Source organism: Drosophila eugracilis, unplaced genomic scaffold (genome assembly GCF_018153835.1).
Source record: "Drosophila eugracilis isolate 14026-0451.02 unplaced genomic scaffold, ASM1815383v1 contig_1622, whole genome shotgun sequence".
Taxonomy (NCBI): Eukaryota; Metazoa; Arthropoda; class Insecta; order Diptera; family Drosophilidae; genus Drosophila; species Drosophila eugracilis.
The window spans coordinates 43,868-115,956 of NW_024572449.1; the positions used below are offsets into that span (position 1 = coordinate 43,868).

The 72,089-nt window shown below is 41.2% G+C and overlaps 1 pseudogene; it reads right to left on the reverse strand.

The window, feature by feature from the left end:
- Positions 1-11,391: 11,391 nt before the first annotated feature.
- On the reverse strand, positions 11,392-41,567 carry LOC121530468 (annotated as a pseudogene).
- Between the last annotated feature and the right edge of the window lie 30,522 nt (positions 41,568-72,089).

Consider the following 72,089-nt stretch of genomic DNA (forward strand, 5'->3'; position numbering starts at 1 on the left):
TATAGGTATATCTACTAGGTATTTAGTTAAATCGCAGATGAGTGTTAATGCGTATTCGTTTCTATTATTAGATTTTGGAAGTGGACCAAGAGTATCAACAGTTACTATATTGAAAGCTCTTTGTAGAGTTTCGGTTATAGTTAGTGCGGTCCTAGTAAGTTTAGTCGTTTTCGACATTTGGCATTTAGGACATTTCTTTATGTACTGTTTTACGTCTTTGGACATATTATTCCAGTAATGGCGTCTCTGGACCTTAGCCAAGGTTTTTATAATGGCTTTATGACCACCTTGTATTGGATCATCATGGAATGTAGACAATATTGCTTCTTTTTTTATTATTTTTTATTAAGGTCACCGGGCTGAGTAGCGCTACTCTCAATGATTTCAATATATTGCCCATAATTTTAAACTTATCAATTAAATCATGTTCAAAGATACTTTCCTACGGTGCCACTCTGAGTTGGCTGACTTTGTGAATACCGGCCTGCTTTTCAAGCCTCTGAAAGAATTGACCTAAGTCAATGGTTCCATTAGTATACAAATCAAACATCATATCTTGCTGCAATTTTCTCTCCATGCTTAAATAAACACATTTTATTTATTACATGCGACGTCACTACTTTACGTATTTCATCATTATTAATGACTTCCTATTCGTTGGGCTTTAAAGCTTTTTCTATAGATTGCAATTCTATTTGTTCTTTTCTTGCGCAGGATTTTTTTCTACTTTGGTTTCTGGTAGTGATTTTCAGAATTGTATTGTTTGTTTGTATATTTTTTAAGTCTGTGATGGTTTTTCTAGAAAGCACATCGGCCACTTAGTTATCTTTATCCTTTAGATTCCCTACCGTAAATTATATTCCTCCAATAAAAGTCTCGTTCGTGTTAGTTTGGAACTGAGATTTACCATTGAAGATAAGTAGGTAAGTGCTCTATGGTCTGATTTGACAGTGAAGTGTCTACCATAAATATATGGTCTAAGGTGTGTTATTGCCCGATGAATAGCTGCTAATTCTTGTTCTGTAGTGCTATTGTTGCTTTCACCTTTCGTGAAGGATTTTGATGCGTATGCAACTGGAAGCTGTAGTCCATTTTTGTTTTGAGTTAGGACCGCTCCACAAGCATATTTGGTAGCAACTGTGTTTATGCAAAATTCTTTGCTAAAATCTGGGTATTGCAACAGAGTAGGGTTTATTAATGCTTATTTAAGATGTTCGAAGGCGTTTTGACATTCTGTTGTCCATTCGAATTTTACATCTTTCTTATATAATCTTGTTATGTGACGGAGTATTCAGCAAAATTTTTTATAAAACGTCTGTTATAATTTAAATATGCAATGAATCTTCTAGCGCTGTCCGCATCATGTGGGACTGGATAATTTTGAATAACGTCGTATTTTTTGTCTCAGGCAAGATTCCTTTATCTGTGAATTTGTGTCCTAAGAAAGTGACTCATGCTTGAAAAATGAAAATTTTTCAGGATGTAACTTTTGGTTGTGTTGTCTACATTTCTCGAAAACATTAGTTAAGTTCTTGAGCATATGTTGTTCGAAACAACCTATGACTATTAAGTCATCCATTTAAAGAAATGCTTGCGAAGGTTATAATCCAGAGAAAGCTATAGTCATCATTCTCTGAAAAGGGTTTGGCGCTATTTTTAAGCCGAATCGTAATCGCGTGAAGCGATACGGGCCATTGTTTGTTAAAAACGATGTTATATCCCGTGAACTTTTTTCGAGTTCAACTTGATGGACTCCTGATATTAAGTCAAGGCATAAAAAGTATTTTTGCATACCTAGTTGATATAAATTATAATCGATTCTAGAGAGTGGAAATTTATCAGACAAGAGTTTTTTATTAATTTGATGATAGTCAATTACCAATCGCCATTTTTTGTTTTCCGAACTTTGAAGAGACTTTTTTGGTACTAACAAAAGTGGGCTATTATAAGGTGATACAGAGGGTAGAGTTTTTGGTCTTGTTTTTGAATTTCGTCTTATTAACTATGAAGATTTCTATAATTTTGTATATATACGGGTTCATTATCAGTTAATCTCAAGGCTTGCTTATAGAAATTATTGGTAGTGATCGATTCGGGTTTTAGTCCGAATACATCACTATACTGGGTGCATAATGTTGTAGGTTGTTCATTGAATTGAGGCGGGAAGTTTTTTGCAAGTTGAGACAAGTCTGTGACTCATGATGAATATTTTTAATATAAGCTACTTGATCTGTTCTTGTGGTATTTAGTAATCTTATATATGAATTTTAGACTGTTGCTGTAGTATTTGCGATATAGATACCAAGCTGAATTTCTTGATTCGGAATTAATAGACTTTCTTCTTCTGAATTTATTTCGATTTTTCGGACGTTGTTGTTGCCAGAACTGTATGCTATTGGAACATAAATCGGATATTTGAGGTTATTATATCTAGTTATAGCCAGGCTTCAGACGGCTTGAAGTCTAATTGACAGTTGTATCTTTTGATAAAATCGATTCCTAGTATTCCATCAGATGGAATAGCGAATAGCATATTTACGATATGAGATCATGTAGAATTATGTACTTAGAAGTTTGAATTTCAATAGAAGGTAAGCCTTTTGATTTGGTAACTTCCTGACTTATACTCTGTATGTTAAAGATGTGATTATCTTGGATGATTTGAAAATTATCGAAATTTTCGCTCAATATGATATTTCCGCACCTGTATCTAGTAAAAAAACAAATTCTTTTCCTGTTGCTACGTTCATGAAAGTGACGAATGTATTTTGACTGAGATTTTTAGTGTAAATTTTGATGTTATTTACTGTCGTGTATCTAAAGGCGTGTGTGAGTTCCCGAAATTGTTTGAGCTACTTTAACGTTGTTATTATGGTTGTTGTTGTTACCACCATTACCGTTGTTGTTTTCCCCATGGCTGTTTCCGTCGCGGTTGCTTCCACCACGGTTGTTGTTTCTATAATAAATATTATTTTGATTATTGTTATTTCTGTTATAACCCTTGGTTTGATTATATCTGTTATTCTGGTAATATTCGCTATTGCTATAATTACCTCTATTATTACCTCTACCTCGATAATTGTTTTTATAATTATATCGTGTATTATGCTACGCGCTGTATAGAAGCGGCTTACGAATATTTTTCCATTTTTGTTCATAGTGCTTTTCTGTGCTGGCCGGGGTCTTGATAATGACTTATAAGATCTTTAAAGTTGTGTCCCCTTGTATTTGACTATCAAAGGGTCATTGTAAGAGGGGTTCCCAGGCAATGCATAAAACTAAACGATAAATTCACAAAATTCACGTTTATTAATATATGCAAATAGCGTCCCGCGTTAGATGCAACGTGCGCGTTCTCTCGCTTGCCGAAGACGACTTCCTTTGCCCTCTTCCCGCTTTCGTTCTCGCTCCCACGAATCGTCCCAAAGTGTGAGAGCGATCAGCTGATTGCTCTCCGCTCCTCGCTCCCAGCTTCCAGCACACTGGGACAAGCAGCAAACTTAACATGCCGCCCGCCAATGCTAGACCTAGCATAAGAAACCTTCGCTTGTCCGGTCCATCCTGGTTGTGGGGTAGAATGTAGTATGGGAAATTAAACAAGAAGTGTGCCCAAGAAACAAGTTAATTATAATTGAGGTGTGTATGTGAGGGCGCTTATGATCGGATCGGCAGAGGACAGAGCTTCGACACCAAACGCTTCAACCGGCCTTGCTTGATTTCGAGTGCCGAATTACCAGCTAAGTGATATGATGGGATCTTGGGAGTATTATCGGATGCTGGCGCTCATATGGCAAGTTATAATGCCGTAGTCGCCCCTCACTCGCAGGATGCCTTCCAACAAAATCGGCGACAAGCTTAAAAGCTTACTTCGCGCAGATAGCCGTTTACTATCTCTTACTGCAGTCAAATCCATTGGGAACGATTCCCGCTGCACGATGCGCACTATAGCCCCTAAAGCAAAGTCAAGCTCTTCAATGGTTAGGGACCGATGCGCCTCTCCCCCTTGCCGACAGCATTGCCCGGCTGAAAGTAGAAAATCTGCCAACGAACGACCGTAGCGGGACTGCGTGGTGAAATCGTACTTTGGCCGATCGTAAATCCATAGAAAGCCAGTCATTCGGTCTGCGTGTAAGACACTCAGGGCCTCGCCACCATAGGCCGAAGCCCATAAATTCACCCGGAGTCCAGTCCGCTGGATTCTCAGCCGTGCCCACATGCCTCCATTGCGAGGGCGAAGAATGATCCAGAATGAACGCGACCCTGTTGGCCACGAAAGTCTTCCAGTCTGATGTCTCCGTACAGCCAGTGTAAAAGGATTGTGGCATCCGTCCAGTAGAACGATTCGATGGGTAGGTCGCTTAGCCACTTAGCCGAAGTAAGCCACTTCACCAACTTGACGGCCAAAACTGCGCCACTCAGCTCCGTTCTAGGTATAGTCAAGGGCCTTGTGGGAGTCACCCTTGACTTCGAGGCCAACAGTGAGCTATAGCATGCACCGTCCGAAACGTTTGCCACCGTTCTACGAGGGCGGTCAGAACCTCGTCGACCCACTCCAGCGGCGACTGAGTGCCATCCGCATGCACTTTCTTTGCCATGGTAACCTCCTATAGGATCAGCTTTCCCACGATGATGACTGGTGCGGTGAGACCCAGTGGATCGAACAGCCTAGCTATGCTCGATAGAATCATCCGTTTGGTGAACCTAGCTGGAATCTCAAAATTGACTTGAAACTTAAAACAGTCCGTATTCGGGAGCCAATACATCCCAAACGCCTTGATAGGATCCGTAGTGTCCCAGTTTAAAGGAGTCCGGCTGCACTGACGCTCCGCAGGAATCGAGAGCAAGAGACTGGACTCGTTGCTAGACCATTTCCGCAATTCCATGCATGAGGATTTTATCGCCCCCGATACTTGTGTCCGCCTTTCCCTTACCTTCTCCAACGTGTGACCTCTGGAAAGAATTTCATCCACATATATTTCGCTCATCATCCTCTTCAGCCTTGGGAAACGAACGGCGCTCGTCCTTCGCCAACTGCTGGATAACCCTGTTGGCCGTGAATGGTGCAGAAGCCGTACCAAAGGTTAACGTTGACAAGGGGAAAACGCTGATGGACCCATCCGCCGCCCGCCATAAAATCGATAAAACGATACATCTTCTGGATATCCGCTGCAAAAACGAAACGATATTTCCCCCAATTCACTATGACGTGCGACATGTCGTTCTGAAGGGCAGGCCCAGTCACAACACGTCGTTTAGAGATCTTCCGTTGCTAGTCCTTGCGGAGGCGTCGAAAACGATTCGTTGTTTAAGTGACTGCTGCTCCTTCTTAAAGACCGCATGATGCGGCAGCACGCAGGAAGCCACATGCCTACCCTTAGAAGTACGCATCCGCAAACTGCTTTCAATGCCCACCGCCGGAGCTATTTGCTTGAGGGCAAAGTACTCCTCGATCTCCTCGACATATTTGCTCCACCGCTCTGCAAGAACCTGCAGGAACCTATACAGCGCCATCTGATGCAATCTTCTCAGAACCATGGTTGGATCAGTGTACGTTTTGAAGGGCAACCGTACCACGTAACGGCCATCCGATCGACGAATATGTGTCTTCTGAAAGAAGGCTTCGCACCAGATGTCCCCTCCGATGTTAAAGAACGGTCCGGAACGGCCTCCACTTCGCAGAAACGTTTGAGCAATGCCTCGGTGTCCAAGAGCACCCGATAACACCGTCGCTTCCCGCACTCCGTCCGCCAAACTAGATAGGATCCACCCAAGGTGAGTGTCCCGAGCTATAGCCTCGCCGGGCAGCCCGTTTCTGGTGTCCGGCAACATGATTTGCGCCAACAGGTCCACACCCAAGATAAGGTCGACTCGCTTCGATCGTGAGAAGTTCGGATCCGCCAGCGGGAGCCCTCGTATATGGTCCCAACGCTGAGGCATAAAGCTGGGACAAGGAAGACAGGAAGTAACCGAATTGAGGACATAAGCGGAATCAACGTCTACTGAAAAGTCAGGGTTAACATTACAACGGATTTCAAAATTGACAGTATACTTGCACCGACGACCGCCCCCAAGACCCATCCCAAAAATAGATGATCGGGTGCCAGATCGCTTCAGATGCATGGACTGTACCACGTGCTTAGAGACAATGGTTGCCTCCGATCCTTGGTCGACCAGGGCGTTTATGACAGCGTGCAGTCCGTTGACTGGCTATGAGCCAAAACAGGGAAATGCAACAACGTGTGATGACGCTGCCCACAAACTTGACAGCCTTTATTACTCGTGCAGCGCGAAAGGGCATGCGCCTTACTTAGACAATTAATGCATAATTTAGCCCTGCTTACTATGTTCTTCCTCTGATAGCAGTCTAGGGCCAAAAACGTTGATCATCGACGCAGGATATGGTCGCCGCCGCAGTGGTAACAGGTGCCGCTAGGGCGCCTAGCGTGCTTCTGCGCACTCGCACTCGTTTGGTAGGGTCTGACGGTCCTGGGCCGGCAGCGGAGTCGAACGACGAGCCTCGGCTCTCGATCGCATCCATTACAACCAGCCGATCGTTTAAAAATGACTCCAACTCTCTGTAGGATGGAACTGTGGAACAACTTCCCTGATGGTGCCCCCAAGCGTTGTGGGTCTCCTTTGGTAGCCTCGATGCTACGTAGTGTGCCAGCCAGTTCTGCGATTTCCCGTCCAAGGCATGAACGCGGCGGAATGCAGCCAGACAAACATTGACCGTGCTTAACATCGACCGTATTAACTTTGTGTTGTCCTTCTGTAGCCTAGGCAACGCGTAGATGGCATTCATGTGGTGGGCGAAAACGAGGCGAGAATTGTTATACCTCTTGATCATCAATCTCCAAGCCACCGAATAGTTCCCTTCTGACGGATGTCATTATCGCGGTCCCTCGGCAGCGACTCCTTGAGAAAGCGCAACTTCTGCACACTACTCAGATTGGCGTTGTTGTGGATTAGGCTCGTGAAGGCATCATAAAAGCTTGGCCAATCGACACACGCACCGGAGAACTTCGGAACCGACATCTATGGGAAATGTTCAGTCGCACTTCCGCATCGGCGCCCCCAGACACTGATGGCGGAGTCGCACAAGCCTCTGGTCCAAGGTTGTCCAAATACTCTGCGAAAGCGCAATAGGCATCCATGTACCGCTCCTCGAACTCCAACTTCTTCATGGCATAGGCCGACACAGAAAATCCTTCCAGTTTCACGATCACTGAATTCATCTCCCAAAACGCGCTTCGTAACTCCCCAACTTGTTCCAACCTTTTCTTCAGGTAAATTTTCTCGATTGCGAATCTTTTTTAAAATTTTGCAACACGAATTTCCGGACTGAAATCGATTCGCCTGCAAGTTAACCAACTGCTCCAAAGTAGGAGCTTCCGATCTGGCTTTCATGTTGACCAGTGTAAAACCGAACTTTGCGCGCAACTCACCACCCCAAATAATAATTTAATAGAAAAACTCAGTAAATTTTATTTCGCAAACCACTTGTCTACTTACTCAGTTATGTATACCAGATTCCACCCCAAGACGAAGGGAAGATCAACGACCTTCTCCAAAGTTTCAAAAAACTGTCGTCTTGTGCCTATGTATCGCAGTTCTCCTCTTCCGTGATTCGCAGAGCCGCCGGCCTGTAGTCTTGATGCAGCTGCGATTCCGTTATGCACAAGAATCCAGCCCAAAAGAAGCGAAGAAAACGTCCAGAAAGGCACAGAAACTTCCGTAGCTGCGTCTATGTATCGCCGTTTTCTTTCTTCTTCACTTTTCGCGGAATGCAGAGCCGACTTGAAAACTTAACGCAGTTGCGATCTATCGGCGCTTATTTACACAGAATTAAGAATTTTTGAGATTATTTTTTTGATTGCAGGTCCCCTCATGGGCCACCATGTAAAGTTGTGTCCCCTTGTATTTGACTATTAAAGGGTTGTAAGAGGGGTTCCCAGACAATGCAAAACACTAAACGATAAATTCACAAAATTCACGTATAACATATGCAAATAGCGTCCCGCGTTAGATGCAACGTGCGTGTTCTCTCGCTTGCCGAAGACGACTGCCTTTGCCCTCTTCCCGCTTTTGTTCTCGCTCCCACGCATCGTCCCAAAGTGCGAGAGCGATCAGCTGATTGCTCTCCGCTCCCCGCTCCACGCTCACAGCTTCCAGCACACTGGGACAAGCAACAAACTTAACAAGATCTATGAAATCAATTTTTATATTATTTAGTTCTTAATATAATTCATCCCATTCTAATATTTAATGGAATATTTTCTAGATTCTTGAAACCATCAACCAACATCAAGAGTGATTCTAATGCACTCAGTATATATTCATATTTTATATTGTTTTTTTTATTTAATTATTTATTTTCATTATACATTAGATAAGATTATTGGATAAAATATACATTTGTATTCAATAAATTAATATATGAAGCTGGCCGCATCTCTTCTTCATACAATTTATTGATACATTCGCTGCGCCTCGTCAACTTCCACTTGACGGTACATTTTTGTTATGTCTGCAACCAGTGCGTATTTGCGACAGAGAAATCTTAGGAGAGTGGAATACATACATACATGGCTGTTTTGTTGGTCCTACCATAAGAAGGTCATTTAGCGAAACTTGCGAAGTAGTCTTACAAGATGCATCATATACCACTCTGAGCTTAGTGGACGTGCTTTGTGGACGCTCTACACATTGGTAGGGTATAAAATAATGCGGATCTTTCGGTATTGCAGTCATATGTCCGAGAGCTAAATACTCTTCCATGAACTGCTTGAACATTAACTGTATGTTCAGAATTTTATACCCGTTACTCGTAGAGTAAAAGGGTATACTAGATTCGTTGAAAAGTATGTAACAGGCAGAAGGAAGCGTTTCCGACCCTATAAAGTATATATATTTTTGATCAGGATGAATAGCGAAGTCGAATGAGTCATGTCCGTCTGTCTGTCCGTCTGTCCGTATCAACGCTGAGATCTCAGGAACTATAAAAGTTACAATGTTCAGATAGGGCATGAAGATTTTGGAAGGGCAACCGTATCACGTAACGGCCATCCGATTGACGATTATGTACATATCTTCTTAAAGAAGGCTTCGCACCAGATGTCCCCTCAGATGTTAAAAAACGGCCCGGTACGGCCTCCAGAAGGAACGTCCAGGAAGGTCCAGAAACTTCCGTAGCTGCGTCTATGTATCGCCGTTTTCTTTTTTCTTCACTTTTCGCGGAATGCAGTGTAACGTTAAACGTCGTCCAGGGATCCCATCCAGTTGGTTATAAGTCGGTTAGTTTAATATTTCTTTTAGTTTTTTATTTGTTTGACTTATTTTCTGGAGCAGCCGTTGTTGCCGCTCCAAACTCCCAAAAGGTACTTCTCCTTTACAATATTTTCTAGGAGTTGGGAAGTCTAGGTCTCGAAGCTGCGCTGCCAACAGCGGCAGCAAAGAGATGGTTATATATTCTTAAACATGTAGTTAATTGCCTAAGCGGAGGTTTTTTATGCACACATAAGTGGTTTGCTCATGTTACAATTAATGCTGCGTATGCCGTTTGGGCATGCGGCTGAGGCACAGCGAGCGTTTTGAAATTCGGTCACTTAAGGTTTATACAAACAAACATACTCGTAAACACTTCAGTGTGTGCCCTTGAAGTACTCTTGGTACAGTGGGTGGTCAACATATGTGTTTCTATATATGTGCATATTACATCCCCCTCCTTTTGAAAAATAACGTAATACAATGGAGTTATTTTCTAGTATACATTTTACAACTTTAAGACATGATATTATTTTTCTTTGTTTCTTTGTCTTTTTGTTTTAGTTGTTGTAGTGGGGCGGTGTTGCCGGAAAAAGATGCCTCTTGATGGTGGTGGAATACAAGAAAACTGACTTAACTTAACTTAGCATAAGAAAAAGACGATCGCCGACGGCCGACCGCTGCAGTTGGACCCGTGAGAGCGAGAGTGCAAGATTGTGCAGAGAGGGGCGAGGGCGGATGCGCTCTTCAGCGCGGATGCGCTCTTCAGCGCGGATGCGCTCTTTAGCGTGGATGCGCTCTTCAGCGCGGATGCGCTCTTCTCGCGCTCTTCTTCGGCGGCACATTGGCCCCTCACCTGAACATCCCGCCCCCCTTGCAATCACTCGGGTTGCAACAGCTCCCTCGTCGCTACCGTTGGTGACAGGCTCCGGACACGACCCATCCAAAAACGGTGCTCTTGGCCACCGGCAGCCCGTCCTGGATCTTCAGGAACCCCGGCTGTATGATACGCGGGAACATATCCGCGCCCAGGACAACGGAGATCGTCGCTGGCAGATAGAACCGCTCATCCGCCAATGTCACGCCTCGGAAGTGGGCACGCACCGCCTCGCTCAGCTCTCGAGACGGCGTACGAACGCGAACGTGAGGCTCGATTTTGAAAACGACCTCCAGCCGAACGCTATCATCCGTTTTGGAACCCACGGTGGCCGAACAAACTTGTTCGTCCCCCACGCTGGTAGTGGGCAGACGAAAGCACGACGCTAGCGATGCGTCGATGCAGCTCGAGGGCGTACACGGGTCGATAAGGGCCCCCGTGTTGAAGATCCGGGTCCCGGTGTCAATGCGCACTAGCGCGGTCGGCAGAACGTTGACGCTGTTCCTCTGCAGCAGCGACGATAGGGTGGGCGCAGCGGCTGCGTCCTGCGGGGTCCCTTGGCGAGAGGCGGAAAGTTGCCTAGGCGAGAATGACGCGGTCGGACGAGCGGTGGACGGCACCCGATGAGTGGCGGACGAAGGCCGTGGAGCTCCTGAAGCTTGCCGGCCAGTGGCGGAAGAATGCTGAGGAGCTGCCGACGAGCGCCGGGAAGTCGATGGCCGTGGACCAGCTTGTGAGTCCGGCCGAGAAGCAACCGAACCGCGCCGGGAGTTGACGGACGACGGCTGAGCGCCAGCTGAGACATTCCGTGTACTGTCTCCCACGCTCCGTGAACGGTGCTCCTCTTGACGCGGCTGGCGCCGAGCTTGCGGCTTCTCTACGAGGTGCAGCAGCGAGTGGCGATCCTGACCACACGTTCTACAGCAGTCCCCACGCCGGCACGATCCGTCGGAGTGCTCGTGAGCCAGGCAGTTGGAGCAATACCGGTTCACGAGAACCGCCCGGAGCCGCTTCTCGGCGCTGAGACGTAGAAAGCGCCGACATTAGGACTGTGTACCTCGAGTACATCTGCTCTCCAGTGACTGGGCGCTGCGTGGACGTGGCGACATCGTGCTGAATATGACTGGCGGAACTATGATGGAGAAACAAATCAGCGTTATCAGAATTGGTGTGAAGTTCGACTTGGAATTACAGGCAGAGCTACGAGACAGCACAATGGACAGGGACATTGGAAAGGAAGAAACGCATAATTATTGTGGGCAGGCGGACGCGTCCATCGGAAGAAGGACGACCTTAGCGACGGGCCGCTTGACGAGCCCTCGCGCGGTGCGGATGACAATCATGCGGACATGGCCATCGGATCGTGGATACACCGCGTCAATCCTGCCTAATCGCCACTCATTGGACGGAAAGTTGTCCTCCTTGATGACCACCATATCCCCAACGCGGAGATTCCTCGTAGGGGCACGCCACTTGTTCCTCTTATGGAACTCCTTGAGGTACTCTTCCTTCCATCGCAGACGAAATTGCTGTTGAAGAGCCTTCAGGTGCTGCCAGCGATTAATAATTGACGTAGTATCCCCCTTTAGCTCGGGTTCCGTGACGAGAAGAGGACCTCCCCAGAAAGTGCACGGGTGTAAGAGCCATCAGATCAGCAGGGTCTTCGCACATTGGCGCGAGCGGCCGCGAATTTAGGCACGCCTCGATCCTCGCCAGGAGAGTAGCCAGCTCCTCAAAGGTGTATTTCCGTGTGGCGGTGGACTTGTAGAACAAGGTCTTGAAGCTCTTGACGCCTGCCTCCCACAGGCCCCCCATGTGGGGGGCTCCCGGAGGAATGAAATGCCAGAGAAGCTGCTGGTGACTGTAGGCACCTGTCACAGCCCCTTTTAGGCTCTGGGGAAAATCGCGAGATAGTAGGGCAGCTGCCCCCACAAAGGTCTTCCCGTTGTCCGACTGCACTTGACGGGGGCATCCTCTCCGGGACACGAACCGAGCGAAAGAACCGAGCCAGAAATTTCTCGGTCGTAAGGTCCGACGTAGGCTCTAAATGGATGGCCTTAGTGGAGAAGCACACAAACACCAACACATACCCCTTTGTGATGAGGCAGGCTCGCCCCGTATAGTTCTTTATCTCGAAAGGACCGGCATAATCCACACCTGTGTTCATTAATGGGCGCGAGAAGAACGTCCGTTCCTTCGGTAGCTCTGCCATGAGTTGCGTCTGCAACTTCTTTTTGTGGATGACACATACCTTACAAGCATAGACGACGGACTTGACCAAATTCCTCACCCTTGGAATCAAGAATTTGGCCCAAATCAGGCGGATCATCAGCTGATTGCCACCGTGCAGCGTGATGCGATGCGTAAATTGAACAAGGAGTCTAGACAGATGGCAGTCGTATGGAAGGATTATCGGATGCCGTTCGTCATATTGGAGAAGTTCAGAGGACGTGACCCGGCCGCAGGCTCTCATAAGGCCTTGCGAATCCATGAAGGGGTTCGGATTTTGAACCGGACTGGACGCTGATACTGGACGCTTTTCGCTTAAGCAGCCCATTTCAGAGACGAAGTGTCTGCGCTGAGTGACGGAAACTAGAAGACGTTCAGCCGACGTAATCTCATTAGCTGTCAGGTGCTCTTCAAACGGAGAGCGTATCTTCCGCGCGAGTTATGGTATGTATATGTGTATATATACTGGATAGAGTCCGATGAGTCCCAATATATATATGTCCGATGAGTTTCAATATATATGTCCGATGAGTTTCAATTTATAACAGAACTTCAATGAAAAGAACCTTCTTCGTCTCTGGTGCAAATTATAATAAATCTTTATTCGTATGCCAAACTGAAAGTAACTTGTGAAATAAGTGGAATGAGAATGGAATGGAAAATGGGATGATTGGGAATATGCCTATCTAGCAGATTTGAGTGTGGATCGGCTGGTTTAGCAGACGGAGAGAGGTGGCTTGGCTGATATGCTGGTTTGTTATTTCCGCTGGCTTCCAAACTCAGCGTTATTAGATGGTGCATGGGTTAATGGCCATTTATCTCGTGTCAAGCCGCTGGGGTTTGGGGGGCGGCGACGTGTCCGAAACAATGTGTGCGGTAACTCTTCCACCCCTAGAGTGGAGAGAGGGCCATAACGAAGGGATGGCCGGCTCCACCAAGGTAGTGACGGTCGGCGGGTGTGGAAGGAAGATAGTCTGTGGTTTATGACATACTCGGAGAATGACGATCAGGATAAGGGTCAATGATATCGCTGAATATATGGCCGTAAATTTGTAGTGTGTTGTATTATCCATTTCGGTGATTTTTCCAGCTGTCGAAAGGGCTTCTAAGTGTAGTTTTTCCAGTGATAATGTGGTCGTGTTCCATCAGTTCCTTGTCGCTGTATTCCATCCCGTTTATCCATAGGGTACAGTTCTTATAGCGTATTATGAAAGATCCGCTTAAAGGTATTTCATCATTACAGGTTGCCTTAAGGGTGGTGTTCTTTACATTGAACACGAAAATAAACCCTTTTTCTGGCTCAAATATGTTTGTTCTGTGATCCGTCTCTATCATATCGCATTTTGTTTCTTTTGCGTTATTGATGACATCTGACAGGCATTTGTTGTTTTTTCCTGTCGAATCCGTGTGGGTTCTTTGACAAAAGAACTCCTGTTCGACTTTAAGGCAGCTTTCATGGAAGTGGTACAAGGTGTAGCTATCATGTGCTACGAATTCGGGGGAAACGATGAAGTGCGACTTATTAATTGGTAGGGGTATGATGTGGGTGAACTTATAAATCTTTGTGTCAAAAATTGGTATTTTAACATTAAACAATAGTTTGTTCTTAAAAGTGAAACATGATGGAGTAAGTATATTGTATATATGTTCGTCTAATTTTAGGGTGATATTCTGTGTGTGTTTAATGCACAAAGCGTCTTTTGTGCTGCACAAGATATCAGGTTGGGGGGTGCATAAACTAATTACAATCTATAAACTCAGGCGAGAAAAAGACAACCGTTTACCAAGATCTAACATCAGCAACTGCCTTTTATTAGCAGCGGCAAAATAACATAATGTTCTAACAGAGTAATTTACAGAGATTGGTTAATACATGTTAATAAGCTTTGTTTACATTTGTATAGACAAAGAGAAACAGTATGTAAGACGAAAAATATTGTGAGTTTGACCGAACATCCCGGCCGCCTTGAAAGTATCATCTTTCAACAAGATTGAGAGTCCGTGGGTAATACTGCCAGCTTATGCACTGGTCGGCAGCACACCCCAGTGCTGGTTCGAATGTGGGCCACTCGAACTAGCCCATCCTTTCCGGGAACAACGGTCTCGACGCGCCCGATCTTCCATCGCTGAGGAGGCAGATTGTCGTCGTGGATGATGACCATGGTGTTAGCCCTGATGTTGGCCGATGGTGTTGTCCATTTGGTGCGCGAGCGTAGTTCCTGTAGGTACTCAAGCGACCACCTTCGCCAAAACTGTTGTTTGCTCGCGGTCACGGCGTCGAATCGTTCCAGGCTGGACGCATGTGTTGATGACACAGTCCGTTCTGGAAGGGCACGAAGAGATTTCCCCACCAGGAAGTGGCCCGGAGTAAAGTGCCCCAAAGTCGTTGGGATCTGGAGACAGCGGAGACAATGGGCGCGAGTTGAGAATCGCTTCGACTTCAGTGGTTATGGTGCAGAGCTCCTCGAAGGTGAATCTTGAATTCATCAGTGTTCTGTAGAGTAGACTCTTGGCGCTTTTTACCGCCGCCTCCCAAAGGCCTCCAAAGTGAGCAGCTCTAGGAGGGATGAAATGGAAAGTTATGAAATCAGTTGACAAGTAAGACGAAATGACTTCTTGCGTGGCTTTGTCTTGAAGGAACGCTCGTAGTTCTTGAAGATGGTTGGCAGCTCCGACGAAATTGGTTCCGTTGTCGCAGAAGATGTCGGTTGGAATTGACCGTCTGGCGATCATCCGTTTAAGTGCTGCAAGAAATGCCTTGGGTGATAAATCCGAGACGACTTCTATATGGACGGCCTTGGATGCCAAACAAATGAATACGGCGAGGTAGGACTTTGTTGGACCCTTTCCTCTAATGCGAAGATATGTGTTAAACGGTCCGCAGAAGTCGACGCCACACCTTTGGAACGGCTGTTGCGGTAGCACTCGTTCTAGTGGTAGCGATCACATGAGTTGGTTCTCCAGTTTGGGTCTGAACCGAACGCAGGCGATACAGGAACGCACCACTCGACGAGCCAGGTCCCTGGCGTTGATGATCCAGTATTCCAGACGGATTAGCGCGACTAGAGCTTTCGGGCCTGCGTGACAATTCCTCAGATGCAAGTGTCGGACATAAATCCACGCAAAGTGCGATTTGCTAGGCAGTAGCAGCGGATGCCTTTCAGATTCAGGGATGTCGGCGTTCTGTAATCGTCCTCCAACCCTTATAAGAGCATGTCCTGATGAGCTGTCGAGAAAAGGCGTTAAATACTTTAGGTGACTTGTAAGCGGCTTAGCTTTCTGCAGCGAGTGAAAATCTTCAAGGAACGACTGTTGCTGAATATTGTAGACGATGCTGAACAATGCTCGGCGAAGTTCTTCCGATGTAAGCGATGGATTGACAATTTTGACTCCTCTTGATAAGTTGGCGAAGCGAAAGACGTATGCGATGGTTCGAATGCAGCGGAGTGTATGAGCTGATGTGAGTCAGCTGTTGGAGAACATGATTGTTGATCACAGCCGTGGTGAATGTGCTCCTTCGTTGCTCTGCTTTGACAATAGTTGGATCGATATCGATGATTTGCGGAGTGGTTGGCCACTGGGACGATGGTAGGGTCAAGAACTGTGGACCTGTGAACCACAGCGATGCTGCCAGCTCAGTTGTAGCAGCTCCGCGCGAAACTATGTCCGCCGGATTGCTCTCACCTGGTACAAATTTCCACTGGCCATCTGCGGTCCATTCTTGAATTTCGGAGATTCGGTTTCCAACGAATGCTGACAGTGTGACTGAGTGCTGTTTTAGCCAGTGAAGCACAATCTGCGAGTCCGTCCAGAAATAGACCGAGAATTTTCTGTCCGCTAATAGAGGCTTCAATTTCGCATACAGTTGGCCCAGCAAATGCGCTCCACACAATTCCAGTTTTGGAAGGGATTTTTTCTTCACAGGAGCTACTCTCGATTTGCCAGTCAAAAGCTGCACTGCGACATCTCCCGTCGACGTTTCCGAGCACGCAGCAGCCGTAAGCCCTGATTGATGCGTCACAAAATCCATGAAGTTGAAGTGATCGCATCTTGTGTTGGAGGCAATAGCGGGGAATCGATAAAATTGAGACTGTTTGGAATGATTCTAGGCATTTGCTCCAGGCCGTGTGTATGTTTTCTGGAACGCTCTCGTCCCATTGCAGGCCAGCGAGCCAAAGTTCTTGCAGAAGTATTTTTGCGACAACAACAAGCGGTGAGAGCAAACCAAGCGGGTCGAACAAGGCGGATGCGGTGGACAAAATACTTCTTTTGGTGATACGCGTTGCGTGGTTCCTTGGTATGAACTTGAAGAACAGTGTATCCTTGTGCTGGTTCCAGTTCACTCCAAGAGCGCTGGCTAGTCCCTCGCCACAGGAACTGAGCTTCTTGGAATGCCATTTGGTGAGTGGGAAATGCCCTCGACGAAGAATTTCTGTGACTTGATCCTTGATAATGCGAAGCGTCTCTAAGTCGTCTGCACCCGTGAGTAGGTCATCAACATAGAAAGACGACTTTATGATAGCGGCGCCGATTGGACAGTCAGCTTGATGAACATCAGCGAGGTGGTTGAGGCTACGTGTTGCCAAAAATGGGGCGGCTGCAGTGCCGTAGGTTACCGTATTCAATTGATACGTGCGCAGCGTGTCTTCTGGAAATGCTCTCCAAAGAATGTACTGGTATTTGCGATCAATAATGTCGAGATTTACTTGCCTATACATCTTGGTCACATCTGCAGTGATGGCGTAACGATGAAGCCTGAACTTTAGAAGCTGCAGGTACAAGTCCTCCTGGAGTGTTGGGCCAACGCATAGCAAGTAGTTGAGTGATAATTGATTTGACGTCCGGCAAGAGGCGTCAAACACCACCCTAAGCTTAGTAGACTCACTGCTGGGTTTGAGGACGCAGTGATGCGGGATGTAGTAGTGCGGCTCGTGCAGTTTAGGATGAATAACTGGGGACATGTGCCCCAATTTCTCATACTCCTCCATGAAGTCGCAGTATTGTTGACGAAGTGCTGGAGATTTCGATAGGCGGCGTTCCATGCTTAGGAACCGACGGCGAGCGATATCAAATGAGTCTCCCAACCGAGTTGGGTCAGCCTTGAATGGCAGTTTGACGACAATCCTACCAGTGCTGTCGAGACAAGTGGTCTTCTCGTACTGTTCCTTGCAAATAGCATGCTCCGGCTTCTGCAGAGGTGGCGAGTCGACTGCTTCCAGTTCCCACAGACGTTTGAGGTTGACATCAATTGACCTTGCGTTTAAAGCCATGCAAGTGGAAACTTCTATTGGCGCGGTTTGCTGCAGTCGGCCGGTTACGACCCAGCCAAACTGAGTTTTCTGCAGCAGCGGGCCTTGAGGTCCCAGCCTTATTTTCCTATAGTTAAGGCGTCAAAGAAGGCTTCGGTTCCCAGTAGCAGATCGACGTGGCGTGATTGGTAGAATCTTTCATCAGCGAGCGGCGTATTTTCTGGCAGCTTCCAAGTCGAAACGTCGATGGCCAGATCGGGCTGGTATGAGATTTGTGGAATAATACAGAGATCTGCGGGAGAGTTCGAAAGATGAAATGCGAGATTTGACAGATGCAGTTGTGCAATATTTAATATCTGTTTGCGAATGGCCGATGCTTCGAATTTGGACTGCATGTCTTTCCCTCCGTAAGCGAAGCCGTTGTGCGAAGTCTTCCGTCACGAAGTTCACTTGAGAGCAGGAGTCGAGAAGAGCTCTTCCAGGCCGGTAGGTTCCAAACGCATCCTTGACGAGAACCATAGCAGTGGCAAGCAATACCTGAGACTTCTGGCCAGAATGCGAGTGCGAGTGTGTTGCAGCTTCCAATGGCGGTGCGGTTGGATACGGTTGGTGCGAGCGAGATGAATCTAGCGAATGGTTGTTGTGCAACAGGGTATGATGTGCCTTGTTGCAGGTGCGACAGCGATTTCTCGATGGGCAGCTCGACAGTTGGTGACCTCTACACAGACAGTTTTAACACAGACGGTGTGTTTTAACGACATCAAATCGCGCGGTTGGATTAAGGTCCTTAAACTTGTCATATCCGAGCAATTTGTGTGAGGGTGCGAGGCAGTATTCACATGGTGCGTTGGTCAGCGAAAACGACGAATTGTGAGATCTTGCGGGGGGACGAGTCGGTCTTGGCCGCTCCGATCCATGGGATTGCTCGTCAGACAGAAGAAACTGGCAGTGGCGCTCAAGTATCTGCGTGCATTGGCTCCAGGATGGCAGAGTGAGATAATCCAGTGATTCGTTCCATTTTGTTTTGGTCTGCTGATCGCACTTCTCCATGACCACGTAAATGAGCATCGCCTCAGAAATTTGAGCGTCCGAGCCTAGCGATGAAAGGGGCACTATATAACGCGGATGCGTTGTCGATTAGGCTGCGGAGCTGTTGAGCACTTGCCGCAGCAGCCGGCGGCAGTTTAAAAATCGAGGCTATCGTTTCGACAAAGATTAGGGCAGGCTTGTCATACCGGTCCCTCAGCCGTTCCAGCGCCTTCGCATAATTTTCTCCAGTGACCGGGAAGGCTGCGACAGCTTCCAGTGCAGGTCCCTTTAAACAATTACGGAGATGATTAAATTTGTCTATATTAGATATTTGCTCACGATTGACCAGTGGCAGAAACGACGAGATGAAGTTCTTGTAATCCTTATGATTTCCATCAAAGCTAGGTAGTGCCAATCTTGGCAGTCGAGACGGCGCGCTGTAGCTTGGTGCAGAGATGTGGTCGAAAACTGTGTTCTGCAGATCCTCTCCAAGAAGTTGCTGAATTGCCAACTTTGTAGTTATGTAACTGTCCTCCAGGTCTGCACGTCCACTATCTGTGGAGTCCCTGGTCTCAATTTCTGATTGTACCGAAAGGGCTTGCTTAAAATATGACTCTAAGATTCCCAAACGGCACTGAAGTTCAGCCGGCGATTTCTGCTCTGCTTCTTCCTTGACATCGACCATTACTCTTATGCGCGTAATGTTGCGCTTAATATTCGAGCGTTGCCGTTTGAGAGTCTCCAATATAGTCGTTTCCATTGCTGCGACGAAGAATGCGAATGCGAGAACGAGAGTAAAGTTGCGGCAACAACAACGCGGAGCGACGAATGTGGCAATGCCGTGAAGTTAGTTCAAAGCGAAAGCGACTAGAACTCAAAACGGTACCAGCGACTGCAGTTGGCGATGAAAAAAAAACAACAACACTTTGCTGGCGGAATAACGGAGCAAAGGAGAATGAGCGATCGACGCCGGAGCTTATAGAGCGGGAGGGCCACACACACAAGCGAAGAGATGTGCGAAGAAGAGCGCGAATAGTTCCGTTATACGAACGACACGTTGCCCTTAGAATTTTCGTGAATAGTTAATAACTTTATTTGTTTATTTATTATTCACTTTCGATGGATGCACTAGGCTTGAATGTTCACCTTTGTATGCGGTTATGACAATGTTGAGTTGCGATGAGCGGGTCGAGCGAATAATTGTTGCGGGCGATACTTCGACAATTGTTTATGAATTAATAAATTGTTAATAATTTGTTTAAACACTGCCCCACGTTGGGCGCCAAAATGTTTAATGCACAAAGCGTCTTTTGTGCTGCACAAGATATCAGGTTGGGGGGTGCATAAACTAATTACAATCTATAAACTCAGGCGAGAAAAAGACAACCGTTTACCAAGATCTAACATCAGCAACTGCCTTTTATTAGCAGCGGCAAAATAACATAATGTTCTAACAGAGTAATTTACAGAGATTGGTTAATACATGTTAATAAGCTTTGTTTACATTTGTATAGACAAAGAGAAACAGTATGTAAGACGAAAAATATTGTGAGTTTGACCGAACAGTGTGATTAACATATTTCTTATAGTATTAATTTCTTGTTTGTTGAACAAGAATTTTGGGATTAAACCCAATTTGCTGGCCAACAGGCTCTCAGCTATATTATTAATATGTTCTTTCAATGTGTCAATGTGAAAATTTATTCGGTTGATATATTGTAATGTGAAAATGTTTTCTTTGTCTTCCCTAAGTCCCTTGAAGATCGTGTTTTGAGCAGTGCTTAGGAATTGTTGTATTTTAATTTGATCATTATTTATATAATCCGTAATATTGTTAAGTCTAATGATGACCTGCTTATTGAAATTTTCTTGTTTTCTTTGACCATTTTGTAACGTGTGGGTAGTAATTTTTAAGGTATTGATTTCCGATATTATATTTTGTCCGTCGTTGTCGTCTAGGTTACCCGAAATTGATTTGAGGATGGTTCCTAGACCATTAATTAAACCTATTTTATTTCGAGTGTGTGGAAGTAGGGTGTCTATTCTGTCTTCTAATTGTCGAAGTTTACCTTTTATAATACCTAGTGAAACGTCAAATGTTTCATCTAGGTTGAGGGCCTTTAAGGTATCTTTTATTCCGGAAAGGCATACTTTAAATTCTTGTACGTCTACGACATGGGTTAGGATTGTATAGCTCTGTGTTATATGAGCGTCTCCGAGATGAATTAGGGCGAGGGGTGAAGATCCGTTGAGTCTTTCTAAAGAGAGGGACTGCGTAGCGGAATGGGTAGTTCTGGAATGAAGTAGTTCACTGAGTGTTATTATTTTTCCTGATTATCTTCCTTATTTTCTGCCTGTGTAGTTTTTGTTGTATGGTTAATAGTAGTGTAACTCCTTTATCGGTCGTAACCTTGTGTAGAGAAAATCTAGGCGTTATCTTATTTCTCCTATTCTCTTTCCTAAAGATGACATCATCGGGTTCGACTTGCATTGGTGGTTCCCTTTCTTTGTTTAATTTGGTTAACCTATTTCCTGTTTGGTTATCTAGTTGTTCTTGAATTTTGGGGTATAATTCTTTCCTAAATTCATTCAGTTTTGACAAATAGTCATGATGACTGTCAAATTTTACTGTTTTTTCGAACAAGTGGGTTCTGCCATGGAAAAGTTCGAAAGGCGTATGGTCAGTGCTAGAGTGTATCGCATTGTTGTAAGTTGTCAATACTTCTGTTAATATCTCTGCGTGATCAGATTGGAGTTGGATCTCCTTTCTGCGGTTATCGACAATTCTATAGAGCTCCGTGAATGTTGAATGGAGTCTTTCGACGGGTGCATTACCCGTTGATTGTTGGAAAGAAGTAATATGAATATTATATTATATTAATATATATATATAATGAAATGTTTGACCATTCGTATGTTAAAAAAAATATAATTTTATTTAACCGAATTTGCTATTTCTAACTTCAAACATTGAGTGTCTTAAATGAACTGACTTTTTCTTAAGTCTTAATTTATAATGAAGCCTTGGTTTTGGGCTTTTACAATTGTTGTGTTCTCTGAGAGAACTTTCTTATAATTAAGCTTTATTCTCTTGTATTCAAGTTTGGTACTCTTGGATACAAGATTTCTCTTTTCAAATGTCCGTAACAGGACTCCTACTTTAGCCTTGATCGTCTATGGAAAATTTTGTTATTAATGTTTAGATTAAGAGTCTGAGTAATAAGACTCTTTTGTTTTTCAGTCGCAGTGTGGGAAAGAATTTCCGTCTGCGATCTGTCTGTGTTTATATAAAAGGTTTGGTAAACTTCCATGTCTGTGTTTAGATAAAAGGGTTTGGTAATTTTCCATATTCGATTAAGTTTACATAGAATATCTTACTTATGATTAAGTGGAGGTGACGAGGTTATTGTAGATATGTCACTCCCCCACACTTTGATTAAAGTCTGTCCTCAGACGTTGATATTTGGATATAATGTAATGTTTTCTTCTGAACTTATCTGTGGAATTACTTCTTCGCATGTTTTATCTTTTTCATCTTTCTTTACATATTTTATGATAAGTTGTTTTGGTATGTTCTTAAATTTAAATATTACATATAATATGATACTTATTATTACGATTACAAATGTCGTGATACAAATAATTTGAAATGTATTGTAATATTTAATTTGGGAATTTATTATTTCCTTTGTTTGTATATGTGATATTGGTTCTATTTTAGTAATATTATTGCTTACGTAGACATTTTGTGTATAATCAGCTATAGAGTTTGATATTATGAATTCATCCAATTGGATGGTACAATTTTTTATTTTAATCATATTGTTTCCATAGATAGAAATTTGGTTGTTTATACAATTTTGGTTTATAAAGGTTTTTTCTAAATTCCATGTTAACAATATGTTTGGTTCTACATAATTAATTTGTTGGTTTTTGTGAGTTTTCGTGTATTTACATTTTGTTTCTTCTTGTTTTATTATTCCAATAATACATTTGTCAAATGTTTCTAATCTTGTTTCCTTCACAAAAACTTTTTCATCGTGAATGTAAAATTCTTTAGATATGTCTTCTGTTAATATATTTCCTAGTTTATCAGGGTAAGGGATTATTTTAAAAATTGGTGCTTCAATTAAATTATTAGGAATTTGGGAAATAATCAGAATTTCGTTCGTATCTGATTTTAGCCATGTTGAAGTTTTTACCTTAAGTATTTTCTCCGAATTCACGTGATCTAAATAATCGTGTTTTAATAGTTTGGGATTAAATATACCTAAGCGGGTTAATTGCATTCCTAATTCTATGTCTTCAACATATTCTGTAAATTGTTGGAGATTGAAAATTAATACGGCTACTTGGTTTTCTTTTTCTTTTTGTTCCTTGAAGTTATTTATGATATTCATGCCGCTGTTAATGACATCGATTACCATATTTAAATCACTACTTTGGATAGAATTTTCTGATAGTGTTTTAATTTTATCTTCTAATTCCGCTCTGTCCTCTTGGTCTAATGTTCCAAATAAATATTTATAAGTTGAGCCTACTGCGTTAATTAAACCTCTTCCGCTTCGTCTTACAATTTTAATTCCATTTATTTCTCTATTTAATTTTTCAACTAAGTATTTAATTTGGAGAATGTTTTCAAAGGTTTTGGCCTCTTTTAGTAAATTTTCGTAAGTTCTTTGGGTTTTTGTTAAGTTTATACTTAGATAATGATATTCAAAATCTGTTGGAATTGTTATTACTCCTGTTTTAAATATAAAGTATCCATTTTTTGCTTCGATCGGGTTTATCTCCATACTTTGTCCGTTAGTTATTGCTGCTAACTGGATTACTAAGATTATTACGTGTAGTAGGTTGGTCTTCTTCTTCTTCTTCAGATATTCTGGAATTATCGTATTTGCTTTTATTAAATTTCTTTTTCTTTTTGTATTTTGACTTATAATGTATGATTTTCCTTCCTCTGTTAGTTTCTTCGTAATGTTTATCGTCTATTTGTTTAATTTCACCAGTCTTTCTAAATGGGTTAGTGATTTTGGCTTTAACAAGAGGGGATTGTCTATATTTAGTGTCAATTTCGTAATCATTTCTTTCTTCGTTTAGTTTGTTAATCTTTCGGATTTTGTTTTGTTGAGTGTTAAAATCAGGTGTACCTGCGTATATGAATATATCTGCTGGTGTCCTCTTAGTGGTACTATGCTTTGTTTTATGGTTGTATGTATACAGGATTGTTTCAAATTTAGTGCATTTGTTTTCAATGTTTTCGTCATTACTTATAATCCGTAATTTCTCGTTTATCGTTTTGTGTAATCTTTCTACATCTGATATTCCATTCTTACTTGTCGTAATTGAAATTTTTACTCCTTCTGATTTTAACCAGTTTTGTAGGGCTACGCACATAAATGCTGAGTCTTTGTCTGCTTTTATCTCTTGGGGTTTACCCATATCATTGAATATTCTCATGATGGCTCTCTTCGCTTCCAGCCAGTCTCGTCCTTTTACTTCGATTAGTGTGGCAAATTTGGAATATATATCAATGCATGACAGAAATTGTTGATTACTGACCATGTAAAAATCCAGAACGTAACGTTCTCTTGCGTTATTAATTTCTGGTGTTGTCTCGAATGACATTTTTGTATTCCTGTGTTCTGTCTTTGCTATATTACAAATTTCGCATTCGTTGATCATATTTTGAATAAGCTTCATGCTATCTGGGTAGTAGTATTTTTCTTTTAACCAATTCGTGGTTTTTTCTATACCCGGGTGTAGGAATTCTTTATGATATTTTAAAATTAGTTCCTTTAATTCTGCATATGTCTGGATATCTTCCAGTTTGGACATACATCTCACTAGTTTTGTTATGTGATTCGGATGTATAATTTCTATATATGCTTTTTGAAACGTAATGAAATCTTCATCATTAAGGAAATAAATTGCACTGTTTTTAGTACATAGGTATTCCTTGATTATATCTTTTGCACTTTCTTCGGTCATTTCTTTGTATATGATTTTAATTTTTAGTTTCTGAAAGTAATGACTCGTGTTAACTGAGTCTTCGTCTCCTTTTTCTATTTCTATTTGTCTAGAAAAATAGTTTAAGGGTCTTTCAGTGATTGAAATATAATTCAAATTATCTTCGGCCGCGCTATGTATGGTTGCATTCATACTGTCTGCAATTTCTCCAATCATAACTTCTTCTATTATTGTGCGGGAAAGAGCATCCGCTACATAATTTTCTTTGCCTGGAAGATACTTAATTTTGTAATCAAATTCATTCAATTTGATTTTCCAACGTTGTAATTTCATGTTTGGTTCTTTAATATTATTAAGCCAAACAAGGGGTTTATGATCACTAAGTATTTCGAAAGGTCTTCCGAATAGATACGATCTAAAATATTTTGTTGCCCAAACGATTGCTAGAAGTTCCTTTTCTATAGTGGCATAATTAATTTCGTGTTCGTTTAACGTTCTACTAGCATAGCAGACTGGTTTATGATTTTGTGATAAAACCGCACCTATTGCTATATTACTAGCATCTGTGGTTAATGAAAAGGGTTTTGAAAAATCAGGATAGATCAATATCGGGTCTGATGTTATCAATACCTTTAACTTTTCAAATGATTCTATGTAATCTTTACATTTAGGATCGATTATTGCTCCTTTCTTTAATTTAAGAGTCATGGGTTTAGCTACTTTAGCGAAATTAGGTATAAATTTCCTGTAGAAACCACATAATCCTAAAAATGATTTTATTTGTTTAGGAGTTTTTGGCAATGGGAAATTGGTTATTGCATCAGTTTTATTTGGATTAGGTCGAATTCCATTAGTGGTAACGATGTGTCCCAGGAATTCCGTTTCCTTTTTCATAAACTCGCATTTGTCTAGTTGCAATTTTAAATTTGCGTTCCTTAACTTTCTGAATACTTTATTTAGTGATAAAATATGTTCCTCCAATGAAGTGGAGTATATTATAATATCATCCAAGTAAACTAAGCAATCTTTGAAGATTAAATCTTCCAATAGATTGTTCATGCACCTTTGGAATGTAGCTGGTGCATTTTTAAGGCCAAAGGGCATGCGAGTGTATTCGTAATGCCCATGTTTGGTTGAAAACGCAGTTTTTGCAATAGAGTTTTCTTCCATCTGAATCTGGTGGAAACCCTTAGCTAAATCTATGGTAGTGAAATATTGGCATCTACCAAGTTTGTCTAGTATTTCATCCATTCTTGGAATGGGGAACTTGTCATTGATCGTTATCTCGTTCAGATTTCGATAATCAACAACTAGTCGAAATTATTTCTTGCCAGAGGCATCAGATTTCTTTGGGACAACCCAGATGGGTGAACAATAAGGAGATTTCGATTTACGAATTATTCCCTGTTCTATCATCTCTTTTATCTGTTTATTAACCTCTTCATCAACACTTTGAGGGTATTTATATGGTTTGCGATAAACCGGATCCTCATGTTGTGTTTGAATCGAATGTTTTATTGTACTGGTGAAGGTCAAATTTTCGCCTTCCCTGTACTGAATATCTCTATATTCGTATAGGATCTTTTTCAAACTTTCGATCTCTTCACTGTTTAAGTGTTCTAATCTGAATTCATTACACTCTCTTAATTCATTCTCAATAGCAAAATTGACAGATTGATCTTCCGTGGAAGGCGGAGTAAGGCATTTTAATGCGGTCTTCTCCTTATCAATGTCTTCGTGTATGAATTTATAAAGTTTTGAACCGAGTGTAATTGTTTCATTTTCGTAGTTTATTATGGCTTTAGCTGCCTTTAAGTATGGTCTGCCTAACAAAATATCATATTGATCTGAAAATTTGTGTAAATAAAATTTCTGTTCAGATGAACATACTATAGATGGTTCTACTATAACACTTTTATTTAATTCAACCTGTCCTCTAATAGTATGTACTATCAAGTTTTCTTTTTTTTCTTTTAATTTGCCAAAATTAGTATTCATAATGTTGATAGACGAACCTGTGTCTATCATTCCTTTGTAAAATTTATTTTTAAATTGTAATTTTACATATGGATGCTTTGTTCTGTTTCCGAGGCTGTTTGATGAAAATTTACATCCATTCGGCTTTGCTCACTTTGACTTTGCCTTTGTCTTTTTACTGGGGCATTTGGAGCAGTTTTTGATTTATGAGAAGTTGAAGGTTGAAAATTTAAGGGATTTTGCTGTCTTCCCTGATTTAGATCATTCTTAAGAGTATGATAATTCCAAGTTTGATCTATCGGACTTGATCTACTCTGATTTTGTGAATTCTGAGAGTTTGAAGGGTAAAACGAATTGGAACTTTTCTGATTATAATATCTCTGATTATTCCCCTGATTTTTGTATCCTTTATTTTTATAATTTTTCTTATTTTGGGAAAATTTCTCTTCAGGGTTCAAATCATATAATCCTAACTCCATAGTGGCTTGTTTTAATTTAGGGATAGTTGTTATATCTTTTCTAGCTAGTGTCATGTAGATTCTATCAGGAAGTTTTTTATTGATGGTATTACAAATGGTTTTTTCGAGCATTTTGCGATAGTTTATTTTATCAATTGGATCAGTTTCTAATTCTAACTTATCATAAATATTACGGCATCTATTTTCCAATGTTTCTATGAACTTACTGGTACTTCCGCGGTATTCGGTGTTTCCAAGATGTTGAATTAGAGTTTCATAAGGGCGGTGATCCTTAAACGATATGGATAAAGCTTCCTTCATGGATGGCCAGTTGTTTGCTCCTGCTTGTGCCACTGTTTCCTGTGCTGAGTCTACTACCAGTCGTCTGATTGCTCCGAATATGACGTGGGCTTGTCTCGCATCTTGTGTTGGGTAGAGTTGTAATAAATATTCCACTTGGTTGATGAACTCGGCTAATCTGCCGGGAGTTCCATCGAAATAGTGTAGTTCTTTCAGCTGACTTAGCAACTGATTCAGATGAATCTCTGACAATAGTTGTGGTGAAGTCATCTTTTATGTTGATTTTTATTTTTCACAAAGTCTTTAAATGTTTTTATTTTACAAAGATGGTATTTATTTTACTGTTGTTGAATTGCTTTGTAAAATTTTATTCACTTGTTATAATTTTCGTTATTTCACTTGTGAGATTTTGGAATGTCTTTGTTGGGTATTTCACTTTTGTAATGAGTTAAAATTCTTTGGTGTTTCAGAATTTTATGAACTGTCTGTGAATATGTTTTAGTCACGGTTCTTTTGTTTTCACTTTTAAAATTAATTAATATTTGTTTATTATTTTGAAATTTTTAGTGAGGGTCTGTGACTACGTTCCTGTCACGGTTCTTAGGTTTTTCACTTTTTAAAATTGATTAAAATTCTTTTATATTTTAAAACTTTTTAGTGAATGTCTGTGACTACGTTCCCGTCACGGTTCTTTTGCGATTAAGGCTCGCGATTCTTTTGCGGATCTCAAGTTTGCACTTCGCTAGTCAAGGATACTAGTTGTATAGTAGTCCTTAAGTGACTAGTACCGATTTTAACTTTTTGAGATCCTACCGACTGCGCCAATGAAATGTTTGACCATTCGTATGTTAAAAAAAATATAATTTTATTTAACCGAATTTGCTATTTCTAACTTCAAACATTGAGTGTCTTAAATGAACTGACTTTTTCTTAAGTCTTAAATTATAATGAAGCCTTGGTTTTGGGCTTTTACAATTATTGTGTTCTCTGAGAGAACTTTCTTATAATTAAGCTTTATTCTCTTGTATTCAAGTTTGGTACTCTTGGATACAAGATTTCTCTTTTCAAATGTCCGTAACAGGACTCCTACTTTAGCCTTGATCGTCTATGGAAAATTTTGTTATTAATGTTTAGATTAAGAGTCTGAGTAATAAGACTCTTTTGTTTTTCAGTCGCAGTGTGGGAAAGAATTTCCGTCTGCGATCTGTCTGTGTTTATATAAAAGGTTTGGTAAACTTCCGTGTCTGTGTTTAGATAAAAGGGTTTGGTAATTTTCCATTCGATTAAGTTTACATAGAATATCTTACTTATGATTAAGTGGAGGTGACGAGGTTATTGTAGATATGTCACTATATATATATATTATATTATATTGGTTCAAAAAATCGGTGAAGAGGTTTCCCGAAAATTCTGCACCCTGGTCAAAGACAATTTTTTTTGGTAGGCCAAAGGTACTGAAAAATCTTGATAGTGCTGCTATTACTTTAATTGAATTTCTATTAGTTAACTGGTATGGGTGGTTTTCCACCGAAGTAATTTAGGGTTTTGGCCCTTTAGGTTTTCCAACCAGACTAACGGCTTGTGGTCGGTCACTATTTTGAATCGGCGCCCGAAAAGGTAGGCTCTAAAGTGTCCCACAGACCAGACGATTGCAAGCATCTCTTTCTCTATTGTAGAATATCTGATTTCGGTGTCAGATAATGTTCTACTGGCAAATGAGATAGGCCTATCGTTGGTGTTTGGACCTTGGGATAATACTGCGCCTATGGCGTAGTTACTCGCGTCTGTGGTTAGAGTGAACGGTTTCGAAAAGTCTGGATAAACTAAGATTGGGTCATTGCACAGGAGATTTTTAGAATGAGCCACTGCTTCTTTAAATTCTTCGTCTATCACTATTGATTTTTTTCCTTTGAGTTGTCTAGTTAATGGCTTGGTTATTGCAGCGAAGTCTTTTATAAACTTTCTGTAATAACCCAATAAGCCCAAGAAAGACTTAATTTCCCTAACAGTTTTTGGGCAGGGAAAATTCTGAATTGCTTGAATTTTATCGGGATTAGGTTTTACCCCCTCTTGGGTAACAATGTGTCCTAAAAAGTCGATTTCCTTCCTTAGGAAATTGCACTTTGCGGGCTGTATTTTCAGATTCGCTGTTTGTAATTTAGTGAATACTGATTTGATGTCTATCATGTGACTTTGCAGTGAAGGGGAAAATATGATAATGTCGTCAAGATAGACAAGGCAGACTTTTCCTATTAGATCTCCTAGTACGTTATCCATAACGCGTTGAAATGTCGCAGGTGCGTTTTTGAGGCCGAAAGGCATTCTCGTGAACTCGTAATGTCCATTCTCGACGGTAAACGCCGTTTTATTTGCGTCGCGAGGATTCATCTCGATTTGATGAAAACATAATATTTTGTTGAAGCATCTTCGAAATTTTTTTCCTAACTTCTTCCTTGTGTATGAAAGGGTATCTGTACGATTTTGTGTGTATGGGGACGTCGTCTACTGTAGGGATCGAGTGTTTGACAACATTCGAAAAAGTGAGTTGGTTATCTTCGATATAAAAGAGTTTTTTGAATTGTTTGCATAGTTTAAGTAGGTTTTGCGTTTCTTCGCTATTTAAGTGTCCCGTTTGGATGTCTAATTTTGCCTGTGTGTCTGTGGGTTGTAGGGTTTCCCCTGAGACCATGCAGTACAAGTACTCATAATCCTTTATAGGAGTTAATTCGGCTTTTAATGGTTCCTCTAGGAACAATGTTTGGTCATAGTCCGATGTGTTGCAGACTTCAAAATGCGCGAAGCCATCTAGTGCAGTATACGAGGTGTGTTCAAAAAGTAAGGTGACTCTTCAAATTTCGCGAATTTCAAATTTTTCGATTATCGATTTTTTTGTTTTGTTATATTGGTACACTCTTCCCTAACATCTGTACCAAGTTTCAATGGAACATCCTCTTTTGTTTGGTTGTGAGAGGCGTAAAGTTACAAGTTATTTTGCGAGCTCGGCGATATTTTGCTATCGAAAAATATGGATCAAAGGATTTGGATTTTTTGGCCAAAAACAACACCACAATAATGCCTCAGCCACCATATTCAACGGATTTGGCCCCATGTGACTTTTTCTTGTTCCCAAAACTGAAGATAATCGAAAAATTTGAAAAATTTGAAATTTGAAAAGTCACCTTACTTTTTGAACACAACTCGTATAACTTCTAAAAGGTTTCGATAATCGAAAAATTTGAAATTCGCGAAATTTGAAGAGTCACCTTACTTTTTGAACACTCCTCGTATAGTCCCCCCGTGATTGATAAGTCATTATTTAGGGTTGTGGTTTCGAACAAGAAATCCCCTTCCATTATTGTTGTATCTACCGGGTTTATGCTTGTTAGGATTGGTAGAGAAGCCTGTTTCATTTCTAGGACAGAGTCCGCTATGTTTATTTTTGCGTCAAAGCAAGTTAGGAAGTCCATGCCCAAGGAGACCATTAAAATGTGGGAAGTCAAATAAAAAGAATTTTGGTTCTTTTGCTGAGTTAAATTGTTCAAAGATAATTGAGTCTACGTATTCTTCAATTTGGAAATTGTTGAGAACAGTATGAATGCTAATAGGAGTGTTTAGTTTTTTAATGTGGGTTTTTGAAACTAAAGCTGGTTTTATGAAAGAATAAGTCGAACCGGTATCTATGAGAAATTTGTGTAGGTTGGTTGCAAGAAATTTTGAGGACAAAAGAACATAAGGTAAAGATTTTCCATGAGACTTTTTGTTTAAGAAACCGACGGGTTGTCCGAGGCTTCTTGTGAAAAATTTGCGCCATCGTTGACGTTGCAGGAAGCAGTAGGGGTGTTGTCGTTCGATCTTGAATTACCCCGGAATGGGTTTTGGGTTCTAGATGAATGATTTTCTTGACGATTTTGGGATGATTGTCGCGTCTCGTTTCTTTTAGTGTTGTTGTTATCTGATTGTTTATGGTCTTGGTCGTAACGTTGGTATGGGCGGTTACGTTCGCCGGAATTTCCGCGGTGGCGATAGCTTTGTTGGTCATTAGAGTTTCCGCGGCGATTATTATTTTGACGGTCATTAGAATCCTCGCGGTAGCGATTATTCTGTTGCCCGTTAGAGTTTTGGTAATAAAAATTCTGTTCTATTTGTGCCAATTCGTAAGCCTTTTCTATAGATTCTGGGTTTCGTGATCTAATTATTGTTCTTAGTTGACCGTTTAATCCGATTATAAATGCATTAAGGCAGATGTCGGAGTAAAGGGCGTGTTTTTCTGTGGTGTTCTGGTCACCTCGGCTTGAGTCGTTATTCAATGATACCAATTAGCCTCTCAATTTTGCTATTGCGAAGAATAACTTATGAATGGAGAGTCCGCTTGGTAAGGTTTGAATTTCGCGTATTAATATAGCTTCCGTCTTCTTGCTAGTGTAAAGTCGTTTAGGATTTGCTTTGATTTCATCCCAGATGAGTGGTGTACCACACAGGGTCAATGCATCGTGTGCCTTGCCTTTTACTCTATTCCTAACAGCTCTGAGGATCAATTGTCCATACGCTGTCTGATCTACGGAACGGATGAGTATAAGCAATTCTTCAACGCTAGTAATAAAAGTTTCCAGGTTATCGGAGGGGCCTTCGTAAGTTGGCAAATGTTGTACAAACGCTAATATATCTTTCGGACTCAAATTGGTGTTGACGATAGTCAAGGAGTTGCTAACTGTGGGGCTGATGGAACCCGAAGCATTACCAGAGTCTAATTGGCTCATGTTGGGATTAGAAGGTTGATTAATTTGGTCGTGCTGCTCTTCTTCTTCAAGTACACTTAGGTCTGACAAACTGCCCTTACTTCTTAAGCCTATCCTTCTACTAGCTGCGCTAACCTTTTTTAACATTTAGTTAACTTCCGTATGTTATAAGGATGTATCTTAATATGTAATTACAGTGTAATATGTTTATATCTTATTATTAATATGTTTGGTATTGTGTAAATGTTACTTGTTATAATTGGTTGTAGTGTATTTTCCCGTTGGTATCTACTTCCTGTGTCGTGTTCTTAGTATGGACTGTAATAAATATATATATGTATAGAGTTAGTGATTTGTTTAAAACTTGGTGATATAATTTACTATAGGCAAGTGAACGTATGGCGACTAAAAGAAAGAGGTGAATATTTCCAAGCGAGGTATAATGGCGTAATTATTTGGATCCAATTTCCCGCTCAGTGTACAGTTGGAGATATTTATTTATTTGCAAAGCCACATCAAACGAAAACTGCTGATGCAACGACTCCAGTTCAAGAGAGAGAAGAAAAAAAAATGTATTTCAGCTACGTGATCCCGGTGCCTTATCAGCGTTTGATGTGCACATATTCGGTCACGAATTTTTTTTTTGCAATTTTTAAATATTTTGCAGTTTGTGAAAAGAATAAAAATTTCATTGATGACGTGGTCCCGGTGCCTTATCAGCGTTAAATGTGCACATATTCGGTCACGAAAAAAATTTTTATGCAATTTTTAAATATTTTGCTTTATGTAAAAACTGTGTATTTGTTAATTATGTGATCCCGGTGCATTATCAGCGTTTGATGTGCACATATTCGGTCACATATTTTAATAATTTTAAATATTTTACAGTTTATGTAAAAATTGTGTATTCATCGATTATGTGGTCCCGGTGCATTATCAGCGTTTGATGTGCACATATTCGGTCACAAATTTTAATAATTTTTAAATATTTTACAGTTTATGTAAAAATTGTGTACTCATCGATTATGTGGTCCCGGTGCATTATCAGCGTTTGATGTGCACATATTCGGTCACAAATTTTAATAATTTTTAAATATTTTACAGTTTATGTAAAAATTGTGAACTCATCGATTATGTGGTCCCGGTGCATTATCAGCGTTTGATGTGCACATATTCGGTCACAAATCTGTATGAGTTCTCCTTTGCATTTGGTTGTGTATGTGTGATTTTATGTATTAGTCATTTTATTATTAATTTTTTTGAATGCGAACCCGGTGTCTTATCAACGTTTGATGTACACATATTCGGTCGCAACTATTGTGAACACTAACACTTGTACACTTTGCATGAATTTGGTTCGTCACTTTTCTTTCTTTAATTATTATTATTCTTTTTTTTTTTTTTTTTTTTTTATAATTAATTAATTCATTCTATTTTCCTTTCATTTTTCCTCTTAATTTTTGTCACCACTTGTTCGCTTACCTATCTTACAGGTATAGAATGATCAGGAGCTGGAGCATTTTGCGATCTCCTAGTCCGAATCCGGCTGCGGCCAGTTATGGTATATATATGTGTATATATACTGGATAGAGTCCGATGAGTCCCAATATATATATGTCCGATGAGTTTCAATATATATGTCCGATGAGTTTCAATTTATAACAGAACTTCAATGAAAAGAGCCTTCTTCGTCTCTGGTGCAAATTATAATAAATCTTTATTCGTATGCCAAACTGAAAGTAACTTGTGGAGTACAAAGGAGTGAAATGGAAATGGAATGGTGTGATTGGGAATATGCCTATCTAGCAGATTCGAGTGAGAATCTGCATAGATAGCAGATTTAGTGTAGCTGATATGCTGGTTTGTTATTTCCGCTGGCTTCCAAACTCAGCGTTATTAGTTGGTGCTCGGGTTAATGGCCATTCGTCCAAGCCGCTGGGGTTTGGGGGGCGGCGACGTGTCCGCAACAATGTGTGCGGTAACTCGCGCGCTGGATGAAGCGACAAACATAGGCAAGGACTCGTAGTGCCTTGTCAAGTATGGAGCAACGTTCAAGGAGATCTTCGGGGGGCGCCTTCGCGACATGGACCTTGACTGCTCGCTTCTCGAGTTCAGTCACGGGGGCCTCGTTGCCTTGAGTGAGCCACTCGCTGCGAGGCCCTCGCAGCCAGCCAGGCTCGTGCCACCACAACTGGTTATCCGCAAAGTCTTGGAGAGCTACGCCTCGGCTGGCGAGGTCCGCAGGGTTCTGCTCGGAGCGGACATGTGCCCATTTCTGCACGTCGGTGAACTGGGCGATCATGGCTACCCGGTTGGCCACGAACGTTGTCCACTGACACGCTGGCTTCTGCAGCCATGCGAGGACAATAGTCGAGTCCATCCAACAGTATGGGGCAAATGCGGGTCCTGGCATCTTTGGCAGAACGGCGGTGGCCATTTCCGACAGCAACAAGGCGCCGCACAGCTCTAACGGAGAGAGCGACACCGTTTTAACTGGGGCCACTCGAGCCTTTGCCGTCAGCAGGTTCACTATGACCGCAGACCCAACCTCGATACGGACGTTAATTGCTGCGCCGTACGCCTTCTCTGAAGCGTCGCAGAACCCGTGATGCTCGACCCTTAGGTGTGGTCGGAACGCGACCTATCGAGGAACACGAATCTGATCGAGCACCGAGTAATTCTCCAGGAAGTCAACCCATCGCTGACAGAAATCTTGAGGGAGGGCGTCGTCCCACCCCAGATCCAGAAGCCAAATGTCCTGCATGAACATTTTTGCCGGACAATGAAAGGAGCGAGCCAACCTGCTGGATCGAACAATTTGGCAATTTGGGAGAGGACTTGGCGCTTCGTGAAGGACGAGCCGGAAGTCAACTCTGGCGGAACCAAAAAACTCATCGCTCGTCGCTTTCCAGCGCACGCCGAGTGTCTTGGCCGTGCTCTCTGTATCGATGTCGAGGAAATCAGCACGAAGGAGGTGGTCGCTCGGAATGTCGGCCAGGATCGCCATGCTATTCGACGTCCATTTCCTCAGTGGAAACCCTGCTGACTCTAGGGCGCCCTTTAGCTCCCAAATCACCACTTGGGCTTCGGTTTTGGAGTCTGCCCCCGCGAGAACGTCATCAACGTACATAAAATGCCGGATAATTTCGCTTGCCTGCGGGTACTTCAACTCTTCGTCGTCAGCGAGCTGCTGCAGGACACGGATCGCTAGGAACGGGGCACAATTGACACCGAAGGTAACCGGTTTTAATTCGTTGTCGCGGATCTCACCATGGGGATTGCGAAACAAAATACGTTGGAGCGGAGTATGCTTGGGGTCTATCCAAATTTGCCGATACATCTTCTCGATGTCGGCGTTGAAGACAAACCTTAAGTATCGCCACTTTAGGATTTGAATCGTCAGGTCGGATTGTAAGACCGGGCCCGCGTAAAGAATGTCGTTCAGACTGGTCCCGTTTGCGGACGGGCTCGAAGCATTGAAGACTACCCGCACCTTGGTGGTCGTGCTTTCGGGCTTGAAGACGGAATGATGTGGGAGGTAGTAGGTAGCGGAACTGCTCGTGGGAGAGACCTCGGTCATGTGGCCTAAGTCGATGTATTCCTAGATTACCGAGTCATAGCGGGCCTTAATGGGCGGATCCCTCTTCAGGCGCTTCTCATTACGTAGGAACTGAGCAAGAGCAAAGGACCGTGAAGCCGACAGCTCGGAACCCTTCTGCTCGGGGTCGCGTAAGGGGAGCGTCACAACGTACTTGCCTCGTCGTCTGGACAAAATTGTGCTCGCAAACTGAATCCGATTCCGAATTAATCTGTGTGGGCACATCCTCCACGTCCCAAAATTTGGTGAGGAGCTGATCCAGCGAGTCACCGAGGCTACGGGCAACTCGTGTGGAAAAAACGGACACGCTGCGAGGGTTGGATGGAGATAATGGGCCTGTCAGCACCCATCCAAAAATGGTTTCCTGACCGAGGAGAATGGACGGAAGAATGTCAGCTCCTATTAACACATCGACTTGGGAGCTTTCAAAGAAGTTGGGGTCCGCCAGGGGAATGTCGGGCAGCCCCTTGAGACGATCCCGCGGAATCGGATATGATGGCAGATTTCCTGCCAACTGCGGAAGAACGTAAGCCGCAGTCTCTAATTGCAACCCGGGTCTAGACGGCGACCGAATGGAGAAATGGCACAATTTAGTAGACTGTGCGGAAATGGTCTGATTAAGACCGGACACTTGGGCTTGAATAGTCTTGAAGGGAAGCTTGACAAGGTTGAACAGTTTTTCAGTTATGAACGTCGCTTCGGACCCTGATTCTATCAGTGCTCGTGCCTGGAAACTGCACCCCAGATGGCACACGTTGATAAGGGCAGTGCCCAGTAGGACGGCTCCAGACCCTGAGGCGAAGCACACCTGCACATCCGACTGATCCTCTGAGCCATTTGTGCTTCTGGCAGTTTGTGCGGGTCGAGCCCTTGCTGGAGTCGGCGGACTTGGAGCGGTAGCGAACGGATTGCCGCGGTGCAGGAGGGTGTGGTGTCGGCTGTGGCATGTGAAGCAGGTATGGGCGCTCGTGCAGTCTCGCTGCTGGTGCTCTCGGGCAAAACAGTTCAAGCATAACTGCTTCCTCTTAATGTAGTCGGAGCGCCCGTCCACGTTCATTTCTAGGAAACGCGGACATAAGCGGATCTCTTTTGGCCCGGAGCCACTCGAGTCTCGTACGAATTGAGCCTCCGTGCAGGGCCAGTAGGAAGTCCCGACCTTGGCGGAGATTGCCCGGAGCCACTAGGCCTGACGTCGTCGATGGCCTCCAGAGTGCGATGGTGCTCTGTCAGGAAGTTATCTAATTCCTTCCATGTTGGAATTTCGGCCTTATTATGTACGGATTGCTCCCACATAGAAAGTGTGACCTTGGGGAGCTTCAAGGAAATCATTAAAACCAGGAGAAAATCCCATGCCTCAACATTGATGGCGGAGATTTCTAGGGCTGTCAGACAACTCTGAATGGTGGCTTGCAGTTCCCTCAACGCGACCCCGGACTCTTGAGAAATAGCCTGGAGGTTGAAAAGGATCATTAATTGGCTATTGACAATTAGCCGCCGGTTCTCAATACGGTCTGTGAGGCTTTGCCACGCTGCGACAAACCCCTCATGGGTAAGCGGAGCCTTAGCAACAATGGCGGATTTGTGTCGTCTCCCGTGGGCATTCTCAAAAGTCAATTCGCTGGTCAGCGCTTGTCGACTGACTTGCGCAATAGGGGCCTCGTTCGAAGCGGTGGCCGGTCACACTAAAGTGATAAGAACGGTGAGATCGCGGATGGATTGCGATCACAAGGAACTAGTGGGCTTTAGCGGCGCCGATTTCGAAAGGAAGATCGTGTGCGGCACAAATCGAATGTGAAAACAAAACTTCAGGAACCAAACAACCCAGAAGTAGACGAGGTTTGGTGAGATTGTATGCGGATGTTGCCTAATGCGGAGTGGAAGCTGCGCTAAAGGCACGGAGAATGGACAAGTACCTTTCGTAAGTCACCCCCAAAGGAAAAAAACAGCACCAACAAAAACACAACACGGCTACTGAGGCGGCGAGGTTGAGAACTTAGGCGACACAATCACGGATTTGCAGTGAAATGGCGTTTTTTTTTTTTTTTTAAAAACAGATTTTATTTCAGTTAAATTTTGTCACGTATTTATTCCCTTAAATTGGAGGCAGAAAATATATGGCATGCATGCAAGTATGTATATATGTAAGTATACGTATGCTCGTAAAGCCTAGGTTGGCACAGTGGACTGTGGACTGTATAAATGGAGGAACTGAAAGCTGTGTGGTGTAAAAAAAAACACTGATTGGAAAAAAAAATATTACGCCAGCGGCGGACTGTTAAATGAATTTAGGAATTTTTGGAAATAAATCACACCGGCTGGCCAATATTAATTATGCTTTATTTTTGTCACCACACAATTTCACAAAGTATGTATATATGTAAGTATATGTATGCACGTGAGGTCTAGGTTGGCACAGTGGACTGTGGACTGTATAAATGGAGGAACTGAAAGCTGTGTGGTGTAAAAAAAAACACTGATTGGAAAAAAAATATTACGCCAGCGGCGGACTGTTAAATGAATTTAGGAATTTTTGGAAATACGAGGTGTGTTCAAAAAGTAAGGTGACTCTTCAAATTTGGATTTAAATTTTTCGATTATCGATTTTTTGTTTTGTTATATTGGTACACTCTCCTAACATCTGTCCAGTTTCAATGGAACATCCTCTTTTGTTTGGTTGTGGAGGCGTAAGTTACAAGTTATTTTGCGAGCTCGGCGTTTTTGTATCGAAAAATATGGATCAAAGGATTTGGATTTTTGGCCAAAAACAACACCACAATAATGCCTCAGCCACCATATTGGTTTGGCCCCATGTGACTTTTCTTGTTCAAAACTGAAGATAATCGAAAAATTTGAAATTTGAATTGAAAGTCACCCTTTTTGACACAACTCATAACTCTAAAGGTTTCGATAATCGAAAAATTTGAAATTCGCGAAATTTGAAGAGTCACCTTACTTTTTGAACACACCTCGTAAATCACACCGGCTGGCCAATATTAATTATGCTTTATTTTTGTCACCACACAATTTCACAAAGTATGTATATATGTAAGTATATGTATGCACGTGAGGTCTAGGTTGGCACAGTGGACTGTGGACTGTTTAAATGGAGGAAGAGAAAGCTGTGTGGTGTAAAAAAAAAACACTGATTGGGAAAACAATATTACGCCACCGGCGGACTGTTAAATGAATTTAGGAAATTTTTTGGAAATAAATCACACCGGCTGGCCAATATTAATTATGCCTTATTTTTCACACCACACAATTTCACTGTTTACTTGGTCAATTTTACGCGGCTTAATTGCACCAAAAAAAAAAGAAAATGTATGGTTGTATGTGTGTATATTATATGTATGCACATATGCCTCGACCGTTGGCAAGCGAATAGCGGAATAGCAAATAACGGGGAAGCCGAAAACGGCGAGGAATATGGCGGCACACAAAACGGAGTCGGATGGAAAAATTGGCAGAATATGAAGACGAAGAAGAGTAGAATATCTCACACTGCCGTTGTGTCGGAAAACTCGGACTTGGAGTTGACACGGAAGGAAAACAAAATCTTGCAGCAGTGTAAACGAAATTTAATGTTCGTACCACTGCTGATGGATGCGCTCTTCATCGCGGATGCGCTCTTCAGCGCGGATGCGTTCTTCAGCGCGGATGCGCTCTTTAGCGTGGATGCGCTCTTCAGCGCGTATGCGATCTTCACGCGCTCTTCTTCGGCGGCACAATGGCCCCTCACCTGAACAATATTTATAAAAAATTTAAAGATTATGGTATTGAAAAATCGTTTAAAATTAAAAGCAATAACAATACTCTTCAAGTGGAAATAACCAGTACTCGGGAGCCGGTTTACTTTAATAAGGAAAGATCAATTGGCCAACTTTTTGGTTTTGATAAAAGAGTTTTAGAGCCTCACCCAACAAAAACATATCTATCGGATCAGACTGTCAATATTTACAAATTAATACTGTTCGTTTTGAATCTAACATAATTAGTGGTTCACGGTATTACTGTTCCTCCTGCCTATAAAATGAATGTGACACCAATCAACTGTGATGAAATAAGCACACTCTCCATACGCATCGTGGATCAAAACGGAGATTTGGTAAATTTACGTGGTGAAAACGTTTCGATTCGGTTGCATATTCGCATGATAGAATGATTATTTATAATAAAAGACCTGGTTCATACACTCAACCAAGCATTACTAATTGTAAAGCTATAGAAAGAGGATCTACTCAAAAAAGAAGTTCACTTACTTTAAAAAATAAATTATTTGTATTGTATTATTTGAAGCATAGAGGCTTCAAAGTTAAAAATTAATAAAAATATTCTGGAGGAAAAAAATGAACGAAATTTTAAATGTTCGAGAAAAAGTTTACTCGGATGTGAGTATTTCGAAAAAAGACTTTCATACCTATTCATCTTATAATCAAACATTTAAACCAAACGATGAGATTCGAATTACTATCCAAACTCAAGACTTGTATGTGCTCCCTCATGAAAGTTACCTCAACTTTCAAGGAATTATTAGACAAGATACAACAGTCAACTTTTTTTAAAAATAATAGTATTGCTTACTTCTTGGATGAAATCAAGTACGAAATAAATGGATGCGAGAGTGTTAGAACCCAATTTGTCGGTATGACAACTACTCTAAAAATTTTTTTATCACTTGATAACCTCCAAAGTCAAAATCTATCAAATTTTTGATGGAGTGGTGGAGATGACTTTTCTACTAGTCCTTACTTTAACTTTTCTTTCCCATTAAAAAATTTATTGGGGTTTGCTGAAGATTATAAAAAGGTTTTGTTGAATTGTAAACATGAACTTCTGCTAATGCTAACTAAAAACTTAGATGATGTCTTTGAAAAAAAGTGATTGGAACAAACATTTAAATTAGAAATGACCAATATAAGTTTGAAAATTCCTTTTGTGACACCTAGTGACATTGCAAAAATTAAGATGTATGATATTATTAAAAGAGGTGTAAACCTACCTATTGCATTTCGTAGTTGGGACTCCTACGTTAACCCGAAATTAGGACAAGGAATACACCACTGTTGGAATGTTAAACTTTCAGCAAATAGGAAGAGGCCTAGGCTTGCAATAATTGGATTTACACTGAAGGGAAAACTTGTCACAAATAATTTATCAAACTAAAAGGTTCATTTAAATTCTGACTTATACCCATATGATAATTTAAATGTCGACTTCAATAAGAATCAGTTTGCTCGCCTTTATGAAATGTATTCAAGATTTCAATCTAGTTACTACAATCGTGAGTCACAACCATTTTTAACACCATCGGAATTTAAAATGAAAGCTCCAATTATCGTAATTGATCTATCATATCAAAATGAAACAGTAAAATCTGGTCCTATGGACGTGAGAGTTTCAACTGAACTGAAGACTCCAAGTGACAAAAATACCCAAGCTTATTGCCTACTCATACACTATCGATTAGTCGAATATAATCCAATAAACGTATTAGTACAACGAGTTGTTTGATATTGTTTAAAAATGATTAAAGATATTATATCAATTGATATTCAAGGTTTTTGACAATAAAAATAAATTTATTCTTAAAGAAATTGGAATAGTAGTTGAAAAGGAACCAAACTTGAATTATAATTTTTTATATAGAACCACCATATGATTTCACTTTATTAAATACAAAATCTCAAACCACTTCAAACTGGTTAAAATAAGCATCATAACATTTGTTGGAACGATGGAGGCGAAAGTTTTGCGCAAACGCGAAGATATCTTAAGGCAATAACTATAGGAAAACAAATTATCTGTACGGGAATGGAAAAGAAACGTTTTCTACAAACGTTTTTTGGAAACCACCATTTGATTAATGTTGAGGACATACATTGTCCGTCATTAAACCGGTTTAGAGGAAACAGATTTCCCTATTGTAAAAATCATGTCAAAGGTGGTGTTTGTGCTTTGAGCAATGCATACAAAATTATACATTTTTTTAAAAGTAGTTCAAAATAAATGAAACATATCTATTTGCATTCAATTAATTTGAAGTTGAGACCACTTGTGACAAGACCTGTTTCACAAAAAAATATAATATTAATTGTCGACGATCAAAACATTGTTATCGATAGTTAAGTCAGTATTAAGAGGAAATTTAGTATTTTTTAAGTTATCCGATTTTTGGCCCATTGAAGTACGGGCTTATTAATCCCGTTTATGTGAATGCCGCCGGAAATTGCCCTTTTCGTTGTCTTGTGAATTGTAGGAGGGCACACTGCCGTAAGAAGAGGATGAATAAAACCGCTCCGTCCCGTTCCGTACGCCATGGCCATAGGCCTTTGAAGTTCACCTTTCTTTGGACCTACGCGTGGGAGGGAGCCGTTTAAGGCAACTCCGCACTTCACAAGACGACATCTTTTATTCGCAGTGTGGGGAGACTGCAATGGCAACTTGCGCTGGAGGACGGCTTGACGACCAGCTAGAGAGTTGCCAGGAGCGCACGGAGCGCATTTCCCGTACCAGCAGAGGAGTCGCAGCCAGCGACATAGACGGCGCAAGGAGCGCCAAACACTGAGTACGGCCAGCGACACGGAGACGCTGCCGGCGTCAGTTCAGGAGACGCAGCCAGCGTCAGGTTAGGAAGCGGAAGGAGCGCCAAGCACCAGCAGTCAGGAGGCGCAAGGAGCGCCGAGCATCAGCGGTAGCAGCCAGACGGCACAGGTCCGCCATTTTGGAGCGCTAGGGCAGCGCCATATTTGGACCATATCTATTTGGAGATGCAGCGTTCCCCCAGAAGGAGTTCCCGGCTGAACGGAGGGGAAGCCACCCCTACAACAACGCAGCAGCCAGCGAGTAGTGCAGCAGAAAACCGGCCAGGGGTTAACATAACCACGGCGGCGGCCATTTCTCGCCCAGCCACTAGAGCGACTACAGTAGCGTCTCAACCAAGGAGTACTGTAACAGCAGCTGGGAGCACAGAGCCGGAGGTGGGCCAGCCATCCACGGCGTACCTTTTGGATAGGATCACGGCGTTGGAGAATGAGCTGATGCAGGTTAGAGCCATGAACACAACGAGCACCGCCAATTGCGCGCCAATCGCAGTTGGCCCAAGCGCAAATGGCGCCAACAGAGGAGCATTGGGGCGGCCGCCATCTTGGCGCGGGCCGCCATTAGTCACATCGAACGGTGAGGCCCCAACTAACGGGGTCGGGCCGGTCCCACATAGCGGTGTCGGTGCGAGCAGTGCGGCCTACACGCTGCCGCCATCTTGGAGTGGACCACCGTTACTAACGACTAGCAACCCACTGTGTGCTACACGTGCTGCGCAGACAGCGCATGGATTCATGCTACCGGGCGGGAGCATCCACAACGTGGCAACTGCATCGCCATTTGTGGGATCCTACGCCTCGATGACACCGATTGGAACCCAAGGAGCGAATGGGCCAAGGAGGCTCCCGGACTTGCCTATATTTGGAGGGCAGCCCGAGGATTGGCCCATCTTTAATTGTGCATTTGTGGAGACGACCCAAGCGTACAACTGCACGGACCTGGAGAACAACCAGAGGCTGTTGAAGGCGCTGAAAGATGAAGCACGCGAGACAGTGAAGTCGCTGCTGATTCACCCTGCGAACGTCAGAGCCGTGATGGAGCAGTTGCGCTTTAGGTTTGGCCGACCGAAGCAGCTTATACGCAACCAGCTGAACAGCGTGCGAGAGTGCCGCCGATTACGGAGCAGAACCTGGCGAGGATCGTTCCCTTCGCAAATAGAGTGAGTAACGTCACGGCCTTCTTGCAGTCGGCGAAGGCGGAGCAACATCAGGGCGACGAAGGGCGAAGAAGGCCGGAACAGCGAGGTGGCTTCAGGCGCCACAACGGAGGAAACCAGATGTCAGCTGTTTCCAGACGCAGCCCGGAAAGGAGGTCTTCGCCACGAGGTGGTTACAGGGACCACGAGAGGAGTCAGCAGCCGGCTGTTCTGAGAGACAACATGGAGAGAAGGGCCCCTCAGCCAGCGGAGGCGCCCGTGCTGACGAATTTAAGGAGGCCGACTTTTGTTCCGGATACTGCCAGTAACGCTGTACGGAGCAGGTCGCCAGGTGGTCGCCAGGTGGACACATACGCGCTGTTAGATGAAGGATCCTCCATCACGATGATCGACAACGAGCTACGGAGGGATCTGGGATTGCAAGGCGAACATCAACAGCTGAACATCCAATGGATTGGAGGAAGAGCCAGCAGGGAGCCTACCAGCGTGGTGAGTCTGGAGATAAGTGGAGCTGGGAAGCCCACTCGCCACCCGTTGAGGAACGTGTACGCCATTTCAAACTTGAGTCTGCCGATGCAAACGTTAAGTCGACGAGATGATCAGGGCAACGTCGTGCCGAAGTTGCTAATCGGACTGGACCATGGTCATCTGGGATTGCCACTTAGGACGAGACGGTTTGCCGGAAAGGGACCGTATGCGGCCGCAACCGAGCTTGGGTGGGTTGTGTTCGGGCCAGTAAGTGGACAGTCAACTACGCCGTCACCGAGGTCCTGTCTTCTAGCCGTGTCAATGGACGACACGATGGAAAAGATGGTGGAGGACTACTTTGACATGGAAAGCTTTGGTGTAAAGCTCGCGCCACCGGTCGCAGCCAGCGACGACGCGCGGGCCCAAAAGATCCTCGAGGACACCACGGTGAAAGTGGGGCGTCGCTACCAGGCGAGATTGCTCTGGAAGGACGACCACGCTGTGCTACCACGGAGCTACGAGATGGCGCACAGACGGCTGATCAACGTCGAGAAGAACTTGAAGCGCAACGGGCAGTTGGCTCTGGAATACGACCGTATCATCAAGGATTACGTTTCCAAAGGATATGCAAGGAAGTTGCAGCCGGATGAGGTCGCGGTGAAGAGCGACAAGCTGTAGTATATGCCACATTTTGGTGTGGAAAACCCAAACAAGCCCGGTAAGATCCGGCTTGTGTTCGATGCTGCAGCCAAGGTTAGAGGAACCTCACTCAATTCGGCGCTGGACAAGGGGCCACAGCACTAAAAGCCCTTGCCAGCTGTGCTCTTCCACTTCAGAGAAGGAGCAGTCGGAGTCTGCGGGGACATCAAGGAGATGTTCCACCAAGTGCTGATCCGACCCGAGGATCGATGTTCCCAACGATTCCTTTGGAGAGATGGTAACGATGTCGATCATCGACCCAGATGTGTACGAGATGAACGCAATGACGTTTGGAGCAGCCTGCTCGCCGAGCACTGCGCATTACGTGAAGACGGTAAATGTCCTGAAGTTTTCGGATTCAGATCCGAGGTCAGTCAAGGCCATCATCGACCACCATTACGTCGATGACTACGTGGATAGTTTCGAAACGGAGAGCGAAGCTATTGAGGTATCTACCCGAGTGAAGGAGATACACGCAGAGGCTGGATTCGAGCTATGCCAGTTCTCATCCAGCTCACCCATCGTGGAAGCGGCGTTGGGACCACCTGGAGAGCGTCGCCAAGTCAAGAGCGTCGGATGGGGTGAGTCTGAGCAGAAAATCCTTGGACCCGACGAGATGAGGTCGGCGGAACGCGGAAAGGACGTCACCAACTCGATCGAGATTCGAAGTCTGACACCTTACGTGGACAAATATGGAGTTCTGCGAGTTTATGGCAGAGTCGATACCGCGCTGTCCATGCCGTACAGTGCGAGGAGGCCTGTGATGCTGTCACACAGGCACAGTCTTACGGAGATGGTACTAAGACACTACCACGCCCAGATGAAGCATCAAAACGTGGATGCGACGATTGCCCAGATCCTAACGAGATTCTGGGTCACGAAGATAAGATGAGTGCTGAAGGAGGTAATCTCGTCGTGCAACGAATTCAAGCTACAACGGACGCGGCCGATGCCGCCGCTAATGGGACCCCTTCCAGAGGATCGCTTGGAAGCTGGAGGAGGCGTTTGTGTGCCGCGAGAAGTGGTGCCGGAGAACGGAGCCCATCCGCCAGGGCGATAAGGTCTTCGTCTGCGATCCTGCCTTGCCCAGACGAGAGTGGCGAAAGGGCATCGTGGAGGAGGTATACAGCGGAGCTGATGGAGTCGTCAGACGCGCCACTGTGCGCGTAAATGATAATGGACTATCTTGGACAATGTTGCGGCCCATCTCTAAACTTTCAGTTTTAGATTTGAGTGAAGCGGGTCTTCACGAAGTCGGGGATGTCGACGGTCAAAACAATGTTATCGATAGTTAAGTCAGTATTAAGAGGAAATTTAGTATTTTTTAAGTTATCCGATTTTTGGCCCATTGAAGTAGGGGCTTATTAATCCCGTTTATGTGAATGCCGCCGGAAATTGCCCTTTTCGTTGTCTTGTGAATTGTAGAAGGGCATACTGCCGTAAGAAGAGGATGAATAAAACCGCTCCGTTCCGTTCCGTACGCCATGGCCATAGGCCTTTGAAGTTCACCTTTCTTTGGACCTACGCGTGGGGGGAGCCGTTTAAGGCAACTCCGCACTTCACAAGACGACATTAATAAATAATGAAATTTCTTGAAGAAATTGATAATTTCTTTCTACAATTCAATGGGAAGATATTTGAAAATCATTTCCAATACCTTCTTAAAACCAAAATGATGTTCATGAATCAAGATGCTCAAGATCTAAAAACAATGAAATATGGTTAACACTTTACATTCTGTAACACCGATTCGAGGTTGGAAACATGCGCATGCCTCTTATACGTAAAACGAAGGAATGGAGCTAGAAAATTAATTTCATTGTACTAATAAATAATAAATAAAAGTATTATGTGAAACGAAAAAAAAACTTGTTTTCTTACTTTTTATGAATAAGGGAAGGGAAATACATATATATAGACTCACTTGCACATGTACTCACTCATCTATTATGATGTACACTACCCCCGGAACTCAACCGCATTCAGCGCGTGAGTTACCACCACTGCTTCTTCCCCTACCTCTATCTCGCCTCCGCCCAACAAACCGCCACGAGCGACCCATATGGGTCACTCGGTATGTTAACATTGTTGCAACATTTTTGACATCCGCTGGATATGCTGATCCACGTCTGGACTATTTTGCCGACTAAGCGAAATAGCCCAACGGCAGCGATCAAGCCAGCTGCCTTTCGAAAATCTGCCGACGATGCAAATTTTGATTCTATTATTCCATATTTCATGTACCATAAAACCTAAGCATTTTTATAATAAAGAATCATTCTCAACAAGCAATTCAAACGAGAAGGTTATCATATCTTGGGACTCAATCTCATAATTTTATTATAACTTGGACTCAAGACCCATAACTCGTGCACAACGGGTGCCGTAACATGCTCTTACAAGATGCTCACAAATCAGATGCATGCGTGTGAAGTGACCCTTTATAAGGAGTGAAATTACTTAGCGCTGTGAAACAATGACTACACACACAAAAACCGCAACTTCTTGTATCTTTTTTATCTATGTGTTGGAATAGAGAGAGAAATACTAAAACACACATTTTATTACGGTGCGAGCATGGATCTTCATCATCGGTTCCACATGTCAGGTTTCCACACACATCTGGGGTTCCCACTTAACCATACACACGCACACACGTAGACAGAGGCTTACATATATAGAAATTGACATGATTTCTGTGCCAGAATCCATACTGACTAAAAGGGTGGTGAGGGGGAATCCTTATCACAGGAGACGACCGATAATGGTTTTCGGAGTGGGGGAAACCATGTTTTTATCACTAATGTGACAGCTTAATAGCCCATAAATCTGTGCCAGAACCAGCGTTCTCTACCTACTCTGTGCATATTCGAATGTTAGAATGATTATGTATAATGAAAGACCCGGTTCATACGCCCAACCAAGAATTAATAATTCTTAAGCTATAGGAAGAGGATCAACTTTAAATTTTAATTTTTGAAGCCTATGCGCTTAGAATTACTATCCAAAATCAAGACTTGTATGTGTTCCCTTACGAAAATTAACTCAACTTTCCAGGAATTATTATAATAATATAATATAATTTAATATTTTATCGTATAGCGACTCGATAATTCGCAACTGCTCTTTATACTGGCACCGCAGCTCCTGAAGACCGTCAATACGAACACGAGTCGAGCGCAACTCTTCGATGGACAAGTGCGAAGAGTTGGGTGTGTGTGCGCAGCGGCTTTTTGCAGGCGACACATTTTATCCTCGTATAGGGACTCGATAATTCGCAAATGCTCCTTATACTGGGAGCGCAGCTCCTGTAGCGACTACTTCAACTTGGCATCATACTCGAAGCTTAGGCGTCCGTCGATTTTCCTATTCTGTGTCTGGCGGATGCGGTGCGACTCTCGGAATGGTATTTTCCAAGTCAAAACTGTCCTCGGACTGCTTGTTCATAAGCAATTTTTTTTTCCGATCGGCATTAGCCATGTTGAATTTTGTCAGCTTTTTGAAACGCGACTCGTACATGCGGCCATTTCCCTCAGCAGTGCTGCACTCCTTGGTTTTCTTGTCCAGACGGTTCTTCAGCTCCTCGTTCTCCTTCTCCTACCATAGACGCTTGCTATCGATCTCGCCACGGGCACGATCCCTGCCCGTATCATCCAGAAGACAACGCGTCTCCAGCAGCTCAACCTCGAACATGTTCTTTATATTTGCACCTTGATGCTGAGGCGGTATTTCTCTGTCTCCAAGTTACGCACACGGTCAATATAGATGGCCAAACGATCGTTCAGCTTCTGTGGAGCTCAGGGGCTGGAGACCGCTGATGAAGCGGCCTCACGAGGTTTGCCTGCGGTGCAACCATCTTCCATCCAAAGCGCGTATTCTTCACAAGAGGCAGACCGTCTCGTAGCTGGATTTGCCCTACTGAGAGCATATAAAAAAACAGGCTGCCTCCAATCAGCAAATTCACACGCTGCACTCTGTGGATGTTGGGATCTGCCAGAACCACATTGGCAGGTACCTTTCAGTTGGATGCATCCATGTTCTGACCAGGTTGGATAACTCCCGGATAACTCCCCCTTCTCTATTGACTCGAGGTTCATAATGGTTGAGACTTTGGTCCGCATCGCAGCCTTGACCTTCTGATGCAGATCATCAATTTCTTGGAAGGCTTGACCTTCAAAAAAGTCCTTAAGGGGCAGCAGACACTGCCTAGACACCAGCCTTGTTGTTCCAAAAGCTGTCTTTAGTACGGCAATAAGGTTCAGTTTTTGCAGAACGATAGAACTTGAAGGTGATCGCAAGACCGACCTTGGCCCAACAGACTCAACTGGAGAACTCAGGGTCCGGATTACCGGCTCCCTTAAATGACACTTGTACTACACCCGTCCCGCCGAAGCCCTGGATTAGGATTCCATTATTTGTTTCCCGGCTTGCCCCTGATACGTCCGAATCGGACATCTTAGCTTACATTCAAGCTAGATACAAAGCCCATATTAAGGTGAACAATATTACTAAATTAAATCTTTCAAGATCCGTGTTCCTCCGATGGCTTTTGATATCTGTTTAATTCCTGTCCGCAACATATTCGTTCATGAGCATTTGACAAGGAATAGAAAAAAGAAGAAAAGCCGCCCATTGGGAGTAAAGTGTCCACAAGTACACGCCTATTCCAGGCAAAAAATCTAACCGTAATCATTTTTTTCTTACTTTTTTCTCGGTAAGCTTCTCGTTTGCATCCCAGGTCGTTGCTTTCCCTAGTTTCCGAAGTGGTTAATCTTCGAACTAAAAAAAATCACATTCTCTAGGATAAATTTGTATACTACATGTTCATATATTCCTTGGTTTATAAATGATAAGACCATAGCTTTAACCCCTACGTCAAATTATGACTTTACCGTTGGCATGTTAGACATGTCACTGGCTCAAATAAATAATATACTTAGGTAATTCTTAAGGTGGTTTGCTCGATCTCTGCTTCCTCTCCGATACGGACGCCGTATCCATATCCAGAGCAACACCTCTCACACACCTTGAAGATCATTATGATCCCACATTAGATCTAGTGATCAAAACGAGACTATGTAATAATCCTAAGAAAAATTACGACCACAGAAAATGATAAAAATTAATAAATGTATTTCTGATTTTGACTGGTCCGATTTTTATGCATGTACCAATATGTCAACAAATTTATAAATATTTTTAATTATAATTAACGTAATTTTTGATCGCTATATTCCAGTGCGACTTCCAGCTAATAACTAAACGCCCTTGGTATACAAGGCACGTCACTAACCTTAAAATATTAGGTTAAGACTATAAAAACATTTAAGATCAGGTGGCAATGACAGTTTTACGCATTACGCACTTACACTAACTTCATTAAAGCATTTGACGCAGTAAATCACATCCTTCTTTGGCTAAGCTTAATCTTATCGTATTCCCAAATGATCTTCTGCGTTGTTCTTTTTGTACCCGTTACTCGTAGAGTAAAATGGTATACTAGATTCGCTGAAAAGTGTGTAACGGATAAAGTAAGCGTTTCCGACCGTATAAAGTACATATATCTTGATCAGGAACAATAGCGAAGTCGATTGAGTCATATCCGTCTGTCCGTCCGTCCGTCCGTATGAACGCTGAGATCTCAGGAACTATAAGAGATACTTAGTCATGAGATTAAGCATTAAGATTCTTGAGGTCCATTTCGCATTTTCCAGAAAAGCTGATACCTCGGTAACTATAAGTGCTAGAAAGTTCGGATTAAACATGTAGGTTTTTATGATGCCCCTTATGCGATCAAGCCACGACCTTTCTAACTCCCACAGAACCTGAAAACCTGAAAACCGAAAATCATGAGAATTATTAGAGCTAAAAAGTTGTGCTTAAGAATGCGTAGTTAAGAAATGCCACTGCAACTTGCCCATAGTTTTTACTCGGCCACGCCCTCTCTAATCAATATATCATATATATTACCAAGGATTTTTCAATCGGAACAAAATTTCCCTATTTATTAAGAAAATTAGGTTATTAAGTTTTACAAGTGCAATAGGTGGCGCTTTGGGAATTTCCACTGGCAAAATGAATATTTTAAAATTGTCCAAAACAGTAACGGGTAGCGTATAGTCGCGGTACTCTACTATAGCGTTTCCTTTTGTTACATTATTCATAAATGAGCTTTCTTTGGTTATTAATGACTGCCTAGTATAATATTTATGTATGCAGATGATGTCAAACTCTGGCTGCAATATACCGATGGCTCGGACAGGTACCAGGAAACTGCAATCCGACCTTAACAATTTTCAGAGCTGGTGCACTGCACGGCTCAAAGTGCAAAGCGATTATCTTTTGTTGCCTAAACCTTCTGCATTCCACTTACATATACCCTCCATAGTGTAGCTCTAGAAATATTTAAGTCGGCCCATCAGACTGTGATTTCACGGGCATAATGGTTGCTCGAATATTACTAACGTCCATTTGTGGTGGCATGGGCCTTTCTTACTACAAGATAAGGATCTATATTGCCGACCTTTGTATTCAAACCGAACATGGACATGGACTCGTACAACATATTTCCACGCTCTAAAACCTATCCAAGAAGAGACGATCTGGTTCGAGCCGTCTAGTTAGGAGACTAACAAGAGAAATGTCCCATCGCGAAAATTGTAGCATTGCTCCGTTTAGAAACTACATATGTTTCAGGGCCGGTCGGGATGTTCGTGTGCGGTTTAAAATTTGTAATATCTAATCTCATAAGCGCCATTCTAATATACCAAAATTTTGTATTTTTTTGGCAATGCCGTTGCAGCGGTACTAAATAGAATCTGCAACCGAAGAGAATACAATCTTAAAGTCCACAAAATCTCATTGTATTTATTACCAGACCCTTACGGACATTTCATGTACATATAGGCAACAGGCATATAGTTAAGAGGCTAAATATTACATGGAGACCTAAAAGGCACGTTAAAAGATGTCAAAAATTCCAGGTTGTCGGAAAATAACCATAAAATTTGATCGCCAGGTAAAACCCCGTAAGGCAAACAGACTCCATACGGACATTACGTACTTGATATTGTGGACTCTAATAAGAAGAGTAAGCTCGATTGTATATCTTTTTAAGATATACAAATCTTAATATCGTATGCACGAATTCACAAGAATGTCTTTAGATAAATGAAAGATCATAGATTATAAATAACGTATTATGACATGTTATTAAATCCATTGCTTACAATAGATGTTAACTCAAGTAGATTAGAAATGGTATTTCTTAGACTAAACAAGAAGAAACGCTATAGTCGAGTGCCACGACTATAAGATACCCGTTATTGATTTGAACAATTTTAAAATATTCATTTTGCTAGTGGATATGGACAAGGTGACGTCACTGCCCACGTGAGGCCTTATAGCCCAAATTTCTTCATAAATAGCGAAATAATGTTCCTATTTGAAAAATGTTTGGTAAACCGATAGATGTTGACAAAAATGTTGACCAAAATATTCACTATAATGTTATTGATGCCACAGATTTCCGCGGTTTGTGGGCGTTGGAGTGAACGTGGCCAGATAAAAACTCGTGCCGAGTTGCAGTAGCATCTCAAAAATACGAGATATCAGCTTATACCGAGCTTCGTCGGCATAAGAGTGGGCGTGGCCGGATAATAGTACCACCTCAAGATTATATGGTACATACTTAATCTTAACTCTCCAGATGTAATAGTTCCTGAGATTTCAAAGATTTTAGTTCTCTCTAATCTGTGGTAAAAAGTCGGCGTGGTAGGCGTTCAGACGAACGGGTAGACGAATGGAAGGACAGACTGACGGACGGAAAGACGGATCCTGGTCCTGATCAAGAATATATATACTTATAGGGTCGGAATAGCGTCGTTCTACTTGTTACTTTTCAACGAATATAGTATACACTTTGTGCAGTTCATTAAAAAATAGTTCTATAGTTTTGGACTTCAAACAAGCTAACACTTTTATGAAGGGGAATAATAAATGAATCCCTCCTACGGTGTAGACCCAGTCATTGGAAGTATCATCGATGCCGTTGAACATCACGTTGATTTGAGTGTACTTTGCCCAGTGCAGACGTGTTTTCTTCAGCGCTCTCACAGTGTGTTCGTAAGCGTAGTAACAAATGGAAAAAAAAATTAAATTAAAAGCGAAAGGACGCTGGCAGCAATGCCAAATAGCAAGGGTTTTGATTCCCTGCAAACTTAACATCTAAACCACAAAAAACAAATAATAAGAAAAAACTGAACAAATGCCAGCAACCAAGCCAATAACTAGTGCACCCGGAAAACAAACGACTCAAAGCCGCGAAAGACAATAACAGCAACAAGACGAGCGCCGACTCTCTGTTGCTCGAAACAACGCGTACTTTTCGTATGTCTCTCCGGAGCCAAAAAGTAGTGCAATGTCGTTGACCGCAACCGAAGACGTCCGCTCTCTGTCGCCCCGACTCCTAACCCCAAGCAGCGTTGCCGTTACTCAGTCTTGGAGCTCACAATGCCCTTCCCCCCTCTCCACGATCGATGCACTGCCGGCAGTTTGGGCAATCTCTTCTACGGTGTCATCGGTAACTACCGTTTCTGCAAATACAACAACTACTGCGTCTACGATGTCGTCGGCTCTCCAGCCAATTCTCTCATCGCAAGCTGAACCAACAACAACCACAGCTACTGCCTTTACTTCAGTTACAAAGGCAACAAAAACTACAACTAACCAAGACCAAAACAGAACTCAGCAAGCGGGTTCTGCCATACAGACCGGACTTGATCGGTACATTCATATCAAGCGTAAGCTCAGCCCGCAGAATAACGCCGTATGTAACAAGTCAAAAATAAACCGTGTCCAAACTGAAAATAAAATACCTGGGAATTCGAACAGCAATAGATTTGCGCTCCTAGCAGTAAATGAACCAGAACGGGCTCAGGAGACCCAACCGAAACCTAAGCCCCCACCAATTTACATTAGGGAGAAAATTACGAACGCCCTGGTAAACAAAATTGTTGCGCTGACTGGGGACGGAAACTTTCATGTTGTTCCGGTTACAATCCATGAAACCACGCTTCAGACCAAATCTGAAGAACAGTTCCGAGCTGTTTCCAAATACCTGGAGGAAGCAAGGAAAAGCTACTACACGTACCAACTTAAAAGCAGCAAGGGCTTGCAAGTGGTAATAAAAGGTATAGAGCCAGACGTAACCGCCAAGGAAGTTATCGATGCTCTTAAGGATAAAGGGTTCTCTGCAAAAAACGTTAGTAATATCGTGAACAGAAAAAAAGAGCCGAAACCACTCTTCAGGGTCGAGCTCGAGCCAGATAGCAAAGTCATGAAGAAAAATGAAGTGCATCCCATCTATAATCTGAAATACTTATTGCACCGAAGAATTACCGTGGAAAATCCACATAAAAGAAACGGCCCAGTGCAATGCACAAATTGTCAGGAGTATGGACACACCAGGGCCTACTGTTCACTTCGAACAGTCTGTGTAGCTTGTGGAGACTTCCACAACTCGGCCAACTGCCCTGCCAACAAAGAAGACCCCAAAAAGAAAAAATGCGTCAACTGCCAAGGTAACCACACGGCAAACTACAGAGGCTGCCCGATCTACAAGGAGATAAAGGAGCGAATGCGTAAAGTGACAGCAACGCGTCATCAGAACACCCAAAATGTGTACAATTACCAGCGTACGTCGCCGGAAGTTTCCTCCGACACGGCTGCTAGATCCTCACTGGGTCAACTAAATACCCAGAAGGGCTGCTCATACGCCGATGCCCTTCGATCAGGGACGGAAAACCCACTTCAGCCTAATCTAGAAAACGCTCAACAGACTCAACTTCAGTCGCAAGGCACTCTGGAATCTATGATGATCACCATGCAACAAAGTATGATGGAATTCATGTCATTCATGAAAACGACCATGCAAACACTGGTTCATAACCAGAACATGGTGCTACAGCTACTTGTAGCTAAGCAGTCCAAATAACAGATGGCAAATCTACGAATAACGATGTGGAACGCCAATGGGGTTTCATGGCACAACCATGAAGTAACACAGTTTCTGAATGATAATCATATCGACATTATGCTACTGGCAGATACGCACCTTACAAACAAATACAACTTCCAAGTACGAGGATACACTCTCCACAGCACAGATCATCCGGATGGTAAAGCCCACGGCGGAGCCGGCATCTTAATCAGGGAACGCATAAGGCACCACTTTCACCGAAGTTTTGCAACTAATTATATGCAAGCCACGTCTATTCAAGTGCAGTCAGGCAACGGAAACCTTACCATTGCCGCTGTCTACTACCCACCTCGCTTTACAATTTCTCAAGGACAATTCATGGACTTCTATAACCAGCTTGGGGATCGTTTTATAGCCGCAGGGGACTATAATGCCAAACACACGGACTGGGGATCACGCCTTGTGACTCCCAAAGGAAGGCAATTATACAATGCAATCATAAAACCAAACAACAAATTAGACTACGTTCCCCCCGGCAGCCCCACATACTGGCCAACAGACCCCCGGAAAGTCCCAGACCTAATAGACTTTGCGGTGACAAAAAATATTCCACGAAATTTAATAGGCGCCACTTTCGGACCTGTCGTCAGATCATTCTCCAGTGCAAATATGCTTTACATCTCAGAAACGTCTTCCAGCCGAACCCTGCCACTGGTTCAGTTGTACTAACACAAATAGAATCTGAATCTATTTCCTTGCCACCATTGTTTCAGCTGAAGGAGATCGGGAAAGTCATTGGGGAACTGAAACAGAAAAAGGCCCCTGGCGGTGACCAAATAACCCCAAAAATGATAACCGAACTTCCAAACTCTGCCGTTGAGGTTATTTTTAAGCCCAAAAAAATGGAAAAAATCTATTGTCATTATGATACCGAAGCCCGGAAAAGACCGTACAAATTCGTCATCCTACAGACCAATCAGTCTATTACCCGCATAACCCGCTTCTAACCCGCATAATACCATATCTAGAAGCACACAATGTTATCCCTGCCCATCAATTTGGCTTCCGTCAAAACCATGGAACAATCGAACAAGTAAACAGAATAACATCAGAAATTCGCACAGCCTTTCAGCATCGGGAATACTGCAGCGCAATATTCCTCGACGTATGTCAAGCCTTTAATAGAGTATGGCTAGATGGTCTCATGCACAAAATTAAAACACACTTGCCTGGATACACTCATAAGCTTCTTGAGTCGTATTTATACAACAGAACCTTCGCAGTAAGGTGCAACACAGCAACATCCGGAGACTACATTATCAAAGCTGGAGTCCCGTAAGGAAGCTTGATAGGGCCTACTCTGTTCCTCCTATACACATCGGATATTCTCACAAATGAGCAGCTAACAACATCTACGTTCGCTGACGACACCGCAATTCTAAGTCGCTCGGGGAGCCCAGGCAGAGCCACCACACAGCTAGCAAATCACCTGCTCGTAGTAGAGAGATGGCTATCTGATTGGCGGACTAAAATAAATGAACAAAAATGTAAACACATAACGTTTACCCTCAACAGACAAACTTGCCCTCCACTATCATTAAATAACACGCAGATTCCCCAAGTTAACGATGTTGTGACGAGTTCTATATATATACCATCTGAAAGGTATTGATGTGTGGATCATATATATAGATATATATTGGATCTGGGTTTTACGGATCAAAAGATATATAGATTCAATCTTTATTTTCAATTTTTAAAATAAAAGTTATCGAATAATTCTTATTTTTCAATTTATATAATAAAAATTGAAAATAAAAATTATTGCGTAATTTTTATATAAAAATTGATACTTAATAATTATTACTAATTTTTTATTATTAAAATTAATTTTAATTATTAAATATCAATTTTTTTCGTAAAAATTAAGAAATTACTTTTATTTTGTAATTTTTTGTTTTTTTAATTATAACCGTTACAGTCCCTGCTTATTAACTTGCTTTTTAAATATTCGTCTAGTAATTTTTGAAGCTTGTCCTTTTCTGTATATTACAATCGTCGAGGACTGAAATTGAAAGGTTTTGCATTTTCCAGACATGTTTCATTTCTGCTCTAATCGTTGGTTTTTCAGGTCAAGTTGCTTTTACATACCTGTTTTCAATTATTTTTAAGAAACGACATATTTTTTGATAGGTTATGCTTTTGTTCCAGTTGAAATCAAAAGTTTCATTGCTTGTACATTCCATATTAAGTATTTGGGTTTCAAAATTTTCAGTTTCTAGTTGCGTTTTCATATTTGTAGTCTGTATTTGTATTTTGGCTATCTTGCTTTACATTTGTAACTTTTGTTGTTTCACTGTTCAATCTCGTAACTGTCTGATCGACATTTTCGAGGTTTTGTCTCATAACTGTTTAACTGGTCGTTTCATTGCTTTGTATTTTCACCCTGGGACCTATTATTTTATGATGATCCTTTACGACTGCTTGTTCCGCTTTTAAAACTTCATTCTACAGTTCCATAACATTCTCCGTTAAAAAGTCATCTGACCACTCATCTGACTCAGACTTACTTTGGCGACGCGCAACGACATATTCCTGGCAGCAATCATTGGGTACGTCTTGGTTGTATCTTTAACAGTTATCATCTTTAACGATCTTAAATATAAATTTAAATCGCAAGCTTGCATGAAATTTCTACATAAAACCACATCATGTATCATAGAGTCATTGGCAACCACTGTTAAATTGAAGTAACATTTTTTTGTTCATTTTAATACAAAACATACAGTTTGTCCGTAATGGGTTTCTGTTTATACCAAAATATTGTTCTTTAACTTCATGTAGTCGGGCCTTCCTGGGCAACAAAGATATTCTAAGCAACGAAATTGGACCAGAGTCTATGATGCATGATGTAACCATATACCTTACATATATATTTTCAGTAATTCCCTTTTTTTCCTCGCATTGGGCTACAAAGTGGCCAACCTTGCGACAAGCATAGCAGGATCCTAGATCCCTTGCTGGTATTGACAACCCTTAGCGATCCTCTGGCGTTGCAGTTACCCCAGCGGGCTCCTCCGCCGTCGCTTCTAATTCTGTTCAGCTTCTTCGACACCGACACCTTTGGCTTGTCAAAACGTGTACCAGCAAACGCACGAAGTATTCGCATCGGATCTGTGCAGCATTGCATCCGGGCCTGATCACGCAAGTTCTGTGCTGGTATTTCCTCGACTATCTGGTCAACCAATTCGTCAGGATCGAAAGCTCATTGCCTTATTGCCCAACTGCTAAAATCACCTGTTCCAACAGATTCTCTGCCGGCTTCATAATACGCGTTGTATTCGCATGCAATCAGCGCTGGGGGATGCCCTTCAGTTTGGCCACAATCACCATCTTCACGCACACTGCATCAAAGTTCTACATTTCAGCAAAGTTGCTTACTTACTGGGTACAAACGTTTGCGAAAGAAGATCCATCGTAATCCATGATGATTTCCTTGGCAAATGAAATTGACATACTTGGCGTTTCCATTCCTTTGTTTACCGCTGCTATTCATCGTTGCTTAACACCGTTTCTTATGTCAATATCGGTGCCGCTATCGACATCAGAACTTCCATCCGTGCTTGATATTTTTTTGCCAACAGCTTCCTAGAAGCTTTCGCGTTGTACTGCTTGTTTTGCGCCACCAACCAGTGTTTGAGTTGGACGGCCGTAAATTTTTGTGCACTAATAAGATCAATTTAAGGGTCAGATCCCACTTCTGAATTTGCAAAAGTCTATTTGTAGGCAATACTCAAAACGTCCCATTTATTTCACTTCTTAACCAAGACTGAATCCAATCGCAATCATGCTTAAAAAATTCGATCTTATCTTAGCTTATAATTGCAGACTTTGCCCGTGCAGACGTCTTTTTCTCAGCGCTTCTACAGTGTGTTCGTAACCGTAATAACAAACGGTAAAAAATAAAAAAATAAAAGCGAAAGGACGCTGGCAGCGATGCCAAATAGCAAGGGTATTTATTCCCTGCAAATATAATATCTAAACCAAAAAACATAAACGGGCTCAGGAGGCCCAACCGAAACCTAAGCCTCCACAAATTTACATTAGGAAGAAAATCACGAACGCCCTGGTAAACAAAATTGTTGCGCTGCTGTGGTCGGAAACTTTTATGTTGTTCAAGTCACAAAAGGCGATATCCATGAAACGGCCGACTGCAATGCACAAATGTTCAGGAGTATGGACACACCAGGGCTTACTGTTCACTTCGAACAGTCTGTGTAATTGTGGAGACTTCCACATTCGGCCAACTGCCCTGCCAACAAAGAAGACCCCAAAAAGAAAAAATGCGTCAACAGCTAAGGTAACAACACAGCAAACAACAGAGGCTGCCCGATCTACAAGGAGATAAAGGACCGAATGAGTAAAGTGAGAGCAACGCGTCATCAGAACACCCAAAATGTGTACAATTACCCGAGTACGACACCGGAAGTATTTTCCGACACGGCTGCAAGATCCTCACTGGGTCAACTAAATACTCAGAAGGGCTGCTCATACGCCGATGCCCTTCGATCAGGGACGGAAAACCCACTCCAGCCTAATCTTGAAAACGCTCAACAGACTCAACTTCAGTCGCAAGGCACTCTGGAATCTATGATGATCACCATGCAACAAAGTATGATGGAATTCATGTCATTCATGAAAACGACCATGCAAACACTGGTTCATAACCAGAACATGGTGCTACAGCTAGTTGTAGCTAAGCAGTCCAAATAACAGATGGCAAATCTACGAATAGCGATGTGGAACGCCAAAAGCGTTTCACGGCACAATGAATGATTGATAATCATATCGACATTATGCTCCTGGCAGAGACGAACCTCACAAGCAAATACAACTTTCAAGTACGAGGATACACTCTCTACCGCACAGATCATCCAGATGGTAAAGCCCACGGCGGGACCGGCATCCTAATAAGGGAACGCATAAGGCACTACTTTCACCGAAGTTTTGCAACTATTTATTAGCAAGCCACGTCTATTCAAGTGCAGTCAGGCAACGGAAACCTTACCATTGCCGCTGTCTACTACCCACCTCGCTTTACAATTTCTCAAGGACAATTCATGGACTTCTATAAACTGCTTGGAGATCGTTTTATAGCCGCAGGGGACTATAATGCCAAACACACGCACTGGGAATCATGCCTTGTGACTCCCAAAGGAAGGCAATTATACAATGCAATCATAAAACCCAACAACAAATTAGGCTTCGTTTCCCCTGGCAGCCCCACATACTGGCCAACAGACCCCAGAAAAGTCCCAGAGCTAATAGACTTTGCGGTGACAAAAAACATTCCCCGCAATTTAATAAGCGCCAGAGCACTTTCGGACCTGTCGTCAGACCATTCGCCAGTGCAAATAACTCTGCTTCAAATCACAAAAACTACAGATGACACACAGGTAGCAAATCACCTCCTCGTAGTAGAGAGGTGGCTACCTGATTGGCGGATTAAAATAAATGAACAAAAATGTAAACACATAACGTTTACCCTCAGCAGGCAAACTTGCCCTCCACTTTCTTTGAATAACACTCAGATTTCCCAAGTTAACGATGTAACGTAAAACTAAACAAAAAGCGACCTACAATGAAAAACTCTCTATGCACCCCAATCGCCTCGCAAGAAGCCTGGCTTGGGTTCCCAGCCGATCCCGTCTACAACGCAACGACCTGCCAGGCCAGAAATAACTTTTGGGACCCCTATAGCACAATATCAGTCATATGACTGTTAGTTAGATTTATTAGTTTTAAGATTTGATACACTTATTGTTAGACTCCAAAGGGAGAAGATTCAATAAATAAATCACAAAGTAAAAAAATCGTAGCTTAACATAGTTCATCCGTTATTGGAGTTATATCGATATTTAAAGTGAACGTGTAGTCAGCCTACTGCTCTAGGGAGTTCGGATTAGACATACATATTCTTGAGATAGCACTGCAGCTTAATGCGGTATTTTCGTACTTCCACTTTAACGGCCACAAACGGAAAACTTTAGCGTTCATAATATTAAAATGTATGTCTTCGTTTGACTTTATATAATATTTCTATTCTATCTATTGATTTACCAAAGCTTTTTTTGAACAGAAACATTATTTTGCTATTTATTATGAAATGTAGGTCATAAGCCTCACATGGAAAGTGACGTGACCATCAGTTACTCAACGTGCTATTTCTGACAAAAGGTCGCGCTTTGTGAATTTTCAGTAGCGAAATGGATATTTTTGATTTTCGTGGTACTCGACTAAAGCGTTTCTTCTTGTTTTCCTTAAAAATAAAATATATATTTCAAGATTATATAATACATATACATACAAGATTATATATACATATATATTATAAGTGCTTATACCAACTTTCTAGCTTTAATAGTTCCTGAGATGAGTTCTTGAGTTCCAGATGGGAAGATGGTAAGGCAAACTGACAGTCGGACGTAGTTTAATTGACTTGGGGAATTTACAAGCCAATGAAAATTGCTGACGTTCAGATCTAGGCAAGGCTTCTTTGCGTGAGTGTTGAAGACAAGAGGCAAAGATTTTAGCCATTTCTTCGTCACTGCGCGAAATACACCTGTTTGGGGTCTCAATGGCAGATCGTGTTCGACTGGTGGCTGTAACTTTATAGCCTTCCATTTTTTAATAAGGAACAATCAATTGGTCAGCTTTTGGGTTTTGATAAAATAGTTCTAGAGCCACACCCTACAAAAGCATATCTATCAGATCACACTGCAAATATTTTAAAAATGTATACTTTTCGTTTGGAATGTAACATAATTAGTGGTTCATATGTAGACTATACACACAATCATACGTTACACGAATTCGGAATTAATGTTCCTCGTGGCTATAGAATGTCTATATATAGTCTTATTTACTTGCCAATCAACTGTGATGAAATAAGCAGATCTAAACGGAGATTTAGTAAATTTACGTGATGAAAACGTATCGATTCCGGTGCATATTCGAATGTTAGAATGATTATTTATAATGAAAGACCTGGTTCATACGCCCAAACAATAATTAATAATTCTTAAGCTATAAGAAGAGGATCAACCTTAAATTTTAATTTTTGAAGCCTATGCGCTTAGAATTACTATCCAAAATCAAGACTTGTATGTGTTCCCTTACGAAAATTAACTCAACTTTCCAGGAATTATTATAATAATATAATATAATTTAATATTTTATCGTATAGCGACTCGATAATTCGCAACTGCTCTTTATACTGGCACCGCAGCTCCTGAAGACCGTCAATACGAACACGAGTCGAGCGCAACTCTTCGATGGACAAGTGCGAAGAGTTGGGTGTGTGTGTGCAGCGGCTTTTTGCAGGCGACACATTTTATCCTCGTATAGGGACTCGATAATTCGCAAATGCTCCTTATACTGGGAGCGCAGCTCCTGTAGCGACTACTTCAACTTGGCATCATACTCGAAGCTTAGGCGTCCGTCGATTTTCCTATTCTGAGTCTGGCGGATGCGGTGCGACTCTCGGAATGGTATTTTCCAAGTCAAAACTGTCCTAGGACTGCTTGTTCAAAAGCAATTTTGTTTTCCGATCGGCATTAGCCATGTTGAATTTTGTCAGCTTTTTGAAACGCGACTCGTACATGCGGCCATTTCCCTCAGCAGTGCTGCACTCCTTGGTTTTCTTGTCCAGACGGTTCTTCAGCTCCTCGTTCTCCTTCTCCTACCATAGACGCTTGCTATCGATCTCGCCACGGGCACGATCCCTGCCCGTATCATCCAGAAGACAACGCGTCTCCAGCAGCTCAGCCTCGAACATGTTCTTTATATTTGCACCTTGATGCTGAGGCGGTATTTCTCTGTCTCCAAGTTACGCACACGGTCAATATAGATGGCCAAACGATCGTTCAGCTTCTGTGGAGCTCAGGGGGCTGGAGACCGCTGATGAAGCGGCCTCACGAGGTTTGCCTGCGGTGCAACCATCTCCCATCCAAAGCGCGTATTCTGCACAAGAGGCAGACCGTCTCGTAGCTGGATTTGCCCTACTGAGAGCATATAAGAAACAGGCTGACTCCAATCAGCAAATTCATACGCTGCACTCTGTGGATGTTGGGATCTGCCAGAACCACATTGGCAGGTACCTTTCAGTTGGATGCATCCATGTTCTGACCAGGTTGGATAACTCCCGGATAACTCCCCCTTCTCTATTGACTCGAGGTTCATAATGGTTGAGACTTTGGTCCGCATCGCAGCCTTGACCTTCTGATGCAGGACCCTTATTTCTTGATAGGTAACCTCTGCTCGTACCCGCAGCATCCTCTTCCTGCTTGCATCAGCAGAACAAGTGGCTTCAGATCCAAATTCCATTATTTGATTTAAGTGCACGGTTATTACAACAAAAACAATACATTTCCGTGGCACTTTATAACTTGTGATCAAATTCAAAACGCGATCACTTTGGGTTCACGAAAAGTAGTTCGTTTTCGCTGGTTCTGGCACAGATTTATGGGCTATTAAGCTGTCACATTGGTGATAAAAACATGGTTTCCCCCACCCCGAAACCCATTATCCGTCGTCTCCTGTGATAAGGATTACCCTCACCTTTTTAGTCAGTATGGATTCTGGCACAAAAATCATAAGCCCATAAATTATAGTTTTTAAAATCAGTGCACGTGTTCAAAGAAGTAATAAAATGTGACGATTGTGTCATGATTAGTTTTACGACCCCCTATCCGTAATGTGGGAATATTGAAATGTATTCCTGACCCTACTTAGGAGGATTGGGAACGTCTTAAGGGGTTGAATTTTCTCAAAACACTCTGTCAATTTCAATATTTGTAAGCCTCTGTCTACGTGTGTGCGTGTGTATGGTTGAGTGGGAACCCCAAATGTGTGTGGAGACATGACATGTGGAACTGATGAGGAAGATCCATGCTGGCACCGTAATAAAATGTGTGTTTTAGTATTTCTCTCTCTATTCCAACACATAGATAAAAAGGATACAAGAGGTTGTGGTGTGTGTAGTCATTGATTCACAGCGCTAAGTAAGTAACTCCTAATAAAGGGTCACTTCACACGCGTGAATCTGATTTGCAAACATCTTGTAAGAGCATGTTACGGCACCCGTTGCGCACGCGTTGAATGCGGTTGAGTTCCGGGGGTAGTGTACATCATAATAGATGAGTGTATATGTGTACGTGTGCAAGTGAGTCTATATATATGTATTTCCCTTCCCTTATTCATAAAAAGTAAGAAAACAAGTTTTTTTTTTTCGTTTCACATAATACTTTTATTTATTAATTATTGATACAATGAAATTATTTTTCCATTTCTTCGATTTACGTAAAAGAGGTATTGGTGTTACAGAATGTAAAGTGTTCACCATATTTCATTGTTTTTAGATCTTGAGCACCTTGAGTCATGAACATTATTTTGGTTTTAAGAAGGTATTGGAAATGATTTTCAAATATCTTCCCATTGAATTGTAGAAAAAAATGATCAATTTCTTCAAGAAATTCCATTATTTATTGAAATATTTTTTTGTGAAACAGGTCTTGTCACAAGTAGTCTCAACTTCAAAATGAATTGAATGCAAATAGATATGTTTCATTTATTTTGATCTACTTTTAAAAAAATTTAGAATGTTATATGCATTGTTTAAAGCACAAACACCACCTTTGGCATGATTTTTACAGTAGGGAAATCGGATTCCTCTAAACCGGTTTAATGACGGACAATGTATGTCCTCGACATTTATCAAAGGGTGGCTTCCAAAATATCATTGTAGAAAACGTTTCTTTTCCATTTCCAGATAATTTGTTTTCCAATAGTTATTGCCTTAAGATATCGTCGCGTTTGCGCAAAACTTTCACCTCCATCGTTCCAACAAATTTTATGATGCTTTTTTGTTAACCAGTTTGCAGTGGTTTGAGATTTTGTATATAATAAAATGAAATCATATGGTGGTTCTATAATAAAACTATTATTCAAGTTCGGTTCCTTTTCAACTACTATTCCAATTTCTTTAAGAATAAATTTATTGTTATTGTCAAAGAAACCTTGAATATCAATTAATATAATATCTTTAATCATTTTTGAACAATATCAAACAACTCGTTGTACTAATTCGTTTAATGCTTTCATTTTAAATTCCGATGGTGTTAAAAATGGTTGTGACTCACGATTGTAGTAACTAGATTGAAATCTTGAATACATTTCATATAGGTGAGCAAACTGATTCTTATTGAAGTCGACATTTAAATTATCATATGGGTATGAGTCAGAATTTAAATGAACCTTCAAGTTTGATAAATTATTTGTGACAACTTTTCCGTTTAGTGTAAATCCGATTATTGCAATATTGGTCTCTCCCGATTTGCTGAACGTTTAACATTCCAACAGTGGTATGTTCCTTGTCCTAATTTCGGGTTAACGTAGGAGTCCCAACTACGAAATGCAATAGGTAGGTTTACACCACTTTTAATAATATCATACATCTTAATTTTTGCAATGTCACTAGGTGTCACTTGAGGAATTTTCCAGCTTATATTGGTCATTTCTAATTTAAATATTTGTTCCAATCTCTTTTTTTCAAAGACATCATATAGGTTTTTAGTTAGCATTAGCACAAGCTCATGCTTACAATTCAACAAAACCTTTTTATAGTTCTCAGCAAACTCCAATTAATTTTATAATGGGACAGAAAAGTTAAAGTTAGGTCCAGTAGAAAAGTCATCTCCACCACTCCATCCAGAATTTGATAGATTTTGACTTTAAAGGTTATCAAGTGATAAAAAATTTTTAAGAGTAGTTGTCATACCGACAAATCGAGTTCTATCAATCTCCAGCATCCATTTATTTCATACTTGATTTCATCCAAGAAGTAATCCATACAATTATTTTTAAAAAAAAGTTGTAACATTATCAGTTGTAGGATCGACTGTTGTATCTTGTCTATTAATTCCTTGAAAGTTTAGGACTTTCATGAGGGAGCACATACAACTCTTGATTTTGGACTTAGTAACTCGAATTTCATCGTTTGGTTTAAATGTTTGTTTATACGACGAATAGGTATAGGGAATAGGAACTCTTTTTCGAAATACTTTCATCTGAGTAAACTATTTCTCGAACATTTAAAATTTCGTTCATTTTTTTCTTCCAGTATTTTTTTATTAATTTTTAGCTTTGAAGCCCAGAGACTTTAAAAATAATTTATTTTTTAAAGTAAGTGAACTTCTTTTTAGAGTAGATCCTCTTTCTATATCTTTACAATTAGTAATGCTTGGTTGAGTGTATGAACCAGGTCTTTTATTTTAAATAATCATACTATCATGCGAATATGAAACCGAATCGAAACGTTTTCACCACGTAAATTTACCAAATCTCCGTTTTGATCAACGATGCGTATGGAGAGTGTGCTTATTTCATCAAAGTTGACTCCTTTATTCAAAACGAATATTATTTTTAAAATATTGACAGTCTGATCCGATAGATATGTTTTTGTTGGTAAAACTCCTTTATCAAAACCAAAAAATTGGCCAATTGATCTTTCCTTATTAGAGTAAACCGACTCCCGAGTACTGGTTTTTTCCACTTGAAGAGTCTTGTTATTGCTTTTAATTTTAAAAGATTTTTCAATACCATAAACTTTATGTTTCTTATAAATATAATCAGTTATATCATTTAGTTCATAGGATCCAGTAGGAATGGTGATTACATTAGTTCCAATATGGAAGAGATTGTTTTTTTCGTCTATATTTGGCATTGAATTGTACATATTAAAATCAATTAATGCACTCTCAAAAAGTCCATCCTATTCGGTTGGTGGAAAATAGTTTGTATTTATAACAGAATTATTTCCATTCAGGGACAAGGTCACTGATCTAGACATAATGAAATCTGTTTTTAAACTGTGGAAATGTTTATTTTTGATCTATTTTTATACCAAATCCAATAACTTTTTTAAATCAAAATAAATTGATCAAAACCTTTTCTATATCTTCCATTATCCATATCATTATCTTTACTAATAAGCAAGAATCCAAATTTATCCTCCCAACATTTTTTACTAATTTCCACGAATGTGTCGTACCCCATAACTGTATTAATATGATCTCTATATATATGTCGCATATTTAAATCGTCTTGTTTAAACATTATTATAAAGTTTTCATTATATCGAATCAAGTGTTTAGGTATATGGGTATATGTTTGACATAAATAAAAGGAATCAATATTCTTATGACGACCCATACAAAAATGAATCTTATGTTGTCTTTTTTTTCACAAGCTACATCATCAAATGTCATTATAGAATTATTTTTTGCTTCACTGGGTTCTAAAATACCATTGTTATGATAGAAAGTATGATATCCCATTCCTTTAATAGGTTTTATTAATTTTTCCAAGTACTCATATTTAGGTTGATATAAACTCTTAGAAAACAGATAAATATTCTCGAATTTTAATCCGTTTGGACTCTCTATCAAACTGAGCATAATGTAGGTTTTACCACAATTTGAAGGTCCAACAATAAGAGCTCTTATTGTATTCGGTAAGAGAGAACTATGTCAAGGAGGTTGTTTTTTATCGTTTTCATCGTTGATATTTCTAACAATGATTTTTTGTTTTTGACTTATTAAAGGCATTTTTTAAGCTAATATACCTAATTCGATGAGAAATCTTTGATGCTTAAAGGTCAATATAATGGGATATAATATAAATTTGGAATGGGAATATCAAAAACAAAAAAGAAATGTAAAGGGAAGACGACGAGGAACAAATTAAAGATGAGTCAATAACCCATCATTTTGATTGGCTTACACTTAGGACGGGGAGGGAGGGTCAAACAAATGTGTTGTATATACGTTTGTATGTGTGACTTCTGGATGGTATAAAAATCGGGGCTGCCTTCTTCAAAATTCACAGCCCAAGTTTCGACTTTACATTCAACGTACGTTGTACAAGTGAACAAAAAACAACTGCTAAACAACAAAAAAACAACTGCTAATCAACCAAAGCAATTGCTAAACAACAAAAAACAATATATATAATAAAATGAACACCGAGAACAACAACTATAAGAAGACTGCAGATGTCGAATTCGATGCTACTGACGAGGATAATAGGAAGACACCTGTTAATCCGACAAGTTTGGTTTGTTATTTCAACGAGAAGAACGATGAAAAAGATGATGCCGCTGAAACAGCGTTCATACCAGTTGATGTTGAAAATAATGCAAAACGAATAAAGCTTGAGACGGTAAGTCAAGGATTCAATAGATGTAATAAGAAATCTATTTTGTCAAAGGCAAGGATGCCTGAAAATGTAATGTTCCCCATCTTCAAGGCGGAGTGTAAAAGGACGATGATTGAAAAATAAATAAAAGACCAATTTTTTAAATAGTATAGATCGAGTAACTGAAGAGTGATTACAAACAGATTATATAAAATTTTTGAAATTTATTTTATCTAAATTTATGCAGGTTTCATTAATGAATGTGTTAGCTCAGTTAACAAAAGTGAGATCTGCCTTGAAGAGAAAGTTTGATGACCTAAAACATGTAAAGAATCAAAGTGTTATAGAGTTGGAGGAAACATTTAAACCTATTACAGAACCTTAACATGAACTTGTTTACCGAAATAAAAGGCAGACATTTTTAAAAACAAATAAGGGCGCCAATGTTAAACGTGAATTATACCAAAATAAAAAGTACGAGAATGACATGTCAGATGTCGATGACCTGTACTATACAACCAATGGGATAGAACATCAGGCAACATCAGAACATCTCAGTACCGATCTATGAATGATAGTGATTCGTATAATGATTATTTTTTAAACATAAATGTTTGTAAAAAAGGAAAGAAAGACGAAACACATGATTATGCAGACAATGAGAGTGAGACGGAACCTATATCAATGCCTACAGAAGAAAATGAAATGAGGGAAGATATAAATATAGAAGATGGATAGATAATGAAAATTATGATTTTAATATCAGCCAATTGAGTCCAGATAATGTATTAGCATTAGGAAACAGTGAACTAAAAGTTAATGCTAATAGGATTCATTTGTCTAGTGGAATGAGTTGCGAGATCAATTACGATAATTGTAGCTTTCATTTTGAATTCCGTTGGTGTTAAAAATGGCTGTGACTCACGATTGAAATCTTGAATACATTTCATATAGGTGAGAAAACTGATTCTTATTGAAATCAACACTTAAATTATCATATGGGTATGATTCAGTTTGATAAATTATTTATGATAAGTTTTCCGTTTAGTGTAAATCCGATTATTGCAATATTGGTCTTTCCCGATTTGCTGATAGTTTAACATTCCAACAGTGGTGGGTTCCTTGACCTAATTTTGGGCAAACGTAGGAGTCCCAACTACGAAATGCAATAGATAGGCTTACACCACTTTTAATAATATCAAAAATCTTAATTTTTGCAATGTCACTGGGTATCACGTGAGGAATTTTCCTGCTTATATTGGTCATTTCCAATGAAGTGATAAAAAATTTTTTTGTCATACCGACAATTCGAGTTCTATCAATCTCGCAACCACTTATTTCGTACTTGATTGCATCCAAAAAGTAAGCCATACAATTGTTTTAAAAAAAAGTGGTAACGTTATCACTTGTAGTGCCGCCTGCTGTATCTTTTCTAATAATTCCTTGAAAATTGAGGTAACTTTCATGAGGAAGCACATACAAGACTTGATTTTGGATAGTAATTCGAATTTCATCGTTTGGTTTAAATAATTGATTATACGACGAATAGGTATAGGAATAGGAACTCTTTGTCGAAATACTTTCATCTGAGTAAACTATTTCTCGAACATTTAAAATTTCGTTCATTTTTTTCTTCCAGTATTTTTTTTATTAATTTTTAGCTTTGAAGCCCAGAGACTTTAAAAATAATTTATTTTTTAAAGTAAGTGAACTTCTTTTTTGAGTAGATCCTCTTTCTATAGCTTTACAATAAGTAATGCTTGGTTGAGTGTATGAACCAGGTCTTTTATTATAAATAATCATTCTATCATGCGAATATGCAACCGAATCGAAACGTTTTCACCACGTAAATTTACCAAATCTCCGTTTTGATCAACGATAAGTATGGAGAGCGTGCTTATTTCATCACAGTTGATTGGCAAGTAAATAAGATTATGTGTTGTCACATTCATTTCATAGGATCCAGTGGGAATGGTGATTACATTAGTTCCAAATATGGAAGTAATTGTTTCTTCGTCTATATTTGGGATTGAATTGTACATATTAAAATCAATTAATGCACACTCAAAACGTCCATCCAATTCGATTGGTGGAAAATAGTTTGTATTTATAACAGAACTATTTCCATTCAAGGACAAGGTCACTGATCTAGATATAATGAAATATGTTGTTGTTATACTGTAGAAATGTTTATTTTTAATATATTTTTACACCAAATCCAATAACTTTTTTATATATATAAATTGATCAAAACCTTTTCTATATCTTCCATTATCCATATCGTTATCTTTACTTATAAGCAAGAATCCAAATTTATCCTCCCAACATTTTTTACAAATTTCCACGAATGTGTCGTACCCCATATCTGTATTAATATTTTCTCTATATATATGTCGCATATTTAAGTCATCTTGTTTAAACATTATTATAAAGTTTGCATTATCACGAACAAAGTGTTTAGGTATATGGGTATATGTTTGACATAAATAAAAGGAATCAATATTCTTATGACGACCCATACAAAAATAAGATCTTATGTTGTCTTGTTTTTCACAAGCTACAAGCTAATTTGGCGGGCCTGGTACACAGTTAGAAAAACGTTTAAAACAAGGTGATCAAGGAATAAATAAACTGGATGAGGCTTGTAAAGAACATGATATAGCATATTCCCATAAAAAGGATTTACATGAACGTCACATTGCAGACTCTATATTAATTGACAAAGCTTGGTCACGTGGAAAAGCACCAGACAGTACTCTTGGTGAAAAAGCAGCAGCATATTTGGTGGCCAACATTATGAAAGCAAAGAAAAAATTTGGAATGGGAATATCAAACACAAAAAAGAAATCTAAAGGGAAGACGACGAGAAAAAAAGTAAAGATGACGAATGTGTCGACTGTTATTAACGCTGCTTCTAGAACATTAAAAAAACAAAAGCCATTGGACTTTATGAATGCAATTAAAATTGCACGAAAATCAGTTCAATCGACAATGGGTTCAAAGAAAACAGTGAAAGTACCAAGAATAATTAATGTACCCAAAACTGGTGGTTTTTTACCAATCGTACCTATTTTGACTGCCCTAAGTGCCCTCGGTAGCTTAGCTAGTGAAAGTGTAGCCATTGCAAAAACAATAAATAACATTACATTACATTACAACTTTTGCTCAAAAATATATACCAAATCTTCGAGGAGTATTTATGAAGAATTTACTTTCATGCTCTCCAAGAATTCGAAAATGTGGTATAGTAAACCTAGATGATTCACAATCAAGTGGTACACATTGGGTCGTATATGACAAAAAAAAATTATATACATTATTTTGATAGTTTCGGAAATCTACAACGTCTATAGAACTGCCTACCATAGGGACTGCCTACTTTGAAATTCACAGTCCAAGTTTCGACTTTACATTCAACAGACGTTGTACAAATGAACAAAAAACAATTGTTAAACAACAAAAAAAAAACTGCTAAGCAACAAAAAAACTGCTAAACAATAAAAAACAACTGCTAAACAACAAAAACAACTGCTAAACAACAAAAAAAGACTGCTAAACAACAAAAGTAATTGCTAAACCACAAAAAGCAATATATATAATAAAAGGAACATGTAGAACAACAACTATAAGAACGAGGAGACTGCAGAAGTCGAATTCGATCCTACTGACGAGGATAATAGGAAGACACTTGTTCATCCGACAAGTTTGGTTTGTTATTTCAACAAGATGAACGATGAAAATGTTGATACCACAGAAACAGCATTAATACCAATTGATGTTGGAAATAATGCAAAACGAATTAGGCTTCAGACGGTCACTCAAGAATTCAATAGATGTAATAAGAAATCTATTTTGTCAAAGGCAAGTATGCCTGAAAATTTAAAGTTCCCCATCTTCAAGGCGGAGTGTAAACGGACGAAAATTGGAAAATACCCTGTTCTGGAGTTGGAGGATTACTTTCTATACACCCCGGAAAGGTATACACATCTTCGGGAGGAAATTATTGAGGAAATGGTTGATGGGAAATTGAATATTCATAAAAAGAATGATAATTTATATTTAGAAATAAGTAAATAAAATATAAAAAATAAATAAAAAACCAATTTTTTAAAAAGTATAGATCGAGTAACTGAAGAGTGATTACAAACAGATTTAATAAAATTTTTAAAATTTATTTTATCTGAATTTATGCAGGTTTCAATAATGAATGTGTTAGATCAGTTAACAAAAGCGAGATCTGCCTTGA